Source organism: Taurulus bubalis (assembly GCF_910589615.1).
Source record: "Taurulus bubalis genome assembly, chromosome: 16".
Taxonomy (NCBI): Eukaryota; Metazoa; Chordata; class Actinopteri; order Perciformes; family Cottidae; genus Taurulus; species Taurulus bubalis.
Window position 1 is genome coordinate 3959853 of NC_136604.1, and position 60948 is coordinate 4020800.

Consider the following 60948-nt stretch of genomic DNA (forward strand, 5'->3'; position numbering starts at 1 on the left):
TGAACCCACTTACCTCTCCCCACTAACCTGTATTGTGTGTCTGTACTGTGTGTGTGAGGGTGTGTGTGTGTGTGTGTGTGTGTGTGTGTGAGGGTGTTTGAGGGAGATATTAGCTCGCCCACTTTGATTTAACCCACTCCTGCTGTTGTGATGCGTCAGCCTGTGTCCGTGTGCGCGTCTATGTGGAAGTGTGTGTGTTTTACCCCGTTGTACAGCAGCGTGTTGCGTCTAAACCGGTCCCCACCGACAAGAGCCTTATTGTCCGGTTTATGACTCGTATGCCCGTACCCCATTAGTAATCTGCCTTCAAATGGCTATTATCAACCATCACGGCCAGCTTGTCCGTCTTTTGGCTCGCTCAGAGCGCCACGGGAGACCAGATAGCAGCATGTGGTTTATTAGTCACCAGCAGTGGGGTCTGCTTTCAGGATGTTCTTTTCCTCCCTCAAGATTCTTCTACAAGTGACTTTATGTTGGTTTCGACCAGGCAGCAGCCTCCGGTTCTGAAAAGAGAAGCCAATGCTGAAGTGTCTTAAGCCTGCATTCTTTCTAATGTCCATCAGGGGGCGACTCCTCTGGTTGTTTAGAAGTCTATACAAATGACTCTACTTCTCTCTGATTTATTCCCTCAGTAAACATTGTAAACATGAGGTTATGTCTCCATCTCTAGTTTCAAGTCTTCTTCAATACAGCATGATGTTCATTTAGTAATTTATGTTCCAATCAGAGTCAAATAGAGCATAACGCAGGGTATGCTTCGGGGGCGGGGCTACATTATGATTGACAGGTCACTACTGCTACCAGAGCCATCTACAGCATCTGTACTGCAGTCTAAATATAGTCTCTTCCGTTCACTGGTTGCAAGAAGCCAACATGGCGACGGCCAAAATGCAGAACTCAAGGCTTTTAAACAGCAGACCACAAAACAATGGGAGACATCACCGTGACGACGTCCAATCAGAGCTTTGAAGATCCCCGTGGATGAAAGTGGGAGTATTTTCAGGCACCAGAGTCCTAAAAACCCTTAATTTACTGCAGCAGGGTCTGACTGCTATCCCAGCACAGTCCTGGTTCTGGTTCTTCCTTCCTTCCTTCCTTCCTTCCTTCCTTCCTTCCAGCGGGTCCAGCAATGCGGTCGGGGCCTCCATCAGCGCGGTTGCTGCTAATGTTAGCTGCGCGGGTTTCTAGTAATGTAACATTTTTAGAAAATCATATATTTCCTTCCAACCTCTCCGGGTAACGAGCATCACTATTACGCAATGTTTAACCACGACAAGCTCCGAATCCACCAAACCGGCCTGGAAATGGAAGAAAATCTGAAACGATTGCATGAGTCTCTATGGAGCAGAGCCAAGGGGAAAAACAGATTGCAGTTACTCAACTTGTGTGTGTCCATAATTTAGCCAGATGGTGACCTCCATGCGGTGTCACTCTCACAATACTCGGAGTGAGGTTGCTTGCTAAGTTTAAACTCCTCTGACAATATGGACTGTTTTTCATGCACTAAAAACTTCAAAAATCGACCTCTAGTGTGTAGTCACATGAGGTGTGCGTGCGGTGCAACACTGTATTGTAGACACAAAGTATTACATTTGGAAGTGCATGTTTGTTGCTTCCTCTCTCTGAGGTGTTCTCACAGGTCTCAGTGTACCAACTGTCACAGATTTCCCCACTTTTAGACAGTTATGTATTACTACGAAATTATCTACTGCTACTTCTGCCAGTGCTTCGTCTTCTGCTAAGGATTCATGACGTTTGCCAACACGCAGCTGCACTTTGCACACCTGATAGTGGACTTCGGTTTCCCCGTGTCTGACTTGGTTCGTTTTTCCATGACTCACGGCATTTATACTTGCTATTAAAATGTCATCTATAGCCGCGTGAGGAAAAACACATGTAAAGACCGGCTGTAAATGCACTGGAGTCAGCCGTGCGTAAGTCAGTTCACCAGAGACGGCGTTACTCAATAATCTTTTTTTACATTCTTTTATTTTTTCGAGAAAGCACCACCCATGTCGGGAGGAATGTCGTGACTCACTCTGGAGTTTGTCGTCTCAGCTTCACAAAAAAGACGGATCGTTAGCACCAGTTGTTGCTGCTTGAACAGTCGAAGCTAAAATAAAATAAAAAATGTAAAAAGACCATTTTTGTTAGCTTCATTTGACTGTTTCCCAACCTATTTATGAGAAAGCATGCAGTGCTTTGAGACGTTGAGAGCAAATATTTTGTAAACGGAAAAGTCATAATTGATTTAATTACCATCTGGGCAACATGTTCAGAAGCAGTTCACTCTCCTCTAGGATTTAGTGGCCAGCTGTCTTTTTTCTTTATTATTCCAACATCTTTACAACTCTTATGCTCCTGGTTTCGTGCCGTCTTGAGTCGCTGGTTCTCGATGCCTCCTTCACAGAATTTATTACGTTGATTGGCGGTAGGTAGGGTCCATAATTTCGACTCGGATGTGGGCGTTCCCATGAGGATGGCAGCCTTCTGCGTGTATTGTTTCGATTTTCACTGCAACATTTAAGTCCTTTACCTCTGTGCAAACCGCACCACCACGGCAAAGGTGGAGAGAACTCCAAGACAAATGTCTTCTGTGCGGTATAACACAATTACAATGCCATAAATCCTCATTGAGGCTCCACATGCTATAGCTATTGAACAAATTACATTTTTAAAACCTCTACTTACAGCCCCTCCTCCGCTCTGTGTTCAGCATGCATGGAGAATAAAATGCTTTTGATGAAATATCATTTTAAGCTTCATTTTGGTTGCTTCAGGGACCTTCTAAAGTAAGAAATCAGCTTCTGGCTGAGACCCCGACATAAGACGTTAAGATGTCTTTAGACCCGGATGACATGCAGAATGATGCAACAACTTCCCCATTATATCGGCAAGACTGTGTCGTGGGCCGTCCCTGCAACTTGGGTGAAAAGGCCGCGTCGCAGCAGCGTCACAGTCCTGTCATTGTTCAAAGTTCCCCGTCACTGCTCTACAGACATGGCGGACTCTGTAGAGTGTGGGAAACTGATTGTAACCTTGGTATTTAGGATACTGTGTTTTTTTACGCTTGCATAAACACACGCACCCACAAAATTCTGCATTGTTATATTGTGCCCACATGTTTCCCACCCTTTGCTTTCTCAGCCTGATTGCCAAGACACATCTGGTCCTAATGAGGTGTGTGTGTGTGTGTGTGTGTGTGTGTGTGTGTGTGTGTGTGTGTGTGTGTGTGTGTGTGTGTGTCACTATGCCTTTGCTATGCAGCCTTTCAGCCCGGCCTTGCGTTGAAGTGGTGTTGAGTCTTTTACTGCCACCCACTGCTTTACAACTCAAAGCCTATACTTTTAACTGTTGGATAATAGTGTGTGTGCTCGTGAGCATGCGCCCTGATAGTAGTTATAAAACCATAGCTTGTGTTTTGTCTGCACATATCTCAAGGCCTCTTAATCTGTTATAACAGCGCTGATTTTCCAGCTTTGATGGCGATAGCAGTGGAGTTTTGATGTGACTGCGGTCTCTGGGAACAGATTTAGTTTGAAATGCTCACGACCAGCTTTTCCACTCCGCGGCGAAGCCACGGACCGAAATGAAACGAGGATTTCAACGTTCGCTTTTCATTCTTGAAGCCGTGATTTTCCAACATTCTCGTGTCTTGTATCTTTTCGTGTGTGTGTGTGTGTGTGTGTGTGTGTGTGTGTTCGTGTGCTCCCCCTTTTAGTTTTCAAATAGATGGAACGCAATTTTCAATTATTTTGGTTGAAAAGGGGCAGGCAGTTTAACGAGGTTAAGAGGAAACGCCAAACACAGAGTCTAAAACCTGGACTATTAGCTGTTAACTAGGTTAGGTTGAACATGTGTCCTAAACTCATAGGAATGCTCGTCCTGAAAAATCATTTCAACTGATCCGGAGTCAGTGAGTTATGTGTACCAACAACAAGCAAGACAAAGAAAAGACTGAGGCTGGGATAACCCAGTTCTGGTTGTGTCCATCCTGCCCTTTGCCTCTGCTGATGGTTATCAACCTGACTCTGACTCTCCCATCTGTCCCCCCAGGATTTGCCTTCCCGGATTGGGCCTACAAGCCCGAGTCGAGCCCGGGCTCCAGACAGATCCAGCTGTGGCACTTCATCCTGGAGCTGCTGAGGAAAGAGGAGTACCACGACGTCATCGCCTGGCAGGGAGACTATGGAGAGTTTGTCATCAAGGACCCGGACGAGGTGGCCCGCCTGTGGGGGGCCAGGAAGTGCAAACCACAGATGAACTACGACAAGCTCAGCCGAGCTCTCAGGTGAGCCTCAAGCGGATAGAAAGGGTGATGGAAAAGAAGGACCACGTCGTAGAATTATATTCTACAAGTCGCAAGGGTCCAAGCTAGTTAGATTCTGTGTCTGTGAAAATTCCAAGTGGGCTTTACACAGACACCAAGCTTCAAACTAAATATTTTAAAACCTGATTTAACTCTAATCAGGAGCAGAACTGCGAACACTTGTTGATTTATTCACACCAATGGCAAAACAATTGTCTTTTCGTGGGTCCGTGCTTCAGTCTGCAAGGTATGGCCCATCCTTAGCTAGGCTAGTCTGGACGGATGCTAATATTTCGCTTCATATTGAGGTCGTATGTCCGTGATACCCGAGGAGTCAGATCATGGCATGGAGCCCAGACGGCGCTCCATCTTGAGTTACAGGAGCTGGAGTCGTGTTCTTTTGAACTCCAGGTGAACCGTGATGAAGTCCGTCACCATAAGAGAGATTTCTAAAATAAATCAATGTATTTTAGGTGTAAGATAACAGTTCAGCGCGGGTTAAGGACAACTATGGTGTACGCGCACGCACTTTACAAGGTGTAAAAGGTGTTGTTGTTTTAAGTGGAAGGTGAAAATTAGGAGGAGGGAAGTGTTTATTAGTGTTTCTTATTTAGATACTGTTCGGTTCAAGACTACCTGACTATAACCTGGGAAAGAAGATCTGCTCCATGTTCATTGTGTTTCCATCCTATGCTAAATAAGGAATCACAAGTCACATTTTTAGGAACGTTTTAGGACACTCAATCTTCCATCCGTCAGCTTTTGGTTGCCGAAACGTAAATATGATTTTCATTTTTATTCGTCACCGTCATTTTGACTAATGAAGATACTATGAAGTATAACCTGGCTGCTTTGACAGTCCATCCTGTCGTGTAATGGAGGAGACTTTGGCGCTTGACTTTTTTTTTGTTTAGTTTTTTTAAATCTCATTTCTCTGATACGTTTGATCTTAAGTACATCAGTGTCAAACGTGGAGGGTAAAACAAAACAATACAGGATCAGTGTTTAGTCGCGAATGAGCACCTGTGCTCCATGCTGCAACAAGAGGGTGGCGGTAGATTTAGAAACACACACCTCCACCCTCCGTGGAGCACATGTGGAATGCTGCGGAGCTTTATTTAGCTGCCAGCCTGCGCACACACACACACACACACACACACACACACACACACACACACACACACTGCTAGTCATCAATGTCGCCTCCTGTTTTGTAGGTGGGTGTGGGTTATAGTTTGCCATGGTGATGAGTAGTTACACTGCCTCATCACCACACACACACACACACCCACGTGTGTGCACACATACACTTAACACCTTGTCAGCCCTCCTCCAGCCCATCTGCGTCTTGTTTGTTGTTTCAACCTTTTTTTGTCTTTGACTTCGTATGACTACGTATTTAAAGACGCATAACGTTCTCTGAGCTAGTCTGGGACCGTTTTCCATCAAGAGTCACGTATGCTGCTGCTGTAACGCATTGGTTTTGCTGTATTGTGTATTTGTTTAAATGGGACGATACAGATGAAGGTGTAATGTGTATAATCCAACATATGCTCATGCAACGATTTGTATGATATCCTATGAAAATATCCTGCGTTCTCCTCCCAAAATCTAGCCACACGTGTCAATTTCCACTCGTTCCGTACGGCCTTTTCAAAATGAATGGTTTCAGGCAACAAAACCACTGAGAAAAGTGTCTTAAAATAACAACGGAAGTGCCGTCGCTGAAGTACGCGAGTTTCGAGACAAAAGAAACGTCAACGTTTCACACGGGGAACGAACAGCGGCCTTCTGGGTAAAAGAGCGTTTGTTGGACCCGCGCATCACGTTCTCTTTGCAGTGATGGAAATGTGACCCTCCAGTTGACTCATCTCTTCTATTAATTACTAATGTTGAATTAATAAAAAGTGAAGTAGTGGAAGTAAATTCATCCGTTTAAAAAAAAAAAAAAAGTTTTAATCATTACAATTATGCAGTGCTTTAAAAAATAGCAGATAGTCACATTGAGACCAAATAAATGATGCATAGAAACATCTGATGCATGAAAAATAATCTCTAATGGTTTAATAACGGCAGCGCGCTGCCTGCAGGAGGAACAGACTCACACACATACTGAGGGATTTATCGCTCCAATCCACGACATTCACCATCAACACTGATTGGACGGCCATATAAAAAGGTGGCAAACTTTTCCATTTGAAAGATAATTAATCCCACAAAGTGTTCACAGTAAACACAGTCCAGTGGTTGAAGAGCAGCTACTTCCTCTCTGCTCTGTGTTTCACATCAAGGAGCAGCTGGGGAGCGACTTGGAACGTCTTTTCTGTGGTTTGCAAACTTTTTTTTTTATTATATGAACCAACGGCTGTTAATAAATTCAGACGTTCCCTCTGTTAGAAGTCTTTGATTGACGCTTCTAGCCGTCTTTGTAGTGCACATGTGTGTTATTATTCATGCGTAGCCCTTACACGCGTGTACAGATGTATGCGCTTGTGACTTTTACGTGTGTGTACGACGCATAGAGGCCGAGTCTATACAGTAAAGTCCTTTCTAGTTTTTTTTTAAGGAAGTTCAAATGGTCTTCAAAGAGCAGGAGGCCTGGACCTGTGTGTGTGTGTGTGTGTGTGTGTGTGTGTGTGTGTGTGTCCCATATTGACTCAGCACTGTTTGTGTGCGTGTGCTCCTCTCACATGTACGTTCTTTGCCTTTTCCACCTTGACCCGATCAAAGTGGCGTCCATCCACACACGGCTGTGAACATCATGTCAGCTGTTTTATTTTTATTTTACACGGCGCTCAGTTTAGTTAACACCCGCTCACAAATACTTCCGTTCCAGCAGCGTGTTTTTCCCGTGTACGCCCGCTTGCCACGTACGTGTTCATTTCCACCTGTACAGAGTCTGTCAGACCTGAACTTCATGGTGGACTTAAGGGCTCGCCGTTCTTCTTTCCTCTTTGTGAGATTTACTTTACATTCTTCACGTCTACTGTATTCCAGAAGGAAATAATGTTCCTCTTTTCAAGCTATTTCCCTCGGGATACATAAATTATCATCATATCTTACAAAGGGCACGTCAAGCATTTAAAGACTCATTTCAAATCTCACACAGAACTTGTCTGCACAACTTTAATGGACAACTTTTCCACTATAGTATTTGTTTGTTTGCTCAACTTCCCTCTGAGGAGAACCTTATCCCCGCTTAACCCCGATACGTTTGAGTTCAGTTATTGTAGCGACTTTGTGTGTGTGTGTGTCTGTCTATGTGTGTGTGTGTCTCCCTGTGTGTGTGTGTCTCCATGTGTGTGTGTCCCTCTGTCTATGTGTCTCTCTGTGTATGTGTCTCTCTATATGTGTGTGTGTGTGTGTCTCTCTCTGTGTCTACGTGTGTGTCTCTCTCTATGTGTGTGTGTGTGTGTGTGTGTGTGTGTGTGTGTGTGTGTGTGTGTGTGTGTGTGTGTGTGTGTGTGTGTGTGTGTGTGTGTGTGTGTGTGTGTGTATATATATATATATATATATATATATATATATATATATATATATATATATATATATATATATATATGTATGTATATATGTGTGTGTCCGCGTTGAAGGTGTGGGTGTGCGTAGTAGTCGTCTCTATCAGAAGAGGCCCTTCACTCATTGAGTCAATGGGGTTGAGCTCATGTTTGACACACGCACACACACACACACACACACACACACACACACACACACACACACACACACACACACACTCCTCGTTGTACCAAACTCGGTGACTAATAGATACTCTGACCGCAGTGGAGCAGGGAGTCAACTGGGTACGGCTTCATTGCTCTGACAAATAATATGTCCGTCATTGTTGCGTTTTTTCTTCTTTCTATTGAATTTGTTCCCGTCACTATGAGTGTGACTGATTGTAGGAAACTCACATTGTACTCTACTGTAAGAATCGTATCTTATTTACATCGTGGCTACTTTCTAGGGCGGTGATGGTGCAAAAGTTGATGTTGAGGTTTGTCATCCATCGTGTTTGGAGCTTGGTGGCACGGCAAATAAAGGATTAGACTCGGCAAAGTTCAACAGCGTTTTGAAAGTATTGAGTTATTTCTATCACACACAGAGGGTTTAGATATTGGGTTATTGAGCGTGTAAAAACATGGATCCACCTCACAGATCCGTAATTCTCCATTTACCCTCGTCATTTTATTACTATAGTTTTACATTTGTCACGATGAATCTTATTTATATATCGTGTGTTATATATGTAGCCAAAATTAGACGGGTGGCTTCATAAAGAAGCGTGGGTATCATGGAGAACAGCTCCATTGTAACTAATAGACAACAAGAGACATGTTTACAACATAATGTTCGAGCAAATCCATATTTTTACTTACAAATGTAACCACTGAGCTCCTCAAGCCCTACTGGAAATGATGCATAATGCATTACTGTTCCCAGAATGAAGTGGCCAGTCTCGGCTGAATGAGAGACACTGATTTATTAGTTTTTGTGCACAGAAATATGAATGCGGTTTCGGTCCCCCGAGGGCCATCGGTGAGTCACAGGGAGCCATTTTATCTTTTGGGATGAGCTGTCAGCCGCTCTCTATTCACTCCACTACATCGCTCTGTGTATTGACGATGACTAAGCGGCCCTTTGCTAATGGAGCCGCCCGGTTGGACCAAACCGGAGCGTCTGTCTCACTTCCTTAAGTAATCACAGGGAGACTTTGAATCCAACCATGTGTTCACATTGTGAGCAGCTTGTTAAACGATGCGCTTGTACACTGAGTAATGTCGAATTAGCATGCAGGTAGCGTGCATTGTGCTTTTTGTTTTTTTAATTATCTTTGAATATACTGTCGCCAGGTAGAAAACACCAGTTCGTTAACGTTGACATTAAAAATCTCATTAGGGTGGGAATGCTTGGGACATCTCACGGTTCAATAGGATTGATTCTTTGTGTCACAATTGAGAATATATTCTTAATAATTAAAACTATTTGGATCTTACCCCAGTGACTCCTGTCTTACATACCAGTCTAGGTGGAAGAGAGACACATCGGGGTCTGTTTTTAATTAAGGTTGACTCGTGTTTTCGCCCCATGCAACATCTAGTTCTTTTTTTGTTAATTTTTGATTTCATAGGGGTTCTTCTGTCAATTCTGTCTTTTTTCTCTTTGCTGATCCTGTCCCAGTACCAACATCTAATGTCAAAAGTAAAATCTCTAAAGAACAACCTCCACCTGCTTCCTTGTCACTGGCTAACGTATTCATCAATCGTTGGAAACTTTGCCTGTGAAGATGTAAACATCGGCCCATCTGGTCTGCAGGCCACAAATAAATAAATCACCCAAATCTATATTTGTTAAACAATACTTTCATGTTCAAGCAGATCAATGTCCAATTTAACTTAATCGGTCCCAAAAAAATATCATTTAGTTGCCGCAAATAATTAGCCATTGTTGAGCCTCTGAGCTCCAATATAGTGGCGGGCCGAGTAATTAAATACTCCTCAATGCCAGTAGGTAGTGCAATAATTACCTATCATACATGCTGTTATATGCTACAATGTGACATTTTTTAACGTTGTTGGTGTGTCGCAGGATTTCTTTATTGTAGAAAATGTGCCGCGGCTCAAAAAAGCTTGAAAAACACTGGTCTAGATTGCTTATGTCGGTCATGCGGAGGCAAACGCATTAAATGTAAACTGTTTCATAGCTCGTTAAATGGAGCTTTCAACCCGACCCGTTTGATTCGGTTAAAACGTGCTGTTGGTTTGTTGTCTGTTGGTTTGTTGTCTGTTGGTTTGTTGTCTGTTGGTTTGGGCTGGAGTGATTAGCTGTCAGTCATTTTCCCAAAACGCTGTATGGCTTTGAGATAAAACAGTCTTGTGTCATTTTATTGCCCCACCAGAGGTGGTGGACGATGGTCCTTTTATTCATTGAAATAAAAGTTCAATTTTAACAACTGAAAACCCTCTAATGGCTCTCAGTATCTTTTCATCCATTTATGCAGAACCATTCACATCCAGTAATTGCCTGACGTTGGCAGGGATGCGAGAAAATGCTGCAGCTTTGATTGCCTGTCGATGACTTGCGGCGGCGAAGATTACTAAATGTCAGCACATGAGCTAACCTCTCTGTTTATTCAGGTTTGGGAATGAAAAGCAGACTTTGGTGATTTTTGATGTGAGCTGTGAGTTTTGTTCCATGCAGGAGAAGTCTTACTTCAGTCCGTAGTCTCGGCTGGAACAAAGAAAGCCGTGCATGATAAGAGGACTTATCCATGCGCTGCTGATGGGAACCGTATTTATAACTCTGGTCTGTCCTTCACTCTTTAGATACTACTACAACAAGAGGATCCTCCACAAGACCAAAGGGAAGAGGTTCACCTACAAGTTCAACTTCAACAAACTCGTGCTGGTCAACTACCCCTTCATCGACATGGGCTCCGGTATGCACGCACTCACATTGCTGTACCGTGTGTTATGTCTAACCATGTCTTTCTTTTTCTGCCCTGATAACGTCCTCTGGGAACTAAAATTCACGGTGATATGTTTTGGATGAAAAGAATGACATCACACTTGACATTACACTTGAGCTCGAGGGCAGACGCGTTGTTTTAGGCCTTCAGTGTCGATGCATTTGAGGTCTTTGTGTTTAGATTGCTGAATGTAACTTTGAGATTGAAGGGCCAAAATAACCGCTGAACACAGTTGGTGTTGACGCGTTTGACGTGCTAGCAGCGGTGCAACGGATCAGGAAACTCACGGTTCGGTTCCTATCGCAGATCAGATCAGCACAAAATTTTAAAAAAGGGATTAAACATAACTTTCAGAGATCCCTTATCACAATTTTGTAGTCGCCAATATGAATTATCGATCATTGATGATAGATAGATGGTAGATACAGATCCCTTTGTTGTTTGACTATAGCAGCTGGTCTACAAGCCTTCAGAAAAAAAATTCCAAACGCTCTGAAATCAGTGTAAAGCAGCAGAAATTGTTTTACTTTGTAAGGAAATAAAGTATTGTATTTTTAGGAATCAAAACAAATCTTTCCATTAGTAGTTTAATGATGTGCTCAAAGCTAGCCTAATACTCATTTTTACTGAACAGAGCCTGAACGCATCATAATGTAACCAGACGTACCGTTAGCCGTGCTGCTAACGCTACCAGCTCTCCTATCAATTCAAGCACGGATTGGTTGTTTATGATGTAACATTATCAGAGATGGGCAAACAGTAAAGCATGAATGATGATGATGTTGTGATCGCATATTTTACTGAATATCCACCACTACTTTTTGGAGCACAAAGTTTTGGATGCCGCTACACTCACTTAGCTTATTACAGAGAGCCAACCATGATTTGATATTTTACTGTAATTTGTGCAGTTGTCTGCAAAGAAAGCTTTTGAGAAAATACCCAAATATTTTTATATAAATGTACATGCATGTAATATAATCCAATCCTATAGAGCGCTTTTCGCAGCCCCAGAAGTTAGCATCACACTGGCGTCCTCAACAAAACAGCCACTGGGATTTTTCTATTGGGTTTATGATGACTGCAGAAAATAAGGTCTGGTCAGGCGGACTAGTCGGCATGACGACGTGCTGTAAAACCATTTAGCCACTTGGTAGCAACCGTCTTTTTAAAGGTATTTACCAACGTCTTTGATATGAGGGAACCAGAAGGGTTTAAATAATTTCCTGGTTTTAGGAGTCTATTCATATCAAGTATGCTAACCTTTAAGATAGCTCAATCAGATACCGTCCTAGCAGGAGTACAAATCATATCCACAAAGTCTCCTGAAACAGTGTGCCACGTCCCAGATTATCCCTCTCCTCTCCTCCCCTCCTCTGAAGTCGTCTCCCGTTCTGCTCCCGGCCACCCAGTGTAAACACGGCCCATATGGGAGCGTTGGATACCGGGTGACATAAGTGCGGCACGAAACTTCAATTATAGCCTCCGTGTGATGTGGCCCACACACATGACATGTTGTGATATGACGGTTTCGTACGGCGGATCACTCGCGCGCACATGCCCACGTCAATCTGGATTAATGGGCGAGCGCAGCCGCTCACAAACACACACATCAAATGAACACACACACAGACACACACTGACACACATGGCTGTGAGACACATACACACACTCGAGTCGGCGGTACTGGAAAAAAAACATAGGAACCCAACCCATGTTTGTGATGGCAGTAGGAGCGACTTTTCCAATATTTAATTCTGGCACGTGCGCAGAAGCCGAGAATGTATTGCCGTGCCACAGTCTCTCTGGCAGGAGGGAGAGAGGGGAGAAAGAGAAGGGGACTTGTGGCTTTGAGTAACCCAGTGTTTTCTTTCTGCCTGTGACCCTCTGGGTAAAATAGTTTGAGTTATGGGAGACCCACTCTCATTAGTTACTTTCCCGTTTCTCCTCAGTTTAAAGGCCAGTTCGCCTGCTTTCTTTTTCCACCCTCATTTTATTCATTTCTTCACGTTGCAGGTCGCGTCCCTCAGAGCGCCCCCCCGGTGCCGACCGGCGGCAGCCACTTCCGCTTCCCCTCCTCCACGCCGTCAGAGGTGCTCTCCTCCAGCGAGGAGCTGCGCAGCCCGGGCATGTTCAGCAGCGTGGCCCGCCGCATGGCCCGCGGCTCCGTGAGCGACTGCAGCGACGGCACCTCCACCAACTCGGAGCTGGAGGAGGCCGTGGGGGCCGACGAGCGAGGCGTGGCGCCCGACCGGGGCTACAGGGGCCTGCTGCCTCCGCGTCTGCCGCACGAGTCTCTGTTCAGGATCTACCCCAACCCGGGGCTGTCCAGACACGGCCCCAGGGTCCACCCGGATTCTCTGTCTCCGTTCCCCGTCTCCCCGCTGCCCGGCCCCGGGGGTCTTCTGGCCCCAAATCTGTCCCCGGCCCTCTCCATGACCCCCACCCCGCACATGCCCTACACCCCCTCTCCCTCCATGTCCTCTCCCATGCTGGGTTCCCACTTCTCCTTCAACCCGGAGGACATGAAGCACTACCTGCAGGCCCACACCCAGTCCGTCTACAACTACCACCTCAGCCCCCGGGCCTTCCTCCACTACCCCAGCATCATCATCCCTCAGCCCCACCGCCCCACCCTTGAGAAGCCGGCCGCCCATCACCTCCACGGCCCGCCGATGCCGCTCTCCCATTCGCTCGGCCACCAGCCGGGAGGCGGGGAGGACGGGCCGCCGCATCCCTCGCCGTTCAAGTTCAAGCTGCAGCCGCCGCCGCTCGGGCGCAAGCAGAGGGAATCCGGGAGCTCATTGGCCTCTTCCTCCTCTTCCTCATCATTCACAGGGTCTAGTCAGATAATCAACTCTCCCTTGGCTGCAGGGCCTCCTAAGATCAAGGTGAGACAGGATGTGATGGTTCAGGGGTGCCTCTCAAACATTTTGAGTTTGAATAACACCTAGCTGGAGTCATAAATGAAACGTCACCCTGTAAAATATTCTTCCTTCTCCAGGTGGAGCCCATATCCGACATGGAGTCAGATGAAGAGGTGGAGGTGACCGACATCAGTGAGGATGATGACCTCAATCAGAACGACCGGGATGACGAAGGCGACGTCTTCACACCTCATCTCCGGCACCATCATCACCATCAGCTCAGCAACCATCTCCGAGCCAACGGGACGGGGAGCGGCTTCTCCGCCCCGCCGCACCCCGACGACGACCCCGACGACGACGAGGTCTTCAAGACCCCCGCCACCCCCACCGCCGTCAGCGGCCCGGCCGTCTTGCACCCGGTCCTCCTGAAGAGCGAGCCGGGTCAGGCGGCTCCCATCAGCCCCGGGGGCACGCTGTGCATCCCGCTCAAGCTGCGCTTCAAGCGCCGCTGGAGCGAGGACCAGAAGATGGAGGCGGACTGCGAGCGGGACGAGGCAGAGGATAAGAAAGTGAGGGCCGAGGCAGAGGAGGACCGGGAGGGGAGGAGAGAGGGGACAGGAGAGGTGGCGAACGGGGGAGGAGGAGCGGGAGGAGGAGGAGGAGGAGGAGGAGTCATTTTGGGGTTGATGCTGCCGCCGCCTCCCACCCAGCGCAGAGCGAGCTCTGAGCTGCAGAGAGCCACAGCACAGCTGTCTCTGGAAAACACTGGCTGCTGAGCAACATGTGCGCACACACACACGCACGTACACACACAGACACACACACAGATTCTACTTGGATACAAAACACACTGCTCTACAGTCTACAAACAGTTTTAGACGATAATGCCTTGCGGCTTCTTGACAGCACCGGTGAACGTCGCAGGTTTCGTGCGCTTCAGCTGCAAAGTGGAGAAGGTAACTGAAAGGTGTTCATGTGGACACGTCTCACATGTAGGGAACAATGTTTTCTGTGCAACAATTAAAGGAGCCGGGCACTTTTCAATGACCTCACAGCCCCGCAAGCTCCTTGAATTGCTCCACGCAAAACCAATTATTTCCCTGCACGTGTTATAAGTGCACAATGTAGTGAAGAACAAGATGGCGCCGCCACCACCTCTCGGTGCCGTCACTGCTTGCAGCGGCAGCACCTTTTCTTTTCCTCCCTCTCCTCCTGTGTTCTGTCAGCACGAGACGCGTAGAACCCATGAGAACATAGATGTGCCTCTGATGTGCTGCAAGGCGAGACCCCTTTACACAGCAGTATTTTCCTTGTGAACCACAACATTAAGAGATAACCAAACTCCCTCTGTCTTTCGACATTAGAACCCCTCAGAGCGCCAGTTAAATCCGCCAGGGTGGGTCACCTCGTATCACACCTGTGCCCGGATAGTGCAGCATTTAAATTTGTATTCTCACCCGAAAATGGTGAGCCCTGCTCCTCTCCCTCCTCTCCACACGTGTGCTCTCCATAACAGACACAGACCCTAATGTTACGACAAAAACATCCCCTCTAACAGCCCTGATAGAGATTACAGAAGTGCCTCTTTGTCCATCACCGAGCGAGTGCTTACAAGATGGAGGGCAGCGAGGGGGAGGAAAACAAAGAACTCTGACCTCGCTCCGATGGATCTCTCAGACTGCAGAGGGTGATTAGAAAAGCTCTCCAATCACCGCCTTTCCTCCAGGAAACGACTCAGACACTATCATCCTCTTCATCCTCAGCTCGTTCACTATAGTGGACAAAGACACGCGATGGGGGGGCGGAGTCTTGAGGACAGTCAAACTGAGCGGACGAACTGGCTGTGACCTCACGTGAGGACAGGTGTGAGCCAGCAGATGGACGCGGTTCCCCGCTGTACAGAGACGGATCTTTCTCTCCTGTTTCCTCTTCGCTTGTCGAGGAAGCCGCGACGAGAACGGCTGTAATTACAGACGCACTTGATTGTGTATGTGTGCGCTCGGTGGACGCAAAGCTGAGGTACAGAAACCCCAAGCGACTCTTTGAGGGGTTTTGGAGCTTTGAGGTATTTTTTTTGTTTTTAACTAACGGATCAACAAGCTCTCTTCTGCATTCCCCCTTGTTTTTGTTTTTTAAAAGACTGTATTCTTTCTGTCAAAGGAGGCCCTCACCGACTCGGGACAGTATTTTAGGGCATTCAGTGATTGGCAGATAACAATCTGTTCACGCCGTTCTGTTGAAGCGACGTTCAGCGCGAACTAAAAGGGGGAGGGGCCTGTAGTTATGAATGAGTCGGGGTTAAACTCAGGCAAACGTTCACTGAGATGAAAAGAAAACTTCTATTTTCATGCCGTTTTACTCAAAGTTCAAAAAGAGAAGAACACCGCGCCCATTATAACGAACAACTCCAAATAAGATTGTGCCTTTTTTAATAAGCCAACAAGAGTTTTATCACGTTACCCCCAGCATGTTCTCACACACACACACACACACACACACACACACACACACAGTACCACCATGCCTTCTGGTTTTTGTAAAAGAGAGATACAGAATAATTAAATCTACACATATATATTTTATTCACATAGATATTGAATTCAAATATTATATTTCAATATGGTCATTTGATACAAATCAGGAAAGTCCTAACTATTTTTAATGGTAAAGATATGTATATATTCTAACGGGCATATTATTACCAGTATCCTTCAGCCTTTGCCTTCGCACCCTTGCCTTCTCTTGACTGTTGAGCTGCAGCGACAAAGAGTTTTATATTTATATTGTACAATTTCTTTCTTTTCTTTTTTTTTTAAGCAGTTATTGTGTATTCGGGGGACCGAGGGCGTGACGAGGAGAAATGAGCGAGCAGAGTCTCCTGGGGGTCAGATCACACTTGTCGGTGGGTGTGTTTTTGTTTTTAACATCCAGGAGTAGCCGACAGGCGGGGGTCTTACCACCCAACCTGAAGCGTTTAGCCGCCACCGTTTGGCCCCCGATCTGCTGAAAAAACAGGGAACCCGACCGCCGGTCACGCGTCTTCCGAGTGGACGATTCCGATTGGACGACGGCGTGACCTCACGGCCAGCTGGCGATACGAAGGGACTCTGGTTCGAGCGTGGACTCTGGACTCAGGCGGCTTTGTGTGATCAGAGTGTGTACGGGCTGGTCTGAAACACACACACACACACACACACACACACACACACCCTGTTCCTGGTTACAGTGAGGCTTTACTGTGGCTAGAATAAAGAGAAACATGACATCACATGTGACATCAGACACCCCCACAGTCTCTCTGGAGTAGACGGCAAACCATAGAAACTACACACACACACACACACACACACACACACACACACACACACAGGAAATGGCATCATAAAACCTCCGAGAGGAGTGGAGAGAGAGAGAGAGGGACTTCCCGTAGCCCGACTCCCATAGCTCATTCTGCTCGGTGTGTGTGTGCAAATGTATGTGCGGTTGCCATAGTTACAACCTCACATACACACTCTTCAGCTCGGATGAAGTCTCGGCTGCGGGTTATTAAGTCCCTCTTCTCGTCCAGATCGTCCAACTAACTCCAGTCTCATGTGCATTTTAAAATATTTTGTCTTCACCACACAAACCCCTCTTACTCTGTCATTTTGTAATCGGCTTGTTTTACGTCGTCCGCATTAATTGTCAGTGGAGTCGCTAAAAGCGGCAGCAACAGCAGAATGAATCTACCTTTGGGGGACTGAAGGACAGGTGTTTGTGTGTGGTGAATGAGAACACCAGCACCGCGCTGCCTTACCGCCGTGGCTTCAAACAACCAGAGGGTCACCGGTCGATGTTTTCACCACCACGCCCGACTATTGTCGTTTTTTCTTCTGTATTTTTTGCTGACATATTACTGTTACTCTTGTAATTCTATTATTAACATGACTGTTTTTTGATTGTTCTGGACCCTCCTGCCCCGCCTCTCTCGCTTCTCCATGAGTTCTTATTCCAGTCGTGCTCTCTCCCATTAACTTCAGTGTATTTTATTTTGTATTAATTTTATTTTTTACTCATGCGGATTTTATAACCACGTTACCATGGACGAGAGGAGGGTCACATAATCCCCACATGATATACAGCAGGGGGAAAGAAACCGTTTTTTTATGTTGTACATATATACTTTTCTTCCCCTTTTGGCGGATTCTGTAAGAAAAAAAAGCTTTGTACTGTTTAACCATTGTATTATTTTAAATGTGTCCCCTGTCCTCTTCCTCTGGTCTCGTCTGTCCTCTGGTGTCCACTTCCACGGGGAGCTGCCACTCCAGGGGAGAGACGGAGACCCCTTTCCTGTTTTTACCATGGAGGAACCACCTGTACTAGAGTTTCTCTTCTGTCTGTTCCTCTTCATTTGTAATTAAAAAATAATCAGGGTTCATTAAAAAAAGGTTAAAAAAAAAAACTGGATGTCAGCTTCTCTCTCTTCCATTTGTTCACCTTCTACTTTGTTTATGCACTCAAGTACTGCACTTTTCTTTGTGTTTTAAATACACAGGCAAATGTTGTGTTTTTTACTCTGATACAATTATTTGATAACGTGCGTTGCAGATTTCAATGATCAACACAGTGTAGCTAGACAAATACAGTTTAATGAGTTAAACCAGTTATATGATGTCAGGGAGACCTGGACAATACAATTTTGTCTTGTGTAGATGAGAGAAATGTTATGTTTTTGATAGTAGAATGATCTGTTTACTTTTAATTGATATTCTTTCATATTTTCTACCAGATTTGAACCGTTTGGCTGACGTTCAGCAGCAGAATCAAAAGCCTTCTGGTTTGACGTTGTGTGTATTAGTGTTGGTTTCTCACCCCACCACACAATCCTTTAATGGCGCTTTCTCTTCAGCCCAAATGGAAGTTTTAATTACCAGACTGGCAAATCTATTCCAGACACGATGTGGGTTTTATCTTCAGCTTCATCTCATTGCTTGGATCCAACCCACTGATGGATATTACTTTTTAAATTTCATATCTTAACATTCTTTTATAAGTGTTGCAATTCAAACTTATTTTCCTTATTATAAAGTAAACTAATCGTTTGGTCTGTAAAATGCCGTGGCAGCAGTGAAGGATTCCCATCACGGCTTCCCAGAAAGCAAGATGTCTTGAAAAAGCTTGTTTAGTCCAACCAACAGTAAAACCTCCGAAGACCTTTAGTTTACGATCAGAGGGATGCAAACCAGCACATCGTCTCCTTTTGAGAGGCAGGGACCAGACAATTATAGCTTAAAAGTGTCTTAAATTATTCATCTATTGTGAAAATAGCAGCCAGAACATGACTCGTGACTAATATATATACACTCACCTAAAGGATTATTAGGAACACCTGTTCAATTTCTCATTAATGCAATTATCTAATCAACCAATCACATGGCAGTTGCTTCAATGCATTTAGAGATGTGGTCCTGGTCAAGACAATCTCCTGAACTCCAAACTGAATGTCAGAATGGGAAAGAAACGTGATTTAAGCAATTTTGAGCGTGGCATGGTTGTTGGTGCCAGACGGGCCGGTCTGAGTATTTCACAATCTGCTCAGTTACTGGGATTTTCACGCACAACCATTTCTAGGGTTTACAAAGAATGGTGTGAAAAGGGAAAAACATCCAGTATGCGGCAGTCCTGTGGGCGAAAATGCCTTGTTGATGCTAGAGGTCAGAGGAGAATGGGCCGACTGATTCAAGCTGATAGAAGAGCAACTTTGACTGAAATAACCACTCGTTACAACCGAGGTATGCAGCAAAGCATTTGTGAAGCCACAACACGCACAACCTTGAGGCGGATGGGCTACAACAGCAGAAGACCCCACCGGGTACCACTCATCTCCACTACAAATAGGAACAAGAGGCTACAATTTGCAAGAGCTCACCAAAATTGGACAGTTGAAGACTGGAAAAATGTTGCCTGGTCTGATGAGTCTCGATTTCTGTTGAGACATTCAGATGGGAGAGTCAGAATTTGGCGTAAACAGAAAGAGAACATGGATCCATCATGCCTTGTTACCACTGTGCAGGCTGGTGGTGGTGTAATGGTGTGGGGATGTTTTCTTGGCACACTTTAGGCCCTGAGTGCCAATTGGGCATCGTTTAAATGCCACGGCCTACCTGAGCATTGTTTCTGACCATGTCCATCCCTTTATGGCCACCATGTACCATCCTCTGATGGCTACTTCCAGCAGGATAATGCACCATGTCACAAAGCTCCAATCATTTCTAATTGGTTTCTTGAACATGACAATGAGTTCACTGTACTAAAATGGCCCCCACAGTCACCAGATTTCAACCCAATAGAGCATCTTTGGGATGTGGTGGAACGGGAGCTTCGTGCCCTGGATGTGCATCCCACAAATCTCCATCAACTGCAAGATGCTATCCTATCAATATGGGCCAACATTTCTAAAGAATGCTTTCAGCACCTTGTTGAATCAATGCCACGTAGAATTAAGGCAGTTCTGAAGGCGAAAGGGGGTCAAACACAGTATTAGTATGGTGTTCCTAGTAATCCTTTAGGTGAGTGTATATATATATATATATATATATATATATATATATATATATATATATATATCGTCCTGTGTGGACATTTTATTAACTGTTGTGATATGGTTATGTATTAAGTTTACTGTATTCCCCACTTTTCTGAGCTTTTTTTTTACCCAAATCTCGTGCCTCGTGGTCATATTCAGGACCTCCTCCCCCTGTTTATGTGTAATAATCACCAGACTGCTGGACCAAAAGCCTCCATTTGAATTCTCCCCTGGTATCTCGGTGAAGCTCTGGTTCCCCCTGCTGTCAGTTTCTAGTAGTACATCTTCAGCCTCCTGCTCTGGGAAACTCTCGCGAGACTTGTGAGGGAGTCTTGGGATAGCGTGTAAAATCCGTCAAACCCTAATGGCTCGATAATTGAGTGTTGGACTGAAGTTTGTTGACATAAAAATGCAAACACTCATTATGTCTAGACTGATCTGTTCGGTCTGGAAACTTGTTCAGAGGGACGACTCTCTGCTCTGGAAGGTAATGAAGTGGAAATCTCGCGGTATCTTACCACAGTGTGCACTTTAGCCGAGCTCTTTAATTAGCATCATTACAGAGTTTGGGAGGTCAACTGAGAAGAAGCTATTCTATGGAAAAAAAGAACACTGCTACTTGACTTTTTTATTTTACAAACAATATAACAAACTGCTCACAAAATGGTATCAGGCCATTCTTTTACACAGAATTGTTAATGTTGAATTAAACGGCTCTTAAACTAACTAAGCTAGCTAGCAGGCGGTTAGCTTAGCATGGAAACAATTGTCCTTAAAGCTCAAATAAGATATATCTTTTTTTAATATTTGTAACGACACATCTAACTAAATACATTTAATCGAGTACTTTACTGAAGTACAATTTTGAAGTACTTGTAATTTCTTCTCATCCCTCTTTCTACTTAAAACGTCACTAATTACTTAATACTTCTTTACTCCACTATGTTTATTTGACAGCTTTAGTTACTAGTTATTTTACAAATTAAGATGTACTCAAATACTTGTGTGAAAGTACTTCCATTGCTGGCTGAAAGGTGTTCCTGGAGCAGCTACTTGACCCGTGTCTGACCGGTGGCCCCCTCTGTGCCTACACATGTAGTTTTACTACACTTTCTTTACCTCCAGTCTCTCTGTGTTCTCAAAGTCCTGTTAATCATTCCAGTGTTTCTTTCATGTCTCTGACCACCAGCCCCCCTCTCCCTTGCAATCTGATTTGAAGCATTCACCGGCTGCTGATCTCAACAGGGGCCGGGCCGTATTAATAGGCGGCTGATTGACGGGCTGTTCGGCCTCCAGCCGAGAGGGATTGTTGTCTGGCTGTGGGACGGGGTCAGAGGTCACAGTCCGTAGAGGCCGAGACAGAAACCAGACCACAACAGAAGGCTAATTATCATGCATTGTTGCTGGGCCCCTGCTGGCACCCCGTCTTCACTGTCACCAGCAGGTACCGGTGAAAGCTGTGGACCTCCAACATTCAAAATGTGGTGAGACACATGGTCAATATATCATTTCTTATTATGTACCGATATTATGTGGTTGGGTGTATGAGTGTGAAGGAAGGGACTGGGGGGAAAGCAGCCAATAGATTAGCCAGATTCTACTTTGCTTACTATAGTAACTGATTTAAAAAATAAAAACAAATGAATATAGAATTTATTTTGAAAACAGTTTTAATGATAAGCTATTGAAGTCATTATTTTCATAATCTGGTTTTACAAAATGCATAACTTAGAAATCTTGTTTTGATCAACTTTGAGTATTTTGTCAATATATTAGTGTTTGGTCTGAAAATAACCATCTGGAGCACTTTTGGCAAAATGTTTGTATCTCGTAATATTTAGGCTACTGTCATTATCATATGGAAAAATGTGATCTTAAATAAGTGATATCCCTCTCTTCTCTGTTTCCTGATGTAATAATCATGAAGAACTAACCTTGTATTATATTGTTTTACTTTCCATGTTTTAATCAGAGTAGCTTTCCCTCGTTGATTGACTTCACACTCTCGCACGCACGGCTGTTAAAACATGATAATGAACCCTGTGAGGACATAATTAATGTTGAGTTGACGGTAGAAAACAATACATGTAAATCTAAACACCAGAATAAAGTAGTGATGGCGAGATGAAGCTTCCTGAAGCTTTGAAGCTTTCCATCCAATCGGTTCGCTCATGGGCCGAATCTTCATGGAGCTTCATTTGCTCTACTGCGCCACCAAGTGGACAATACATGTAAAACAGGCAGAGTGATCATAATGACACCATGGCTTTGGTGTGTGAAGCTTTGAATTGAATAAAATATGTTTGTGACGCCAATACATCAATTATTAACTTATTAATATTGTGTCTATCTTTATGATATAATGGCGGGGTCAAAATCAAAACTCGAAACCAATTGGGAGAGGGTTGTGATGTGACTGTGGGTCAGTGGTTAGAATATCCGACTCTCAGTCAGAGGATCGGTGTTTCGAGCCTCGGCTCCGCTAGTTCATGTTGATGTGTCCAATTTTTTTTTCAAGTAAAAATAAGAACTTTTCCAGAGTGCTGGGCTTTTTGAGACTATTTCACCTGCTTTATAAAATACCCTTTCACAGGCACACATGAAGCTGGTACAGAGAGGAAGGGGGAATCCATTGAGTTTCTCTGCCTCTTATATTTCAAATCGCACGGCAAACCCACGATCCATGTTCTGAATCAGTCACGTGGTACGGCCGGCTCAGAGGCTTTGAACGTCACCGCATACGAGACACAAGCCTCGATACGCGCTTCACCAAAATCTACCTGATTACTCGACACGCGCATCGAAGCCTCGACATGAAAGGACACATCACTAGAATAAAGTCTCATGCTGTCTTGGCGCATGAGCAGGCCTTCAGGATTACATGCTGACAGTCGGGTTCTTGTAGGCCTGCGAGGGTATTTCTGCAGACGGGTTGTCCTCGCGGCTCAGCAGAGCGGCCTCCTCGCTAATAAGTAATAACTACATGTGGGAGCGTCCACTAGCCGCCGCTCCAGTCGTCAATATGTTCTCCTCGGACAGTCCTCGACCCCGAGAGCGCCGTAGAACACCTGGAGCGCTTCACTTCAATCGCCCGTCTCAAAATCAAAACCAAGACTCAAAATAACATTTTGAGAGAACATAATAGTCTCCTGTGTCCTTATTACAAACAAACCTCACAGTCACAATGTTATAGAATTCACATTATGATTAAAAATATTAATATATCTTCATCATAAATCCTCCCTGGAGTTACCTTCATTTATTTATGAGGCGCACATTGGCTAAAAACGTAAAGCTGAGCTCCCCACTTATTTCTGTGTCAAGCTGATACATGCATGTGTCCAATAAATCAATATATAACTTGATTATAGATCAAGATTATGGGTTTACGGGTCAGTGCAGTTCAGTTTGAGGACCCAGCGCCCTCTACTGAGCAACAGAGGTAGAAACATAAAATGTACATTGCTCACATAGGAGAAATATGTAAACTTAGGTAAAGAGATGGGTGTCTCATTACTTGATGTGCATGCAAGTCACAGCGGGACAGTTACGTCAGACCACACAGGAAGTGACGTTAGTTTCTTGATGTTGCGTGTAAACCTCTTATTTTTATTTACAGAAGCTCATTCTCTCTATATTGGCACACATTTCGCGCAAGAACCTTCACTGTATATTGGATTTTTTATTTTTTTTTTAAGATGTTAATTATTGAAAACATCCTTTATCCACAGAGTGTGAGATGGCGGTGTTAGTGATTTCCATCTCATCACTATTAGACTGGCCAATAGAAACTGTCACAAACATGTAAAGTAATGGCATCAGTGTCCTGGTCCCCTGAAAACTGCAGTGCAGTGGTTACAGTGGTGTACACGAAATAAACCAGGCTACGAAAGTCATACAGTGTCCTTTAGATTGACCCTCTTTATGGCCGATGCCATCAAAAATATGCGCTATCAGACGAGTTGAATTAAAGCTTTAACCAGCGTCATGGTTTCTTCCCTTTTTTCCCGGTGAAAGATTTTTTCTGTTTTCTGGGGGAGTTTTTCCTGTTCCGATGTCCGAGGATGTCGTATGTGTACAGACTATAAAGCCCTCTGAGGCGTATTTGTGATTCTGGGCTCTGGGTGTTTCAGTTTAACGAGTGACCTTGTTAACTGGTGACTCAGTCGATTGCATGGTGGTAACTTACTAAATGGTCTATGCAGATAATAAACACAGATAAGTCTGTATTGAAAATGTCTTGAAGGCTTCTCCGAGGACACCTTCGTGTTCTGTTGGTGCTTTCAACAGCTGCCGTGACTACAAGAGTCGGCAGTTAACAGTCACTGGTGAAACTGAAACACCGGCTAATGTATTCTACCCACTCACTAGCAGCGGAGCTGGAAATCCCATTTGTTCAGGTTGCATCCGCGACCTTTGGTGGTTAATGTTGCACAGCTTGATCAGCTATTGCAGTCGGCGTTGCTCCTGCGTGTGCACACTCACCTACGTCATCGTTGCTTACAAACAGTAAAAGGGTTTATATAATCCACGCCAGGACGTGCCAGGACGTGCATGTCTGTCTCTTAGCATGTCAGGTAACATAGTGTAAATAGATGTAAATGGATGGCTGGGTCAAATAAACCAGGAGGCCGCTGTTCGTGTCCCGTATACATTTACTTATATTCAGGCGGCAACCGTCAGTTCTGCCGAGTGAAGCCGATGCAGAAGCGTCTTAAAACTTGCATTCTCTCTCCTGACCACCAGGGGTGACTCCTCTGGTTGTATAGAAGTCTATATAAATGACTCTACTTCTCTCTTGATTTATTCCCTCAGTAAACATGAGTTTATGTCTCAATCTCTAGTTTCAAGTCTTCTTCAATACAACATGATGTTCATTTAGTAAATTATGGTCATTTGTGGCCGAGACTTCATTCTCTGTGCTCTGCTCATTGTTTGCAGTCCGATTAGCAACGTCAGACCACGTGTAAGTAGCCAGTTAACACGCTCATTTTAAACCAATCTGTGTATAGACCCTATCACTACTTTTACTTGAGGACGAAATCGGAGTGCGTCATCCACCAGGACCGTGACTTTGAAACATTTAGCTCAACAGTTCGTTCTTGACAATGTGGCCCAACACAACTCTGTGGCAGGGACAAAAGGGTTGTTGTGGCTGTAACGGATGTGAGGTACTTGTCCGGTAAACCCACCTCCAAATCCATGACGTCCAATCAAACTTCTGTGGCTCCCGAAACTCTGTGCGTGCTTTTCCCGCAGATGTACACATTTGCCTTCACTCGCTGGTTCCGTGGCTTTCGACCGTGTGAGCTACACGTGTGAATTTGTGGAAATGAATACCTGACGTGCCTTTCTGTTTACTGTAGACAATTGATTGTATTTGCATAGAATTTTTCTTTTGGAAACAATCTAACACCAGAAAGAAAGAGATTTTATATATATATATATATATATATATATATATATATATATATATATATATATATATATCACAACATGTTTTTTTAATGCCTGTCAATGAGTGACTGCACACTCATCTCGGGTTTCATTGTTGGCAGCAGGTGCCGGCTGTTAAATCCACTGTGCATACACTCAACCTCAGACAGACGAGTAGAGCTGGGTCTCATCTGGTCCATCTCTCACTCTCCATTTGTTCTTTTTCTTTTTCTTTTTTTGCACTCACATTCTTGAATTAGAGAGTGTTAAGAGTGCTGGGTCAGGTACAGAGCAAGGGTCCCTGGAGCTGTTTAGCAGTTAAGTGGTCGTAATGCATTTAGTGTAAAGTGACTGGGATAAAGGGGGCGGGGGGCTTAGCCACGGCTCTCCGCCTCGTTCTTAGAAAGTACTCAGAGGTGCTAATGCCAGCCGGATTTGTGGCACTCATTCACAAACTGCTTGACTTCCGCAGCTCTCCGTCTACCTCTCTGGCCCATTTATCTTTGTCTCTCTTTCATAACTTTACTCACCACCTTTTCTCGTCGACCTTTTACCACCACAGTCTCCCAGTGGCGGGCCGTGCATTTTCTACCTGCGCATTCAGTGCCGTCTCTACTACTGCTGAACAACCTAATCCAGGGCTCTCAAGTGTCACGCATTGAGCGTGACTGTTACGCATTTCGGTCTTAAGTCACGCCCTCCCGCCACACATCGTATTTCTCACATTGAAAAAAAACTCTCGGCTATTTAATGTGCCGCAGCGCACAAACATGACCTGGTCGCGCTGCCCTCACCATGGAGGAATCAAGCGCGTCTTCCCCGAATCCCCCTGGAGTTGGGCTGGAGTTGGGCTGGTCTGTGGGCATACGGCATGGGCGGAGGCGGGCCGGGGGGGAGGAGGAGGAGGAGGATATGTCACTCTTACCTGTCTTAAAAACTTGAGAGCCCTGCTAATCACCTCAATATGACGCCACAGCTACCGGTTATTATTATATATAAACCGCACGGGTCAAAGTTGAGGAAAAAAGCTGCTTATAACCCATATTTTACAGTAGCTCCACATAGTTCCCCTTATTTGTAGACTCTTTGCGTTCGTCGTGTCCCCTGAATGAGAGCTCCTGTTTGCCCAAAACGATGACACAATCAGCAGTCTTTTCAGTTTTCCCCTGTTCTTCTTAACTTTTTCGTTGTGGAGATCCATTTCCCTGCGAACTTGTTTGCTGATTTAAAAAAATCCACTCAGATCTCTCCAAACCAAGAGCACTGTGGCTTGCAAGTGTCTGTCCTGCTGTTCTTTGGTGTCGTGTTGCAGCCGCGCCCACTGACCAATCACAGCGCCTTAATGGTGACGTACTTCCAGGCCGCCTCGCAGGCCCTGGCACGTCAGAGAACACTCCCAGCTTGTCAAACTAAAGATGTGATTGGTTGGAGTCTCTGACAATCAACGATAACGTCCCCATGTACTTTAATGTAGAAGGCCAGCTAGAAGGCCTCGGGCCTCTCTTCTACCATAGAGACAAAGAGGTGAAATCTGATTGGATGAAAGCTTCTCCTTTAAAACAAGCTGCACTAGAAGCAGCACTGCAGGCTGGAAGCAGAGCAACAGACGAAGACAGGAGCTGTGCAATGAGAAAATAAGCTAATAGGGAAACATTATTATAATACATGTAGTGTATTTGTGAAAAACAATAAAATTATAAAATAGCTATAACTTAGTGATTCTGTTCATGCTAGCAGAGAAGGCTTAGCTGGCCCTGACGGCCCACCACTGCTGTCTCCCTCGCATTCCCATTTTCTCCACCTCGCCACCCTAAAGCTCGCCCCGAGGACTTCAATCTCGGGTCCCTTTTCATGTTTCTTTCGGCTGGCGCGTTGCGAAACCAGACACCCCTCAAAGTTGTGTGTGTGTGTGTGTGTGCGCCGTGCTCGCCCTACATTTTGCCGAATGCGCGCTCGTCTACTGTGAGTGAGCTGTTAGAGGCAGACAGAGACTGCAGTGCTTCACTACGATGGGTGTGGGAGATGTCTGGAGATCCCACTCACTCTGCACGTACATGATGTCTGCGCGCCCGTTTGTGGTGCTTTCTCACGTGTGTGTGTGTGTGTGGGGAAGGGTTGTCTGTGCATTCATGTGCAGACTAAATACTATAATAAACCTGCACTGTACTTTGTTGTATGTGCAACAGTACATGTCTGTATGTGTGCATGCTCTAAATGGTTGTACGGTATACACAAAAGCGTGAGTATATATGTATATATATATATATATGTGTGTGTGTGATTGCGCTGGGCGCAGTGTGCGTGTGTGTTCCCCACACGTACAGCTTATGTAACACCAAGACATGTTATAACTCCACTGCGCCTGCTGTGTGTGTGTGTGCGTGTGTGTGTGTGTGTGTGTGCGTGTGCGTGTGTGTGTGTGTGCTGGCTTGTAGGCGTTCACCCCATTTTGTGTGTAACTGTGGCAAGTGTACCCGCTTGCCTGTGTTTGTGCGCGTGCCAGGCAGACTGCATTGCCGCAACCAGCCACACCATCTGTGCCTGTAAGCTATAGAAACAGGGAGACACACTGCTACACAGCAATCCACCCACACCATTAGTGTCTAGTGGAATTGTGTGTGTGTGTGTGTGTGTGTGTGTGTGTGTGTGTGTGTGTGTGTGTGTGTGTGTGTGTGTGTGTGTTTGAGCACTTACCTCAACCTGTTTGCATGTTTGTCTAGTGTTCTTCTTCAGTGTGTTAAGCCCGTACCTGCACATGCTGTGTGTTGCGCGTGCAGGAAAGGCCCAGGGTGTATGTGGGTCACTCTCTCTTAGGACCCATAATCCCACGTTTGGACCAAAGTTACTCACTGGGGTTTCACTCTTCCTGTTTGGCCAGGCTGATGGCAACAAGCATTAATGACCTCACCGCAGCATTCGGTCATTGGCCTGCAGACCCCGGGCCTCTCAGCCAATCGCGCACTGCTCCGGTGACGTATAGCCAGCAGCGGCCGTCCTGATTGGCGGAGGGAGGCGGGACTAAGGACGCGGCGCTCTCCGGAGCGCCCTCTGATTCGCTGGGAGCGAGGGAGCGAGTCGGGGAGTTTGCGAGAGCGAGAGAAAGCATGAGAATTTGGGAGTTGGTGTTCTCTGCGGTTCCCCTGAAACTACACTCAACCTGTGGCTCGCGTGGATCACAGTGGAGACGCTACTGCCATGCACACAAGACGAATACACAGCACATAGAGTGGTCCCCTCTTCTTAAAGCTGCGATATCAGCGTGGGAGCTATAGTTATAATACGTGAGACAGTTTGGGACGTGACATATCGATCTATATTACATTTAATAATGTCACGTCTGTGTGTTTAGTCTACCGAAACAAGTCCAACCCGTTTAAAGAAAAAAGACAGACAGACAGACAGACAGCGTCTCCTCGGTCTTCCCATGTTTGTAGACAAATGATGAGGGGATGAAAAGAAGGACGGAAGAAAGAAAGAGATCCCGTCCTGCGTGCCCGACAAAGTCGCAGACATGCCCACACAGGAGCCCCATTGGCCGTCGCAGCCTCGCTCTCCCAACAGCTGTTCTGTGTTTTCCCACACTGTGATTGGCCACGGTTCGCCGTCGATCACATTTACTTTGACGTGGGGCCTCGCCCCCGATCCCCATCCGCGGGATCCCATTGGCTACTGTACGCGTTCGTGCCTCGCGATTGGCCGCGCGGGGTGGTTGTCAAGGCTTCGGGGCTTCATTCACCATTTTGCGACTGTAGTGTAGAATGTACAGGGGCAGTAGTTTTTTTCATCCTTTTAAGTTGCTTTGCCGGAGAAACATGGATCGCCGCTAATTGGCAGCTGCGGACGACCGGCCGACCTGCCCTATTTTACCCGGCGGACTCAACAGAGACCCACACTGGGGTCCTATATTAGCTCTGGTGAGTATTAGCTGCCCACAAATCTTTCTCCTGCAGCACTGCAGTGGGGCTTGTTGTGCTCTCGCCGAGCCGCTAACGCTGGCCGTGTTTACCGTGGCCATGGTCCGTATTAGCGGTGGAGCCGAGCACCGTATTCCTCCGCTATCTGGGTAAAACCCACGGAGAGGAGCGGAGGGCGGATTGTGTATCTTGTACGAGGAGAAGAAAAAAAAAAAAAAAAAGGGAGCGGTGCCGATAGACATAGTGAGCTTGAAACTTTTCCACTAGAAATAAATTCAACGCCATAACTGCCGTCGGACTTCCTAGAACAACTGTTATCCCCCCGCCCCGGTATCGAAACCTCACAAAAGTCGCTTGTCACTCCCTCCTCCGCTGTCTTAGTTACACATTTTCTTCCTCTTTTTTTCTTTCTCTCCTCCACGAATCAACGTGGCTGTTTGAATTAACGTATTTCGTAAAGCGGCTCGAGGGCCTTCTTCTCCTCCGGTGGACTACTTCGCGGCCACACATTCACACTTTCCCCTCCTCGTATCTCGGTCGCGATAACGCGGACGACGACGAGGGTCGCCTCAAAGTTACCCGGCTCGTCCTCGCGACCCTTTCGGGCGACTGTCACTCTCGGATGGGCCGAAGACGGCCGACTTTGTCCGCTGTTTGTGCCGTTGTGTTGTGACCGTGGAGCGGAGGGACAAAGTTAACGCGTCCATCTGTTTTCGGGACGTTGTCACGCAATGCGGGGAGCGCGGGCCGTATTACGATATGAAGTGGTTAATGTTAAACCGGTTATTTCCCGGTGACAGTGAGTTGAGGATTTCCAAGCGGCCTTGTGTGTCTGTGTGTGCGCTCGCGCGCGCGCGTGTGTGTGTGTGTGTGTGCGCGTGTGTGTAGTTGAGGCCTGGTCGCTGCACGCCACGGCCTGCTGTGTTGTGGAGTACAAACTGGTAGTACTCGCGGTACTACGAGGGCTTGACACATACACGGTACTATATAAACCAGAAGTGACGACATCTCCTCCTGTAGTTTTATAACCTGTGCTGTTATCTGCTCTGTGAATATGTGTATACGTGTAATAAAGCACTGTAGTTATCCTGTTATACACTTTTAAAGAGGTTTCTGCTACTGACCTAACTTTTAAATATACAGTTTGGCGTGGGGTCAGTTAATGCACCATATAACACATGATGTAGCATCTCCACGGAGGGCAAAGCATTCCACAAAGGACTGAAAGGTCTGGCACATTTGAGTGAATGACAGTGAATGTATGGCGCTGTTGTCAAATAAAAGTGTGTTAGGTATATGCAGTTTTATAGCATAAAGATGATCAAGTGAACTCCCTTCATACTCAATATTATAATCTGATGCATTTTGCCGAAGCTGTTATTAGTTTGTCATAGCTTAGTTGCGATTTTAAAGGCAGCAGTTAAAGTTTTTGTCACCAACGCATGACTTACATCAGCTCCATGTTGCTGTTTAGTTATCTTTCCCATTTAGTTATGTATAAGAGAAGGGAAACATCGTTTCTGCAAACACGATATGACCGAACTGTCCAGTCGGCGTGTAACCGATGAGCAGATAGTGCTCGGCTGTGATCGCTGCACGTGAAACATAGGAGGCCCACTATAGCTCCCATATGGAGCTTCCTTGCTCCGTGTTACACGGCGGGGAGAGCGAGTTGCATCAGTTTGTCTTTAAGCTGTTATCACCAGGCCCAGGACTCCGGCACCAGCTGTTGTACATGGCGCACTACTGAGTAAACACACGTAGCATACCTCTACCGTGACCAAGTAAGGCCGGCTGCCAAATTATTTTATGGTGGCTGCTCTATGGCTGTCTGTCCTAAATAGGGATTTGCATAGAGCACAGTGACGGCTATTAGCTCCCTGGCTCTCTGTGTGCACCCTCAACTATCATTACATAGATGTTTTGTGTGTGTGCGTGTGCGTGTGTGTGGCCTTGAGACAGGCGGCACTTATCTCTGGAAATGGATTTCTCTCTCGCCGATAAAATGTGGCAGATATTAAAAGGACCTGAATGAATGCGCAGACAAACAGGGAGGCAACAGAAGGAAAAAGAGATGGAGAGGGAACGATGGACGTCGAGACGGGGACAGACAGGCAAGACATGGAAGTTAACAGACAGTCAAACCGACACTGACAACTAGACATGCCTCGCGGTGCATGATAGACATCAACGCAGAACATTTTGACAGTGAACATTTGAGTGTGAAGTTTTCAGAAAAGGCGACGGAGCATATTGGGGGTGGGGAGATGTTTTGATTCTTGCTCTCATACACTTGTTGTGAACGTCTTTCTGGCACTCGTAGCACTGTGGAAACTCTCGTGTTGGAAGAAACGAGGCAGAGCACAAAGCAGCTTGCACCCGAGGCAAGTCCCGCGCGTATCAGCCACACGGCAAACAAACCAGTTAAATGACAACAGCCTCCCATTCAACAAGTCAGCAAAATCAATCTGTTTTACTTTCTGACCGGGGGCAGAGCTGTGAATGAGTCCGGTGTGGAATGGGAGGTATTCTGAGTGACTCTGGCATGGCTAGCAGCGATGCTGAATGACTCTGGTGCGGAATGACAATTCATCGGAAACAACTCTGGCTTTTTCTGGGTGACTGCAGCACAAAATGAGGATCGAGACTTGAGAGGAAGGAGAGGAGAGAAGAAGAACCAGGAAGAGGTAGGAATCAATATCGGAGAGAGAAGAAGAGAGAAGGTAGCCAGGGGATAAGAATGAAAGTGTAATAGTAGAGAGAGAGAAGGAGGAATAAAGTAACGGGAAGTTAGGTAATGGTCTTCCACAGGAAATGGAGTTTGTAGGGGCGGATTGACTCTGCTTTGAGAGAGAGAGAGAGAGAGAGAGAGAGAGAGAGAAAGAGAGAGAGAGTTTCAATATGCGAGCGAAGAAGGAATTCCCCTGCCTCTACTGCTCCGGCTAAGAAGTTTGTGTGAGTGCATGTGTATGCAGAAAGGCTTGTCTGGGCAAATTGCAAAGTGCTCCTCACTATTTCCATAATGTGTTGTGAGCCTACTTTGTGTGTTTACCCTACAATATGGCCTCCTGCTTTCAATATGTACCTGGTATGGATGCAGGCCTTGTGCAATGTGAGTAGAATGTGTTATGTAATGAATTAATGTGTAATGAATTTGTAGATGAGTCATTACTACTCTAGTACGATGGTGCATCATTTAATGAATTAATGTTCATACATAACTGGTTATTACTCTTATTTGTTGTGACCATAAACCACTTTGCTTTTATTTTGAATTATTCAATGTCTCTTTAATCTCTTCACAGGCAGTTGGGAGCTATCTGTCGTGGTGAATGGGCTTTTTGCATTTCTGAATGTGTTTTCCACATGAGTAACCCACACTCCCTGTTCCCTTTCTTTTAGAGTCTCTGGAATAAGGTGGGCAAGTGCCGAAGTCGCGCAACAAAGACAAGACAGGATGAGAGAGAGAGGCCCCGGCAGAGGAGGAAAATAGAGATAAAAGAAAGGAGGTGGAAGAAGAAGAAAAAAACAAGAAAGGAACGCCAAAGAGAATCTCTGGGATAAATAAATAAAAAGACTTGTTTAGAGAAAAAGCAAGCTAGATGAAAAGATGAAGCCGATAAAAAAGCAGGGCCGGCGCTCTCCTCCCTCCACCCGGGCCAAGGGGGGGAAGCGTCGCGGAGCGGGGGATGATGCCCCCGAAGGAGGGGAGAAGAGAGACTCCGATGAGAACAGAGACCGAAGCAGATCCCCACAAAACAGAACACCCTCCTCCTCAGTTTCGTCTAATTCCCATTCAGAATCGTCCCAGACGGACCCAATCAGAGCACGGGGCACTTCGGAGGGAGAGGGTCTTCACAGGCTCTCAGAAACGACAGCATCACTGGTGACGGATTCTGGGAAATTTGTGACGTCCTTGGATGATCGATCAGGGAAGTCGGCTGTGAGCGGTAGCAGTGACAGTGGTGGTAGTAGTTGTAGTAACAGTAGTACACCAAGCGCCAACAACAGCCCAAACCCCGCCTCCAGCCGGAAAACGGCCACCTTCAAGGCCCGCGTTCCCAAGAAGAAGTACACCTCTGAACACTGCTTGCCTGCTACTGGTAACCACAGCAACCCTTCCTCCAGCACGCCCCCGCCTCTTCCTCTTAGTGGCGGGGTCATCAACCACGGCTCAACCGGTTCAGGAAAAGACATCTGCGTCACTCACGCCGATGGCAACGGTCAGAGCAGGAGCCTGATTGACGACTTCCACAGCAGGACCACCGGCAGGGAGGGGCCTCAGGAGGGCTCCCCAGGACCCCCTACGCTGACGCTGGCAGGGGACGGCAGGGAAAGGCCCGGAGGAGTTGAAGGGGCGAGAGATGCGGAGCGAACGTCGCCCGTCCTCTTACCCCGCTGCTCCTCAACGGACACCGCCAGCGAGCACTCGGCTGACCTGGAGGTAGTTGGCGACGCACACGTCCTCACTCAGATGTCTGCACACGCACTACCCGGTCTCCCCGATGCACTATCTGACGCCCTCGCCAAAGGAATGAAGAATCAGCGCGTCCTCGCTCGACAGCTCGGGAGAAGAAGTGACGAGGTAGGAGGAGCCGAAAGGAGGGACGAAGCGGGGTTTTCGGAGTTGGTGTTCCGGGCTGGCGTGGTGCGTAAGGTCAGCGGTGAGTTTGGAAGCCTGGAGGTGCAACTGAATGGTGAGAAGACGCTGTGCCGTTATCCGTATCAACATGACAGCCCCCCAGGGGTGGTGGACATTATCCTAGATGCCCCGCCGCCTGGTGTCCATCCAATCGCTATTGGCACCCGTGTCTGCGTACCATTTGGAAATGAGGAGGGCAGCGAGGGCCAGTGGCAGTGGTACCGAGAAGGTGTGGTGACCCAGGTGGACACGCACCCTGCAGTGGCCAACCGCTACCGTGTCCTGCTGTCTGAGGAAAGACCTGATTCTGTGGGTGAGGAAGAAGATGGCAGAGGGACAGCTGGTGGGCCCCAGGCCGTGTGGGTCTCCCGACAAACACTCCGGCTTCTGGTGCCACCTTGGGACCTGGATCTGCCGTCTGGAGGGGGGCGGGACGGAGAGGAGGGGCTCAGAGACCAGGAGATGGAACGGGAGGACAGGGAGGAGATAGATGTGGAGCAGGAGGTGTGTCGTTTGAGCCGGGGGATGACACCCAGCGTGGGGTCGGTGTTGGGAAGAGGAATACCTTACCCAGGTATGGTCCCTGGTTCCTCCACATCAGGCCACAGCATTACCTCCCCAGTTACCCCAGCGTCAGTCCTCAGCCTGGCTCCAGGCCGAGAGTGGGAAATTGAGAAAGACTTAGAGAGGGAGAGGGACGAGAGGGAGAGGGACCTCCAGAGAATACAGGAAAGAGAGAGGGAAAGAGAGCGAGAAAGGGAGAACAGTGTGAAGCAGCACCAACAACAACAGCAGCAGCAGCACCAGCTATACATGCCACTCACCCCCGAAGAAGACATGGAAGTGTCTCACTTTAACATGCTTCCAATCGGGGCGATCATACCTGGGGTTAAATCAATGGCACTTCCCCAGCACCGCCACATCATCTCTAAGCCCCCGCCTGGCTACCTCAATCCCCACCTTTCTGTGGTGCGGGGCATCGGGGTCCCCCCTTCCCACCTGGCCTTGAACCCCCACCCCCCTCCTTCACCTGTCCTATTAGGCCTTGACCCAGCAACTGCAACAGCTGCAGCTGTCATGACCACCCCTCAACTTCCCCCTCTCCCTCCCATCTCCTCTTCCACCGCGTCCTCCTCCAGAGTAGAGAAAGCCCAAGGTGGATGTTCTTCCAGTGGAGGAGCTGGTGGTGGTGGTGGATCCGGATCAGGTTCAACCTCCTCCTCCTCCTCACGTTCCCGCACCCCGCTGACAGCTGCCCAGCAAAAGTACAAGAAGGGAGATGTGGTGTGCACCCCAACAGGCATCCGTAAGAAGTTCAATGGGAAGCAGTGGAGGAGGCTGTGCTCCAGGGAAGGCTGCTCAAAAGAGTCCCAGCGCCGAGGATACTGCTCCAGACACCTCTCAATGAGGACCAAGGAGATGGAAGCCAGTGGAGGTAGCCGGGAACGGGGTGGAGCCAGCAGCACAGGAACCCTGACGCCCTCTGACCTTCGAATGAGCGGTGGAAGAGCTAGCTCAGAGTTTGACTGGGACGAGACGTCCCGCGAAAGCAGCGAGGCCAGCAGCCGCGGAGGAGACTCCCGTCCCCGCCTGGTCCTTCCCTCTCTGCTCCCCCAGGACCTCTCTCGTTTTGACTTCGATGAGTGTGAGGCCGCGACCATGCTGGTCTCCCTAGGGGGCTCCCGCTCAGGCACACCCTCATACTCGCCTATCTCCAACCAGTCGCCCTTCTCACCCACCCCATCACCCTCACCCTCTCCGCTCTTCGGCTTTCGTCCTGCCAATTTCAGCCCCATCCCTGCCCCGGCCTCACTTACTCCACGCCGCCATCGCCAGCTCAGCGGCACTAAGATTGGTACACCGTGTGTTGACCGAGAGCGCCACCTGTCGGGGATCGTGCCCACGTTTCAGACCAATCTCACTTTCACAGTCCCCATGAGTCCCAGCAAAAGGAAGCTCGACACCCACCCGCCCCCTCCGCTGCCTGTGATCCAGGACTACCAGAGCAAACCTGAGCAGCAGCAGCTGGTTGGCATGATGGGAGACCCAACCCTGGGCCTCAACCCTGCCGCCTTCAGAGTCCTCTCCCCCCAGAGTCTGCCCACAACCCCCTCCTCGCTTTCCTTTCCCCGGCCTCGTAGCGCCACCAGCAGGCCACCATCCTCCGCCGCCTCCACGCCACCACCCATGCTGGTCTCTCCCACTCCTCCCTCCCCACTGCCCCAGGAACCCTCCCCACGCCGCATCGTGCCGCTACGTGATTCCCCGGTCATTGTCCGCAACCCGGATGTCCCCCTGGCCAAGTTTTCTGACGGCCCGTTGGGGAGGAGGGAGAGGAGTAGGTCCAGAGAGCAGAGCCTGCCCCAACACACAGCTCTCCCAGGCCTCCAGGTCCCCGTTCCCATCAACGGGGCCACCACCAACGGGGCCGTTCTCCTGCGCAACCCGACATCCACACTTGTCTTGGTCACCTCCAGCTCGGTAAGCAAGTCAGTTATTTTTGTGGAGTACGATCACATGCCGTATAGGGATGTGGATAAAGTCTTATTGTAATATCATATCGTGGTATAAAATATCATTTTATTTTAGATATAAATATATAATGATAAGAAATGAGAGAGCAAAGTAGTTTTTTCTCTTGCTCCCGAAGGCTGCGCCATTGGTGCATGAATGGTCGTGAATGTGAGTTTAAGTCCTGATGGGCAGGTGGCACCATGGTAGCCCCGACCATCAGTGTATGAACAAGTGAAAGATGGTAGTGTAAAGCACTGTGAGTGGGCAGAAGACTCAAAAGGAACGAAGTCCATTATATATATGCAAAAGTGTCTATTCACACTGATTCAGAATGTAGTTTTCACATCGCAACCTGAGCGATGTATGATCTCTATAATTTTGTCAGTGATTTAAGAACTCCACCTTTTTAAAAGTGAATTAAGAGAATACTTCACTGAAAATCTATATTGGGTTTAAATACCAAAAGTGTATAGCTTGGAGTTCAGTCATCAAAATGATCTTAGACCCTTTAGAACCCGTTTGCACTGAGGCGATAGCGTGACGTTGAAGTAGTGTTATTTGTTGTGTTGTGTTTGGAACATACTGAACAAATGGATTAGCAGCGGAGAAGTTGATTATGCTGCAGGATGTGGCTGAGTAGCCGCAACATTCTAAGAGTTTAATTATCAAAAGATGTATTTTCAGTCTAATATTATTTTGAGAGAGAATATCAAATCAACAAATTGAATTTTTTGATGTCTCCTCCCAGTCACTGACTCCAGCCACGGGCGGCCACGCGGCCCTGTCAAGCTCCTCCGCGATGCCCACTTCATCGGGCTCCATCCTGTCCTCCTCTGGCTCTGGGGGCCGGGAGAGGGAGAGGAAACCCGAGGGCCAGGATGCCTCCGGCGGGGGGCTGCCACAGCCGGTCGCCTGTCACCCCACACCGACTGCCCTGCTGCCGCTCATCCTGCCAGCTGAGTCGCCTTACCCTGCCCCGCGCAAGCAAATTATCATGGGCCGTCCGGGGACGGGTGAGTGAGGGCGGGGGAGAGGGGGCTCATCACGGCACTGTGGCTTCGACCTTTGTTCCCGTCAGATACAAAGTCTGCTGAGCCACACTTCTTTGGTACTCTATAGTAGGAAGGGATGTGCAGCTTGTGTACTCCAGCCCAGATATTCTTGCTTTCATTATCTCTCTAGAGTTACAGGAGTGTCATCTAGAGTGCTGTGGCTATGACTCATATACACTTTACTATGGTTTGCTAGCACTGGAGGAGGAAACCGTATTCACTTTTTTTGCACCCCTTCATTTGCCTTTTCAGGACATGTTTTTTCTGAATGTTTTTATTGACTTGTTAATTCATATTAATAAGCAATTACTACAGTTTCCCAAAGATTTGTTTTAAGTTATGTTATACCAGGATTGACAAAGATTGAAATGTGCTGCTTTGGGCTGCTTCTGTTTTCTAAGAAATACTGGTTCTTCTTCTTTTTGCATATTATACTGACGACAAAAAAATAAAAGGAAAAGCCACAGATTATATATTGTTAGCATTTTATGAACACCATTTTTTGACCCAAGCTGGTTGGTGTTCTAGGGATGTATAGTATGTTTATTTCCCTCATTATCTTCCATCAGATAACTCTTAATAGCACAAGGTGTCCTGTGAAGTTGCAGTGTTGTTTGAGGGTGGGTGAAGTTACCCTTTTGCCTCCCCTTTTTCAAAGTACGTATTTGGGCAACAATCTGTGTGGATATTTTCTCAGCTTTGTGTGCACTCTGCTGGATATAAGAAAATTGGCCACTGAGCAATAGAGGTGTTTGGGTTAATCATATACTGTGTGCTTGTTTCCATGCCAACCTTGCCTTGATATTACAGCCCAAAACTCAGAAATGTTACTAATATAGGAATGGAGAAGATGGTTTCCAAATGAAATGCATGATTTCTCATTTCGTGTCAGTTGAGCGCAACACTTTCTCATTCTGAAAACATTAGTGCAGAGAGATATTGTCAATAGATTTTGTTCTTCTTCAGTTTCACAGTTCACCCTGACATTTGACAAAACAAGAGGTTGTATTTATAAGTCATGAATCAAACGCTTACAGGGCATTTCTCAGTTCATATATTCAGTCAGGAAAAGTTGCATAAGGGTTGTCTTTTTTACTACAACGTTTTCTAGCTGCCTTCACCCACTTATACATTATGTCCACATTACTGATGATTATTTGTCCCGTCGCTGGGTATTTGGTTAAAACATATTGTGATATTTGATCTTCTCCCTATGGCCCTAAATACAAAGATTGAATGCATACAGATCTTTAAACGCTGTCGCATTTCTGATCCCTTTTCTGATTGGATGGTGGTTTCTTCACTCGGGGTTCAGGCAGTACATGTGTCTTCAGAGTGAAACCTTTTTTTTCAGAAGAGGTTTTGATATATCAGCCGTGCAGGCAACCACCCAGACCCGCGGCATATTGTGTGGAATCCGTGACTCCTCGGTGTCTGTGAGTGTAGTGTCAGAGTTATTGAGTGTGCGTGTGCAGGGGGGTGTCACCCTTTTCATATCTGTGAGAGAGAGAGAGAGAGAGAGAGAGAGAGAGAGAGAGAGAGAGAGAGAAAGAGAAAGAGACCTTTAAGAGGGCGAGAATATTGACATGTCTAGACATGCAGGAGTGCAGAGAGCAACAAGGATATTCACACTCCTCCTCCTCTCCCACACACACACACACACACACACACACACACACACACACACACACACACACACACACACACACACACACACACACACACACACACACACACACGCATGCATTCATCTCGACGTTCCATACAATCAACAACCTCAGACAGGGGCATCAAGGGCAGGTTCGCCGTGATGTGAATGTGTTTCATCACTAGCAGCAGACTAAAAAAAGGAGTAATCATATTTGCCGGCGCGTTGTCATAGATACACAGTTTCCACCGGTAGAATTAGCGCAGTAAAGCGTTGAGGCCCGAGCTGATTGTCGGAGCGTGCTTTTTATTCCCCTCTCTCTCTCTCTCGCTCTCTCTCTCTCTCTCCCTCCCTCACATCCCTCGCACTGCTGCTGCTAGCGGCCACCTGCCTCTCGGTAGCGTTGCGTTTCCTACGCCATCCATTTTTAAAAACACCTCGAGCCACAGCGAAGGCCAGAAACAAACACAGGCAGAAGGCAGTGGAGGCCCCCACGGCTGAGATCCCTCTAAATATAGCCCGGCTCAAGTGCAGCTGCATTAGCACCACAAGTTTCATTACTGCTCTCTATGAGTACGTCAGTGAGGAGCGAGATGAGCGCTCAGCTGAGGCCCCATCTTGCGGCACAGCTCAGAAGCTATTGCGAGAGAAATTATTTGGAAAATTCTCCCAAGTGGCGGTAATTTCTGTAGCCACGTGACAGGTGGATATCTACAGTCGGGTCGCATGATTCCACACTTCAAAGCACCAAGACAGCTAGTTGGTGTGTTTCTCTCACAAGGCGGTTAACTGTGCAGTGCGTCTGTCTCTGATATCTTTCACAACTCAGAATACTCACTTTTAAAAGTGTTGTGGATCTTAAGTCAGATTCGTTCAGCACCGTAAAGCAAAAAGGCGATGATGCGTTCTATATTTTTCTTGCTGCCGACAAATCTCAACAAATGTCCGTCTCTCTTTACCTCTCTGTCCACACCTCTGATTGAACAGAGCTTGAACAATACAATGGCAAGTATTGGCAGATTTTTGCGGATTTATTGGTATCGATGTACTTTATGTGTCAGTCGATAAGTAACAAGAAATTGCTGTCAAGAAATGCCAAACAAGGCCGGAGGCATATGTCATTTTGGGTTGTCCGTCCGTCCGTCACAGAAACATTTCACCTAGACTCAAAGTACTCAAAGAAAGGGATTTTGGAGGTCAAAGGTCAAGACCATTGTTGCCTCATGTCCATCCTGTGACATCTCGGGAACGCCTTCTTTTTTTTTAATCAAATTTTTATTGATTTTCTAAATTGATTTAAAAAATCTTCTAAATACATGTATATAAAGATACAAATGCACATAATCATACAAATAAAATAAAATACACATACACATCCTCATCTATGCATGCACACACACACACACACACACACACACACACACATACATACATACATACATATACATGGACATGGACATACATACATACACACATATATACACATACATACATACATATATACGTACATACATACATGTACATATATACACATACATACCTACATACATACATACATACATATACATATATACACATACATACATATACATGGACATACATACATATACATATATATACATACCTACATACATATACATATATACACATACATACATACATATACATGGACATACATACATATACATATATATACATACATACATATACATGGACATACATACCTACATACATATACATATATACACATACATACATACATATACATGGACATACATATATACAGATACATACCTACATATATACAGATACATACCTACATATATACGTACATACATACATGTACATATATACACATACATACCTACATACATACATACATGCATACATACATGTACATACATACATATACATATATACACAGACATATATACACGTACATACACACAGTGTTAATTCCCCCCCTCCCACTATTGGGGAACGCCTTGAGCAAACTTCTTCAAATTTGGCTCAAATGACCACTTAGACTTGAGGATGAACTGAATTTGGTGGTCCCTACAAAAAATATGTTTGACCACGACTCAAGATTGTTGAGTCGTATTATGTTAATCGTCTAATAGGACAAAATGATAGTGATGATGTACATGGATGTAAACTATTACCTCCACCAGTCATGGGAGAAGCATTACACTGGGACGCAGTAATTATGTGTTTATGGAAAAAGAAGAAAATCTCAGTTGTATAATTTCTTTAACTGCAAAATATCTGGATTGACCTTAAACATCCAGTATCACTTTGGCTGTCCTTGAGTTGCAGCGGCACATCTGAATTAATCTAGGATATATATTCAGATATACAAATTAAATCAACTTTTATTCCGCATAGCAAATCAACTTTTATTCCGCATAGCAAATCAACTTTTATTCTGCACAGCAAAATCTAGTCACTGTGTTTAACTAATTGTAGTATTAGGATCATATTGGCTCTTGTATTCTGCAGTTCTCCATGTACATGCAGAGAAAAATACATATGTCTTAAAACAGGGACATCAAAGCTGAAAGAGCTCAGCATAAACATTGGATGTGCACAGATATAAATATATACAGTGCATATGATATATATATGTATTCCAAATATATTTTTCTGTCCAATATAAACGTTTGGATAAGAATCACTTCCTCAGCTGAAGTTCCAAACAGCACCATAAGTGAAGTAATGCGTATTGCAAAGTTCAGAGCACTGCAGTGATAATAGTCAGGTGACGCCAGAATCTGCAAAAGACTTCTTGAACTGCACGTCTGGGACATGTGTACATTTTCTTCATAGTCTAGCTCAGCAGTATCTGGACGTCCATTTTAGATGAGCAATAAGCCGGCGAGTGGTTAGCTATAAATAGACCATTTTAATACTTTATTATAAAATTATTAATGGGAACGGAAACTGGATATTGCAGTGCTGCAGCAGAGTTCGAAGGCAGTTTATTTCCAAGACCTGTATGTGGAATACCGCAGTCAGGAGAGGATGGGGGAGTGAAACTGAGGCTATGATCTTTATTGTGCAATATTTTATAATTACATCATTTATATTTTTTGTGTGTAGACACACTGATAAAACTACAAAATATTGCATTTATTCAAAAAGTGGAAATATCCAAACATGCAGTAGTGGTGACATTAGAACTAATAGTTGTGATTGTTGTAGTGGTAGTGGTAGTAGTAGTAGTAGTAGTAGTAGTAGTAGTAGTAGTAGTGGTGGTAGTATTAGTACCGGCAGTAGAAAGATAGTAATAGTGCTGGTAGTATTAGCAGAAGTAAAGAGTTCAGTGGTATCGTGATGTTGTGAACATATTGTGATACCTCTTATCCAAATGAATAAAATAATGTAAATATTCACTTTAAACAAACAAAATAAGATGTTGATTTTTTTTCTTTTTTTACACATGGTTGCTGTCTCGTGGAATTCAACGAATCTTGAAAATGTAAACTTTTCATCAGATAAAAGAAAATGGCGCATTCTCTGTTTGTGTAGAAGTGGGAGTATTTGCTGAGTGTTTAATCCGTTTGAGGAGAACGTTTGAGGTGATGTTCAGGCGAAGGGATGCTTTGCGCTAAATGCTAAAATGTAACATGCTAACACACGCACAACGACACCTCTAACCTTTTGAGGTTGAGCCGGTGCAATAGCTACGTTCTGTTCCACGTTGTACATGAACAGTTTCCCCCCACAGTCCCTCCTATCACTCCTGGCCACCAGCGCAGCCCGCTCTCTCTGTTAATATGAAAACATGGCGGAAAGAGCGAGCTAGCATGGCTAGCTGGCTGGGGATAATTAAGGCACTTCATGCTTCATCGACACGCCCTTATCTCAGTGTAGGAAAGCACATTGCTATTGCCAGATCCTGGTTGCGGTACAGATAGCCCTTTCTCATCACCAAATTTGGAGATGCATGGTTTTCATTTTTATTTTAAGTGGTTCACAGTTTAGCATCCTTTGAACTATTACACATGTGGTTGAGAATGCATGTCATGATTTATATCTGTATTAGAAAAATACTTGTATTCATATTATAATATATTATTGTTTGTAATCTCTAAAACAGTAGTTCTAGGGATTTGTGTATACATTCAACCTGTGCTCTGTAGTGTTTCTTGACTTGAATTGGTTCAGAGTCTGAAGCTCGACTGCAGTCTAGACAGCGAGTGGTCTGGAGTCTCTGTGGATGAAATAACAGGTTCCCTCATCACAGCACACCACATGCCCCCTCAACTCTCATTATCCTGAGGGAAGTTCTCTGCGTGTGTGTGTGTGTGTGTGTGTGTGTGTGTGTGTGTGTGTTGGAAGGGGGGAGGGCAGAGTAGGTAGCTGAACACACAACTCCATTCATGGTCTTCCCTTTCTATGAAAGTGTAGTTTTTAGTAGCGCTTTAGCTCGTCGCCGGCTGGCGATCATGGAGGATTTCACATGCTGCCGGAGGGCAGAGCGCTACCTTCTGTCTGCAGTCCATGATACTGAGAGAGATAAACATGATGACATTTCACTTTTTTCTCTTTCTCTCTCTCTCTCTCTCTCTCTCTCTCTCTCTCCCTTCGCGTTCCCACAGTTTGGACCAACGTGGAGCCTCGGTCGGTGCCAGTGTTCCCTTGGCATTCGCTCGTCCCTTTCCTGGAGCCCAGCCAATCAGGAGCGGCCGCCCAGCCTGCCGACGGCCAGCAGCTTGTCAATCAGAGCAAAGGTAGCCAATGAGTGGTAGCCCCACTCCTTTTTTGCTCTGAATTCCACTGCTTGTACCCATATATATATATATATATATATATATATATATATATATATATATATATATATATATATATATATACGACTCCATCTTACAAACAAGTATCTCCCTCAGTATAAATAGTACAAATGTTTTGTCGGACGCACCGGCAGCCAAGGCAGCGTTTCCCAAAACAGTCGCGACTGAATTCCAAATCAGCACAGTTGGTGCTCACACCAATATAGTTCCAGTAACATTGTTGGTAACACTATTTTTTGACTGGAGAGCTAAAATGTAGTCCGAGACTAATTGTGAGTGGTGGGGACGGTCAGTCATCGTCCACAGAGCTTCATTCAAGGCTTTATTTTAATTTTATTTTCTGTCTGTTTAAGGGCTGCAACTATTGATTAATCGCGCTAGTCTATGTTCTGTCAGCAAATAATACATACAGTATACAGTTTCTCAGAGACCAAGGTCACATCATCAATCTACAACAAATGTATTCAGTTTGTCAACATATATGAGAAAGAAAAGCAGCAAACTGTACGTAACCAGACAGTTTCCCTCATTGTGTGATGTAAAATTAGTTAAATTAGTTGAGGATTCAGCTTACTCTTTGGGAAATTATAATACTATTTTTTTAGGATGCGCGAGCATAAAACGTAAAACCAACTTTATTTGGGGGGGGGATTTGTTTTTAAACGCTGTATATGCTCTTCTAAGCATGTTTTCATCTAACTAAATGCTGCAAAATTTCTCAAACGCGTTATAATTGCATCATACAGTAAGTGGAGGCCAGTCAAAACATAGTAAAAGTAAGCCATCTCGCTAAATGGGCTACAATAAGCTTTGTTGGAGAGACACCTGCAGTATAAAAACAAACGCTGATTGCAACATAGATGTAGTCGGAGCTTCTCACACCTCCCACAGCCGGAATGAACCTGCCCATCAGCGAGCTGCATGGAGGCCAGCCCTGCGTTCACACACTTTGTGGAGTCTGACCTTCAGGAAGCCTTTTCACTCACCACCTTTTCAATGGCTTTCTCATTTCAGAGCCTCGTTGCGGCGTGGCCCTGCTGAGCGACGGACGCACCGGCCCTCCTGACCTAGAGAGGGGATCCACGTCGTGCCCTCCCCCGACCAATGACAATCCTCCTACAGACAGGGGCGGGGCTGACAGCGAGACAGAGAGCGATACAGATGACCCGTAAGTACGAAGGGGACGATTTCACCCACCTCCCCGGTATTAATCGTGGCTGCTCTGCCTTCCCGAGATGTTTTCTACTTCTTCTTTTTTTGTTGGGTCACATAAAAGTACTTTTTTTTTTTTAAATGAACATAGCAGAACACAACCGTGTCGTGCTCAGCGGTGTCCAGCAATAGCCTTCGGATGGCAAATGGAATCAAGAGAAGAGGAGGAAGAAGCACAAGAAACAAAAGACTGAATAGAAATGCAGGTGTAGAGTAGCGCTGTGGCACATTGACCACATTGTGAAATGAGGCCAGTCCACCAGTCAGACACAGGAAACACCAGACAACCGCGGATCCGGTTTAGGTCTTGTTTACATGCAATGAGGTGATTTAAAACAGCCTATTATTCACATACATACTCAGTGATATCAGTTTAATTTGCATCATTAACATAATATTTACAACGTCATTCTTGTATACATTATGATCCCTACTTTAACTACTGCGAAGTCTTACGGTTAAAATGACGAGAGAGAGAGAGAGAGAGAATGACCTTTTAAAAAGTTTTGCTGCTATATTTAAATGTTGTCGACTCATTTTGAGCAAACACTTAATACATTGAGAGTATTATATTATAATACAAAGACTTTAGAGTTCTCAATGACGGTCGGAACAGGTGGACCCAAATTCAAGAAACAAACAACTTTTCCTACGTGTGTGTGTGTGTGTGAGTGTGAGTGTGTGTCTGGCAAAGCGTTGTACAGTGTGTGCTTGTCCACGTCTCTCAGGCGTGCGTCTCTGCGTCTGGCTGGGTTACTGCTCTTTCAGAGTGACTCAGACGGGCTGCGTGTCTGTCTGGCTGCTAGTGCGGTGGTTTTGAATGTTTCAGGGTCACCGTGCTCACAAAGGCCCGCCATTACCAAGAGAAGCACTTCAGCAATCTCTCGACGCTGCAGTGGCTACACCTGTAGTCTGGCTGCATCTCAATGGAGAGACTAACGGCATGAATAAAAACAGTCGACTCGTTGGAACAGGATTTTAAACTACGCAAATACTCCTCCATTGTAGGGGGCATAGTATACATTGTATGCATTTGTTTGCTTATTATCTACCTCTTCTTATCTGTAAATTCTCCCACAATCGCCCCTGTTTTGCTTTCTTTTCTTCTGTAGTTCTTTTGTGCTTTCCCAGCTGAACTCCCACGACCCCTTATGATTGCTCTGGATTAGTTTCTACCTTCACGGACACTTTGTGTCTCACTCTTTTCCCATTTTCTGCTTATTTAATCGTTGCTGTATATAATTGTTGTACTTTATTTTAAAATCATAATAAGAATTTGTGAACAAACTAACGCTCGTTTTTTGCTGCTGGGTTTCTCCGACACAACTAGTCATCCAAACATAACCATTTTTGATTATATGCTTTTGTGTCTGCGTGCTTTTTCCTTGAAACAATCTCGTGGTTGGCAGGAAGGGTGCAGTTTGGTAGCGGTAGTAGTAGAAACAGCCGAATACATAACTTCATGTGAGAACAACAAAGGCAGAACAGATGAAAGAAAAGTGTCCACATTACATTCTCAGTAAATGAAAGGAAAAGAAGAGGAAAAGGGGGAAACTCTTCCGGTTGGCTGACTTGTGATCTCTGGGCTGTGTGTTACAGAATGAATAATCAAACTGCAGATGACCGCTGTGATCAAGAAGGCAACCTGGTTTATACACCATGGCATGTCATACTGGTCAAGTGCTTAAATGGAGCTTCACCACAGAGGTGTGATATACATTAAAACTGTTGAAAAACGGATCAAATAAAGAGTAGACGCCACACTTTTAAACACAGTATCTTAATACAACCTTAATAATCCCCTAAATCCTTCACAACCCTTTAGCCTTGTCACTTTCCTGAAAGTCCCTCACATTGAGGAATTCCCCATGATCCCTCGTCTCTCTTGGACTCAACGGTTTCACTTTCCCCCTGTGGTGTGAATGCAGGTTCTCCCCGGGCGCGGCCAACGACGCGGCGCCCTCCGGCGGCACCATGAAGAGGCGCACGCAGTCCCTCAGTGCCCTGCCCAAGGACGGGGACAGGAAGGTCAGTCAGCCATGCAGACGGACGGTCAAAAAACAGAGACAAATAAATTCTCCCCATGAAACTGAGATTTGTGTTCCCTTCCAAAACCACAACCAGAGGGAGAAAGACCACATTCGCCGACCAATGAACGCATTCATGATCTTCAGCAAGCGCCACCGGGCCCTGGTGCACCAGCGGCATCCCAACCAAGACAACCGAACGGTCAGCAAGATCCTGGGGGAGTGGTGGTACGCTCTGGGGCCCAACGAGAAGCAGCAGTACCACGATCTGGCCTTCCAGGTGAAGATAGAATTCAGTGTTTGGATCTTGTTTTCGGTTTGTTTTGCAGCGAGCGGTTGGCGGAGTAGTGGCTCTTCCGCTAGGACATGAGAGCTTTTCGTTTTGACATCCAGATTCACCAAAAGCAATAGCAGCTTGTCTGAAAAATGTTAAGGACCCTCTCCTCCTCCTCCTCTTCCTCCTCTTCCTCCAGGTGAAAGAGGCCCACTTCAGAGCCCACCCAGACTGGAAGTGGTGTAACAAGGACCGCAGGAAGTCGCTGTCGGAGGGCCGTGGGTTGCCAAAGGAGTCGCGGGAGAGGAGCATGTCGGAGAGTATAGGTGTGTGTGTGTGTGTGTGTGTGTGTGTGTGTGTGTGTGTGTGTGTGTGTGTGTGTGTGTGTGTGGATTAGCAATGATTAGCATTTTCAGAGCATAACACAAGATGCCTTTTTAGAAGGAACACCGTCAGTGAGTCATATACGGCTTTGAATCTTTTTGTTATCCCTCAAAATACATTCAGCCATACTGAACCAAGAGGATCTGTCATCATAGAACGCATGCAGATTTCTTATTGCACATTGCAGCGTTTTTTTTTTTTGCCGATGCTCTTGGTTGGTGTTGATTTTTTTGTGGAACTAGTTGATATTGATCTACTCCATACATGACCCAATGTGATAGTTTATCTTTGATCGGACTCCTCTCTTCTTCAGATCCCCATCCGGAGTCTCAGGTGCCGGAGGGGGGGAAGGGAGGAGGAGGAGGCTCGTGCTGGCCAGGGGGACCGGAGCGTCGAGTGGGTCTGTTTGCCGGGCAGCACCCGCGTCCTCGAGCCTTTTCCCAGAGTGCCGTGCACACCCTGGAGCAGAGGGAGAGAGACCTGGAGAAGGTAGGCGGTTGTTGATCCGTCGCTCAGAGGCAGCAAACAGACTCGGGAGGTTTAAGAATGTGAAGCAAACTGTTCCAGATCGCCGGCGAGTTTAATCTCAAAGAGAATTAAAATCATGTGCTCCGCAGACTTTACAGTCAAATCAGTATTCAAGCACTGATTTGTTGCATCCAAGAGAACAAAGACGAAACTAAATCAAATCAGAAAGGAGGCGACTGAAAGCAGACTGAAGTAAATCTTTCTAAAAAAGAATGAGCGCCTACGCGCCATCAGACGTGTGTATTTATCGACAGCAGACGTGTGTCCGTCATGCTGCAAAGCATTTCAGTTGAACTCCACGACTGAAAGCACGGCGTTAAAAGAAAAGAAAACCCAGTTCAAATGGACTCTGTAGGTTCTTTGTGTGAGGGCTTGAGTTGTTGCCGCTGAAAGCCCACCGAAAGCTCCGGGGGGAGCTCAGTCCTCCGACTTCAAAGGTTTCACTCTCTCCTTGTTTTGTAGTGCCTTTGAAGGCACCGTGGGGTTTGCTGCTCCTCTCCTAATCACAGAGGGATAGACCTGCATGTGAGCTCTTTTGTTTTAAAGGCTTTCATTTAATGCTGGCGGCAAAACTGTATCTATGCTTTGATAATGGCGTATATTACTTCTGTCTGAAGTGTTCTTCTGAAGTACTTTGTTTAGTTTTTGAGTTTACTCGTGCAGCGCCTGTTCGGGGCGTGGCCGTGTGTTTGTTCGGAGCGGGCCGATCACTCGGGCCCCTGGAAGTGTTGCTCGACCCGAAAAAGAGTTTCGCTACAACGCTGCAGTCGAGCCGCGGCCTTTGAGTCGCAGCCCTGAAGCCCCCCCCCCCCACTGCTGCACATAATGCTGTAGTTTGTTTATTCAAGGTTTATCAATATTGAAGGTCTCACGAGTCCAAATTGCGGCACGTCCTTAAGTCCCCAGCAAAACACCCGCCTAGCGTGAAGTAGATCGGCTGGCGAGATTTGCGCTTCATAGTTTGGTTGTGAAACTGTAAAATGTGTTATTCTTTTCCCTTTCCTGTCAGGAGGATGGGGCGAGTTTGTTTCGCCGTCAGCCCCCTTCTCAGGCCCTGTACAAGGGCGGACTCAGCGAGGACGTGACCAGCGACGAAGAGCGCATGGTCATCTGTGAGGAAGAGGGAGACGATGACGTCATGGGTGAGTTGTGGTCTAGTGGCTGCTGGGGAGACGGTTGTTGCGCAACCACAAGTCATAGTTTCAGTTCCCACAACGATCAGTGTGTCTTTCAAAATAGACACCTCAGACTTCATAATCACAACGACGATATTAGCAAAAAAAAGAAGAAGAAAAAACAAACATTCATTTTGTGAGCTTCAGCCCTGGCCTGTTGATTGCTGGAATTGAGTGCTGGAATATAACAATAGCACACAGTTGGCTATTTGATGCTGATACTGGAGGTTTGAAGGCACTGATTGCGAATGGGGGAGCAGTTGAAAACATCTAGTGTGTTAAGTCCCCTTTTTGAAATGTGCCAACGCTAACTTCTCATATTTATGCCCCGCCCACAGAGGACTCCTGTCCAGAAGGATCCATCGACCTCAAGTGTAAAGAGAGAGTGACGGACAGCGATGAAGACGAACCAGACGGACAGGTATAGCTACAGTCGTCGTCGATTTATTTGAATTACTTTCCACAGTGGACTTCACTTTGAGCTAGATTGGTCTCTCCTTCCTCATTTTGTACTGGATAATTATTCTTTTATTCAGTACTTTTATTCCATATCTAGTCTTTGCATCAAGGCATGGAGTATAGATACCACATTTAGTAAAAACTGAATCTGGGTCTTCATCACATGTATTGTAGAGTTGCTTTCTTTACCAACAGTGTAATTCTGCATGACAGGCATCATATCATTGGTGGTTCCTTTATCCCCATCGAGCATTTAAAACCCACTTAAAATAACTTCATGTGTTCATGAAGCAGAAGAGAACTTTCCAGAGTAACTTTCCCAGCTTTGATCCCTCCGTCTCTCTCTCTCTTCCCTCCAGCATGGCTTCCAGCCAGTGGCTCGCTCTTCTCTCCCTTCCTCCTCTCCCTCCACCCCTCACTCCGACTTCACCTCTGCTAAAGGGAACGGAGGAGGAGGTGACGAGGGGTCTGAGAGGAAGCGAAAGAGAGATGCAGGAGAGGAGGGGAGCGAGGAAAGATCCAAGAGAGAAGAAGCAGCAGCAGATGGAGCAGGTGGAGGAGGAAGTGGTGGGGTCTCTTCTCTGTCCACTGCATGCTCCACATCCGGCGGCCAGGCTCCCCTGGGTCTGACCCAGCAGGGTTTGACCCAGGTCCTCGGCGCAGTCCGCACGGCCCCCACGACGGTGACCAATGTGGTTCGACCCATCTCCGGCGCGCCCGTACCCATCGCCAGCAAGCCGGCCGAAGGAGCCATCGCCAGCAACTCTCTGCCTCAGGACAAGAAAGCCACTCTCCTGATTGGAGGAGGCGGACCTCAGCAGCTGCCAATTGCCGCGGGTGGTGGGTACCTGTCCTGCTCCTCTTCACCCGGTCCAGTCAGTGTAACTCCCGTGGAGGGCAGCGGCCTGGTCACTAGTCTAGTTCTGGGAGGGGCCTTTCCCGCCGCCCTGCCAGTGCAGCTCCTCATCCCGCAGCCGCACGCACAAACCCCCCTACCTGTCCTCCAGCCCACCAGCGCCACCTCCACTCTCACGCCTCCCGCCGGCCCCAAGCCGCTAGCGCAGGTCCAGTACATCCTGCCCACCGAGGGCCCCTCCTCCCCTCAACTCACCCGCCAGCAAATTCTCTCCCTGCCCACCAATGCCAGCCTGGTCAATGGCATCAGAGTCGCATCCGTCAGCCCCGGAACCAGAGGTGAGACAGAGAGCAGCGATTGGCCGGGGGAGAAAAGAGTTTAGTCCACTGACAACTAGAAAAGAGTCTTTCTGAAATTCTTCTCTTTTTGCTGTAAGTCCCTTTATTTTCGATTAATCATCTCCACGGGAAGCTCTGAAAATAGACTTGATTGGCTTACGTAAACGGGAGCTGAATGATTGACAGGGGAAGCACTGTTGACACGAGCTTGAGCGCCCGCCGCCCGCCCACGCCTTCATCACTCTATTCAGAGGAGTCCGAAGCAACAGAACATTGTTGCACCTTGTTTCCAGAGAGGAATTTCACTATTATCAGTCGCTGAAACCTCGTCTCATGTCTGCGTGTCTCCGCCCACCCGTCGCTCCTGTGCCGTCCTCACCTCCCCTCTTTTGGCTCGATTCATCTGTTTCTTACGCTGAGTGTTATAATTCTCTCTCTCTCTCTCTCTCCTTCTCTCCTTCTCACTTGTTAGTCCAAACCCAGTCGCCGGTCTTGCAGAGCAAGATGTTGGTTCCCATGGCAACAGTGAGAACAGGGTCTACTCCCCCTCATCCCTCCATTACTCTGGTCGCTCCGCCTCTTCCTGTGCAGAACGGCTCGCCGACAGGAAACAAGGTAAGTGACTGGAGCGAGCGCGAAGGTTCAATAGGCTCCGCCCCATTTGCTGACGGGTGACACGGTAGTAAAATCTGCATCAGCAGCATTAAAGGAGACGACACGTGACCCGTGTTCCTAAGGGAAGCAAGGTGGATTTTCGGAGGTCAGTCTGCTTGACGCTCATGTCTCACTGCTCTCACAGCCTTTATCTCATTGGTCGGATTCGGACAAAAACTTTTTTTGAAGCATTCACCCGTTGAATTTAGAAAGTACCATCGACACAATCGCTGCTTTGCAGGAACAGAAAATCTATTTGATATCGAGAAGAAGTTATTTAAGTAAGGAAAAATATTTACTGGTTCCATCTTTTTAAATTGAAGGCTTTGAAGCTCATTTCTCTTTTATATAATTGTAAATGGATTATTTGTGTTTTTAGACTGTTTGTCAAAGAAAGCCATCAATTTAATAAAGATCTCTCGAGCTTTCTGACCGTCCAACAGACATTTTTCCCACTATTTCAACCGTTTTTTTCTGATAAACTTAATTATTAATCCAATAAAACAATCAAATTAAGGGAGACAGGGTTGCTAGTTGCAGCCCTGCTGCTGTGCTGCATTTCATTCTGAAGGGACCAGCGGCTTTAACAAACTGCTACACTGCCCTCTGGCCCTTTGCTGCATCTCGTTTGGTCTCTCGCCCCTTACCTGGGTGTCCTATCAAATAATAAAAAAGGAGAAATTACATTTAAAAAACATATATATCAGATGTGTATCAGCCAATGTTTAGATAAGTGAGACATTCCTTTTGTTTACGTGTCCCCGCCTCCATAAAGATCATCCAGATCGCGCCGATGCCTGCGGTCCAGACCAACGTTCACCCTTGTGCCGCAGCAGCAGTGCATCCTGGGAACCCCTTTCCTGTTTCCGTGGCAACAGTGATGGCTCCCGGTGCTGCGCCCCCGCAGACCGTTCTTCTGACCTCTCCACCCACCAGGTCACTAACACCTATTAGACGCTTTGATTTTCCTCAGTTATTCAGACTCCGCTAGGTGCATAAGTCTTTGTGACAGTAAACTGAATATCTTTCTAAATAATAATAATGCATTTCATTTTTATCGCATTCTTCCTTCAAAAGAATCTCAGAGTGCCACACATATAGTAAAAACAAATAAAATCGATTAAAACATAGTTAAAGCAACCCATAATAATAATAAAAATGTTGGTCAGACGAGCTGATGAAGGCAGTTCTGTGCTCATTATCGCCTTTTTTAATTAGTAATCCTCCGCTGTAATATCTAGCTTTGACGCTTGTGACTCCTCTCCTTCAGGATCACCTATGTCCAGTCCGGCCCAGGAGTTCCTGTGGCGGCGGCGGCCCAACAGGCCACGCCCCCGATCCCTGCATACCTCCCATCGTCCCTGGCAACCCTGGGCTTCACCGCCATCGCGCCGGCAGGGCAAACCCTGGTTCAGCCCCTCAGCTGTCAACCACAGACCCCTGCGGGTCGCCAGGTAAAGAACATGCACTCATGAAGACAATTAGAAAAATCTATTTCAAAAGAGGTTAATAATGTTAAAGGAGTGAACGATTTAATACTATTAATATATGATATGTTTTCAGTTTTTTCTTTTCAAAACTTAGTATTATTTTTTTCTTATTTCACAAAATCTCCATGTTTTACCAGTGGTGTATGAATGAATTAAACCATATATATACCAAATACCTCTACTATAATAATTGGTCAGAAAGGTCAGCCGCAGCACATTAAGGGAGTAAAGGGGCAGCATTCTGCTATCAATTCATCCTCACTACATTACTACTATTACTTATTGAGTCATTACGGAAACGACTGCACAAACAAGAGAACATATTGTCGGTCACTTTTGGCCTAATTCACATGAATACAAAAATTAAAAAGCATAATTTCAATGAGCTACGTTTGAATATCACAACGCATCATCAGGCTGTTTTGCTGCTGTCGGCTAGCGAACGTTTCTCGATAATTATTTAAGTTAATAAGTCTTTCATTTTAATTTGGATTCATAATGACTGGGTGAGGGTATATATATTGTCATTACAGCATAACACATATTTAAAACCTTGATTCACCTTTTTTTGTCATGTCGATATTTCTTGAACAATCAGAAGTGGGCCTCATGGAACAAAAGGTTGAGAAACCCAGCTCTGGAAGTAATGAATTCATAAAATTCCACTTCCACTTCTTCAGCTCATGACATGTTCCCTGTTCGACTGTTTCCTTTCTTCTTCTTGCTCTTCAAAACAAACGCACTAATCCCGCCCTGCCGTCATGGCCGTCTCCTCCACCAGGTACTAACTGCCATCTACCCTGCACCGCCCCTTGCACCGCCCGCTAGCGTGGCCTCCGTGCGTCCCGCTGTGGCGGCCCATGACGGGACTGGCTCTCCCTCTCCGTCGGCGACCCTTCGGCCTTCCGCAGCGGAAGAGGTGGAGCTGAAGGTGGAGGTGAAGAGGGAGAACCTGACAGATGGGGCGACTGAGGACGGGTGGTCGAGCTGTGCTGCCAGCTCCTCGTTTGCCTCCTGTGCGATTAATGTCTCAGCAGGTAACCCGCCATCCCTTTTGTGTTTTATCTTAACTTATCATTTAGTTTAGTGTGGAGCCCATCATACAGTGACACTTTGTAAGGTCTTTTCATTTTCAAGACTGAGAAACATGCTGTTGCATGCAATCATCAGATATTTTCCCACCGTGGGAATTGGTTTCTCTTTACATTTAAAGCGATAGTTTGGATCCACAGTCAGTGTTTTATCGACAGGAGGTGGTGGTGGGCTGTTTGGAGAAAGTATCAACACGGCAGCAAAGCAATGTACTGCAGCAAAACCTAGAGTATCAGTTTAAGTGAATGCTATATTCAGAATATTATGAAATATGAAAATATTAGGGCTGAACGATTTGGGAAAATAATCTAATTGCGATTTTTTTCCCCCCAATATTGCAATTGCGATTTAATATACGATTTTTTTTATTACATTTTTTTATTTTATCTTCTCTTTTCCCAAACAAAACATAATGAATGATTTAAATATGACCAACACAATATTAGATACATTGAGTGTAAAATGTTCTTTCCCATTGGCTGGGCCTATTTGTTAGAATTAAATGTTTGTATATATTTAGCTTCCTGATTACTAATCAACACATCTCTCTCTATTTTGCGCGCGCACACACACACACACGATAACTTACCAATGGCAAGATGTAATCTGTTCCCAAAACACTGGAGCCTCGTCCATCCATTAAGCCGTGCAGCCAGCACCATATTTGATGCGTTGTCTGTCGTGTTTCTCCTCGTTGAGATCCCAGCTGGCAAGCCCCTCTCTCAGGCCGGCTGCAATATTTTCCCCTGTGTGGTCGTCTGGGAAGTAGGTAGTTTGTAGGCAGCGAGCTCCGAGGTTGAAATCTCCGTCAATAAAATGGACTGTAAGACTCTGGTAAGGCTCAGCTGTGCGGCTCGACCACAGATCAGTAGTGGTAGCAAAACAGTCCACTGTTTTAAGCTCCGTGGCGACTTTCTCTTTGCACTTTTTGTACAGCTTCGGTATGGCAGTCTGACTGAAATGTGTACGTGGGGTATCCTGTCCCGTTTATCAAGCGTTTTTATCAATGCCATGGACCCAGGCTTGGTCACCGGGCTGAGAGGCATCATGTATTTGACTATGAACTCGGTTATTGCCCGAGTGATTTCCCCGTGTCGTTGTGAATTACGTTCATATGGAGTGACTCTTTCAAACATTTCGGTCAGTGATCCCTGTCTTGAGGTATTTGGCTTGTCTGGCGCACTGGCGCTCGGCATCTTGGCCATACAACTGTCATACGTTGATTTGTGGTGTTTTTTTAAGTGCTGGAACAAGTTTGTAGTGTTACCCCGTGAAGTACAACAGGAGCACGGCATGCTCTGCACGTCACCTGACGCTGCGCAGCATCTTCTTTTTTTAAACCAAAATAGTTCCACACTACCGACGTGCTGTTCCTCTTCCAGACTAAAGTCTCAGCTGTGTCAGTTTCTGACTGTCCCGTGGAGCCAGAGGCCATTGCGCAACAGGTTAACGGGCCGCATGAAAAGTTGATGCAGCCGAGTTCTCCGCGCTTTCGCTCGCGTCACGTGATGACGTTGTAATCGCGCACGTTGCGGTTAGAAAATCTTGTTTTGTCATATCGCGATATTATCGCAAATGCAATTAATCGTTCAGCCCTAGAAAATATTCTAAATATTGCGTTCACTTAAACTGATATAGATTATTTTTGATCCTTTAAAATACTTTAACATACAAGCCCAAAATATCTCAAATATATCTGCACTCAAAATATCTGCACTATCCCCCTTCAGGCATTCAATGGGCCATATTGTTTCTGGTTTTCGGTGAAACTGTTCAGGTTTAAGATGTTTTTTATTTTTTTATTCAAAGTCTAAAATGATCTTTATCTGTTCCAGTTAAAAAAGAGGAGGACATCGGCTTTCACATCAAAGAAGAGAACCTCCGAGATGGACACGGCGGAGAGAAACAGAGCGGCGGGGACAGGGAGCAAGAGAGAGGGCTGAAGGAGAGCAGTGAAAGAAAAGGAGGCCGGGAGACGGACAGAGAGGACCACAGCATGGACGACGGCAGCAAAGAGGTGAGGGAAACACACTTTTCTGAGCTGGAAACAAAAGTACGGAGACGTAATTGAGACAATTTCAAAGAGTCGTGAGGGAATGGTGAATTAACTCTCGCTCTCTTCCCAGGCTGGACCTCGCACCCCTCCTCCGCCGCCCCCGGGTTTGGACCCCCCGCCCCCTCCCCCCGCGGAAAGAGAGTCTTCCTCTTCCTCGAAGAAGACCAAGTTCAGACCGCCGCCGCTCAAAAAGACGCCCGACTCCCTCGAGAAGTAAGTGGGAGGAGGACGTCAGCACGAGGAAACTTCTCGTCAGTGCTTCCATTTAATTATTTTTGTATTATTGCATAAAATATATCCAAGCGGGTTCAGTGACCGTGAGCCTGAATGAGGAAGCACCCGTAAAACGAGGGATTGAAATTGAAAGCGAGACGCTCAGCGTTTTGTCTTAATAATCTGGCGAGACGAGCTTTCGTTCAAGTCCAGAGCTCGTGATCGGGACTCGTCAGAGTCACGGCTCTCGAAGAATCCGTGCCAAAGCGAAACAAAACAAGGCCGCCTGCTCCTTCTGGCGGTCCAGTCGTTGTCAGACAATGTTCTCTCTATTCTAACAGTTTACATGTTGTCACGCTGAGCGAGCCCATATAACAGGAGCTCATCTTCTGTAGTTACAGCGTGAAGCAGCTTGACGATGAGACTCAGCGCCCTGGACGGGACTCCTTTTGTCGACTTTGTTTAACACCAATGTTCGCACCTTGTGGCATCTTGTTCTGTTTTAGTTTTTTTTGGTTTACGACCAGACCTCCAACTTCATAAAATGATGATGGAAACGCTTTGTTTCTTGAATGTGAGTGGGCAGAGTGCTCTACTCTCTGTGTTCTTTATTTAGACAGCCGGAGAGAGTGGTGGGCAAGCCTCAGAGAAGAGGAAGCCTGAGGGCATGAGGAATGTGCAGCCAATCCCTTGATAATCTGACCCACCGGATTTCCAGACATGACCGCGGTGTTCTCTGTGTGCAGGGTCTTGTCGGAGACGTACTTTGAGGAGCGCTTTGCTGAGCTCCCAGAGTTCAACCCGGAGGAGGTCCTGCCTTCGCCCACTCTGCAGAGTCTGGCCACCTCACCGAGAGCCATCCTGGGGAGCTACCGCAGGAAGAGACGCAACTCCACCGGTGAGGCGCTCAGACAGAGATGTACCTTCTTCTTTTTTGTTTTAAAGCAACCTTTTTGTTATTTGGATTTGGAATGAAGACGTTTGTTTGTCGTCACATTGTTTTTTATTTCACCCCCCTCTACCCTCTCCTCTCTTCCTACTCTTGTTATCGCCCTTTTCATCCGTATTCCTCTTCTTTGTCAATCCCTCACATCACGTGTCTTAGAGCTGGAGGTGACAGCCGAAGACCCCGGCTCCCCGAGGAGGAAGACCCATCGCCTCTCCAGCTGCAGCTCGGAGCCCAACACCCCCAAGAGCGCCACCAAGTGTGAGGGAGAGATCTTCACCTTCGACAGAGCGGGTACGACAGGGGCATCAAGTGCGGCGGCTGGGAGCAGCTCCAAAAAGGGTGAATTCAAAAAGTGACACGATGTTCTCCTCGTCCAACCAGGTACAGAAGGAGAGGATCTTCTTGGCGACTTGGACCGGGTCCCCTACTCGTCTCTACGCAGAACTCTGGATCAGCGCCGGGCCCTGGTCATGCAGCTGTTTCAGGAGCATGGCTTCTTTCCCTCAGGTAAACCACCAGTAGATGGGACGCGATGTCCCGATAGGAAGAACTACCTGAAATGGAGATGCAACTGCAGCCTTAAAGAATGCCACACAGGACATAATGTTCACGCTTGATATCATACAGTGTTGATGACAACCGCTCTGTCTTCCTGCCCCCACCTTTCTCTCACCCTCTCCAGCTCAGGCAACCGCCGCTTTCCAGGCCCGCTACTCGGACACCTTCCCCACCAAGGTGTGTCTGCAGCTGAAGATCCGCGAAGTCCGTCAGAAGATCATGCAGACGGCCTCGCCCGGAACCTTCGAGCCGGGATTGTTGGCCGGGCTGGCCGAAGCCGTCCCCGCCCCGTCCCACAGCTCCTCCTTCAATCAATCAGCCCGGGAGGACGGAGGGGCGGAGCAGCAAGGAGACAAAGCCAGGAGCCCCGAGGAGATAAAAAGCGAGGGGTCCTAAACTGGACCGGGACAGTGACAGTGGGAATAAAAATCGAGGAAGAGAGAGAAGAATGTTCTTGTGTGTGGGATCCGTTCTACTGGCACTAATCTCCACCAGACCTGGGCAAGAATTATATCTTGCAGTATTGTCCCCCCCCCCCCATATTATTCCCCCCAGATTATGTTCAGTTACCACTTTGCCCAGGTCTGCTCTCAGCACATTTGTACAGTAGTTTGTAGTTCGACACACAAACTCTGTGGCGCACACTCACTATCTCTCCAGCACACACACACAAACCCTGGTGCATAATGTAACCTCCAGCATGCACATGATCCCACATAAACACACACACACCCTTACAAAATCAGACTGTTACTGTTGGTTGGCGGTCCCCGGGAGCAGCCACCAAGGATCATGACACACAAAGGCACTTTGTCACTTATTGTGCAGATGCAGTTTGCTGTTGCCAGCCAGCCAGCCCTCCGATGCCATTGACTTGACCTCCTCCTCGCCCCTTCCACTCCTCAGCACAGTGGTCGGGACGCAAACACAACCCCAACGACCTCCACTGATATTCCACGGCCCCTCGATGCTGCAAGACTGACAGCACACGTACACACACACACACACACACACACACACACACACACACACACACACACAAACATGGACACGATCTGTGCAGTGTGAGCACTCGTACACCAACAAAGTCAAACCTGGTCTGACCAAGCCATTGGTCTGCACAGTTTTTAGTGATTGTAGTGAGAAGAGAAACTGAAAGCGTGAAATCGATTCGCTCCTGCAGAAAAAGAAAAGAAAAGAAAAAAGGAAGGCAGGAGTTGGGATGTCGTTTGACCAATCTTTGCACCTTCAGTTATTGCCATTTTGAAAGACTGAGTCCTCATTGGCGGGAGCTGATTCTATATGTCTGTATGTCTGTTGGGGTCCCCTCCCCCAAAAAGCCTGTGCGAACAGGACCCGTAAAGAGATTATGTAACGAGACTATTGGTTGTGAGGCTTCGAAGAATCTACGTTAAAGTTCGACACTGACTGACCGGCTCCCGACGGAGCGCCGAGAAGAAAGGCGGGAGAAGAAGAGTGGTGGACGACGCTCATTGGATGGAAGATTCATATTCCAACTATAGGAAGACAAGATAATAATAGCGAATAAGGACAACAACACGATAAAGCTTACCAACAGAGAGAAAAGGTAGAATTTGAACCAAACTTCTCTGAATCTCCCAGTGGATATAATGTTGCTTTCTCTCGTTATCGTTGCCGTGGAAATAACCAGTTATACCGTGGCCTGTTTTTTCTCTTGTGGCTCTATTGTGTTTCTTCTCCAGCATAAAAAGAAAAAAAAATCACAACACAAAAAAACAAACATTTAAACTCTGGACAAAAAAGGGGACAAAATCAGTCTGCGCCCCACCCTACTTTTAATTGTACCTGGGGCGGATCCACTCCTCCCTCACCCCCAGTCCCTCCTCTTCTATTTCTCACCAGACACAGAAGTGGGGGGGGGAGCGGGGGCGTTTTGTCGTTTTGTAAAAACGTTGAAATCAGGTGTTTGCACAATTTGTGCGGCCCGTCTCGCCGCAAGTTAAATCAGGAAAGTATTGTTTTTAGAGATTGTTTTAGTAGAAAAATAATAATAATAACCATGTCCGTATGTTATCAACCAACTTATTCCTCTCCTTGTCCTCCCTGCCCCCCCTCCCCTCCCCTTCTTTCAACTATTTTCTCCTCAATCCTCTTCTTTACCTCGACCCCTCAAGTGTTGTTAGAAAGTGCCCTTAAGCACTGGTCCCGGGTCAAGCGCTATGTAGCTCAGGATGGTTCTGGTTAGGGTTAGTTCAGGGAAAGCAGATCCTAGACCAGCCCTGGAGGGCAGTCTCTGGAGCCCTCCCCTTTTCCCTCTCTTCTCGACACTTTATCCTTTCCCGTCAAATGGTGCAATAGGACTTTTTTTTTTTTTTTTGGAAATTGGGTGGGTTATTTTGTTTTCAGGGGGCGGGGTGGGAGGCTCTGTGCCATAGATGTTAAATCCAATGCAGTCAGTCAGTGAGAGGAATGAGCTGTTGTGATACTGTCT

At 46.4% G+C, this 60948-nt stretch overlaps 2 protein-coding genes across 2 annotated transcripts; both read left to right on the forward strand.

The window, feature by feature from the left end:
* Positions 1–4244: 4244 nt before the first annotated feature.
* Positions 4245–14422, forward strand: erf (Ets2 repressor factor; the record flags this gene model as incomplete). Its single annotated transcript, XM_079232375.1, has 4 exons — positions 4245–4291; positions 10636–10748; positions 12796–13670; positions 13784–14422. The coding sequence occupies exons 1-4, from the start codon at positions 4260–4262 to the stop codon at positions 14420–14422; spliced, it is 1659 nt and encodes a 552-aa protein (XP_079088501.1). The 5' UTR covers positions 4245–4259.
* A 14990-nt stretch (positions 14423–29412) lies between these two features.
* On the forward strand, positions 29413–59011 carry cica (capicua transcriptional repressor a). Its single transcript, XM_079231872.1, has 22 exons — positions 29413–29561; positions 32964–36684; positions 37466–37730; positions 44019–44150; positions 45225–45378; positions 47351–47450; positions 47547–47729; positions 47923–48049; positions 48421–48596; positions 49645–49777; positions 50149–50231; positions 50629–51463; positions 51936–52078; positions 52893–53053; positions 53388–53571; positions 54389–54644; positions 56535–56716; positions 56826–56968; positions 57715–57866; positions 58074–58208; positions 58299–58424; positions 58600–59011. The coding sequence occupies exons 2-22, from the start codon at positions 33172–33174 to the stop codon at positions 58869–58871; spliced, it is 7455 nt and encodes a 2484-aa protein (XP_079087998.1). The 5' UTR covers positions 29413–29561; positions 32964–33171; the 3' UTR covers positions 58872–59011.
* Positions 59012–60948: the final 1937 nt, after the last annotated feature.

What these genes read in the sequence shown, in the direction of transcription:
- cica (XM_079231872.1), top strand. Translation starts at nt 33,172, where the DNA reads ATGAAGCCGATAAAAAAGCAGGGCCGGCGCTCTCCTCCCTCCACCCGG. An exon ending in ACGCCCGACTCCCTCGAGAA is followed by an intron (nt 56,969 to 57,714) that starts GTAAGTGGGAGG and finishes CTCTGTGTGCAG; the next exon opens with GGTCTTGTCGGAGACGTACT. An exon ending in GAAGAGACGCAACTCCACCG is followed by an intron (nt 57,867 to 58,073) that starts GTGAGGCGCTCA and finishes CACGTGTCTTAG; the next exon opens with AGCTGGAGGTGACAGCCGAA.